We start from the raw sequence: 64,094 nt of genomic DNA on the forward strand, positions 1-64,094 counted from the left end.
ATATTGTTAGTTCAACTGTCTCTACAAAAATAAGACATCCATAAACATGAATATTGCATTTTAATATTTTTTTGATGCTCATTACTGTTGTTTTTCTATGACTGTTGGTATGAACAAAGTTTAGTTTTGATATTTAAGCAGTTTTTTATTCAATGTTATGCTAATTTAACAGTTGTTTCGTATTTCACATTGTTGAATGAATTTGATATTAATTAAGTTTGTGTCAACCAGATTTTCTGCAATTTTTTTTTATAAACCGTGATTCTTTTTTTTTTCAGTATGAAAGATGACAATATTCATTAAATCTTAATTTAATACAAAAGTTGATGAGATAAAATCTTGATTCAAAGAGACAAGCACACAGTGTATGGAATGAGTATATAAATTGGTATCACCTAAATTGAATATCACAATCCATAAATATCAGTTTATATATCTATTTCATACACATTTAATGCAAATGTGACATGTAAGAAATCACTTTATAAACTGATTCTATTCTATTTATAATCTTAAGTATATCTTCTTAATTGAATATCACAATCACATTATACTCATTCCATATAAATATAACATGTAAGAAACTATTGTATAAACTTTGAATGTAATATTGATATTATACAGATTTCATACATGAAATAATTCAAAAATACAAGTTTGTATATTTATTTCATACACTAAAAAAAATAATACCGTATAATATTTGGTGAAAAACAATTTTTATACCAACTTCTGCAATCATTAAACTCATTCCATATAAATATATCATGTAAGAAACTATGTTTATAAACCTTGAACGAATATTGACATTTCATACTGATTTCATACACGAAACAGTCTAATAAGTATATACAAGATAATTTTCACTATATTATTCTTATGAAAGATTCCGATCTACATTCAAATTCTTATTTATTTTGTTACCAACACAAATAATGAATTGTTCAATATTTTCTCTAATATTCATTGACATATCTTTTATTGTTATATACAATGAATATTTAACAAGGAAATTGATAATACTTCTTATATCAGTTATTTTAAAGAACAAAATGAAAATTTGAGGAAAGAAAATTTTTGATGAAGGAGAAGAAATCATTGGTTGAATAATAATTTTATTTAATGAAGTATGTGTAAAACCGTTTTCAGAGAATACATAGAAATGGGCCGAGGGGAGGCTCTGCTGGGTCATTTGAATGATTTACCTTTATTTGGAGTAATTTTTGGCCCATCAAAACTAAAAACCACTCATTTAAAGGCAAAATTAAAAAATTTTGTCAAAATAGTTAATTTAATTAATTAAAGTAAGCTACATTAGAATTTGACTCTATAATGGTAAACATTTTAACAATTTTGTCAAAATAGTTAACTTAATTAATTAAAGTAAGATACTAGAATTCGACTTTATAATGGTAACACAATCTTCTTAATTAATACCATCATAAATGTAGAAAAAGCAATATGCGAGTACTTCATTTTATAAGAATTAGTTCATTACGCCACATAAAAGATAGAAAAAGATGAAACTCATGAAAACATTAATAGTGATTTTGGTTGTCTATCTCTCTTTTGTAACAAATTCATATGGAGATTTAATAGATGACGTTTGTAAAAAATCTTTCGACTATAAATTACGTGTCAGTTTTCTTAGAGCGAATTCGAGAAGATCTTCTGCTGATAACAAAGATTTGACACGTTGTCTTTTGTCAAGGCTAACGACATTTATAATTAAACTCTAAGCAACCAATGAACCCAAACCTCAAGCAATGTATTCAGATTTGTCGAGATAATTATGAATTGGCTATGTCTAATATCACAAATTCAATTAAATATTTAGATGAAAATGACTTTTTTATGGCAGATATTCATATAAGTGGTGTCAATACTTATTCAGTCACTTGTGAAGAGTCTTTTACTGAAATGCCTCTAATTCAAAAGGATCCATTAAAAAGACACCATGATGATTTTATTCGTTTTACTGGATTAATATTGAGTTTGTTAGTCCTTTTGTAAACTCATTTATTTAACAATGAATTACAAAATTCAGACAAGTTTTCCTCCTTTTTGAGATGTTGTTATTATTGGTTATGATAATATGAAGACAATATTATTTGCTTAACCAGAATATTAAGGGGGTAAAATTAAATTCATTATTCCAGACAAATTATCTAAATATTATTTCTCTATTTTATTGCTTGATTTTTGCAAAATAATGATTTGCACAAAAGGGACATTTTAAACTTGATATGTGAAAATAATATTTTTTTAAATTTTAACATTTTAGATAATCAAGACGACATCAAGAATGTTCTTTCGATTTTATCCTTCTTTAAATAAAAAGAATTTTATACAATCAAGAAATTATTAAGGAGCTCTCATTTTATGTGGCATCGTTTAATTTAAAATGATGTTAAAGAAAAAAAACTTTTAAAATGTGTAGTCTAAAATATTTTTTATATACTTGTGTGACTATAGGTTATTTTATTAAGCGTGAAAGAGAAATTTAAAGTTAAACTTTTTTTTGGTTATATACAAATGCACCAAAAGTGAGAAGCATTATACAATAACAAAGGTTTTTTCTAGTCCGTTCTTTTTTTTCTACTTTATCAAAGGTTTCAAGTTGCACTATTCTCTTGAGCCATTAAAATACTCAAATGACAGTTATGTTCTTCAATCTTTTTTGTCACCCAATAGCTTAATGGTAAGAGCGAATTTGATACTTAAAAAAGTAATACCTGTATTGCTAGAAGCAAAAGAAAGTCTAAAATTGGTAACAAGTTCAAGATTTTCAGGTAAGGTTATCTCCATTATGAGAGGAAGTTGTAATGTTAAAATTATCTCTACTATGAGATACAATATTAAATAATAAGTATCTTACATCTCTAAAGCAAGAAATGTTTATCGGATGGTTCGATTCTATTTTTACACATATCATTTGATTTATCGATTATCAATCTCATTTTTAAATGTGCTAAACCATTGCCGAACCAATAGCAACATGCATTCGACTAACATAGTTGTGTGCAATGTTTAATGTGAAAAAGAAGTTAAATAAATTAAGAGAAATAATTTCACATTTAAATAATCTTAAATAATATAAATATCAAGAGGATGAAAAGGTTTAGAAATTATAAAAAGAAGAAAATGAATTTTAAAAGCAATAACAATTAATTTGCAATGTTGGTTGTTTCTTATATAGCTCATTTAGGTCTACAAATGTCATATGATCTGTAAGTTGTACTGATTTTTACTTTAAAAATATGGGTGTAAAAAAAAAATGGTAGCGAATTATAATTTAAAATGAAACTTCTCTTGATTAGAAGGAGATTAGTAATGTTGTTTATGTATTGGCCAAGTGTATATAGTGAATTATTATTTTTTTTGAAATTTCACAATTTTTATGTTCGAAGGCACACCTCTCTTGTGCCCTTTAAATGTGAATGCTTTGAAGATATTATTTATTTGAAAAAATCATTAAAGATAACAATCTATATTTGGTCTTTATTAGAGTAGACGCAAACACTAAATATCTATTTTAATTTGCAACATAACGAACACATTCATGTTATCTTGTTTAATTATTCAATCTTACTTCTATACACTTTACCTTAAATTTCTTGTTAAGTGTTAAAGTGGTTATTCGATCTTCACTGATTTGGTACTAAGTGATATATATTTATAACCAATCATAAGTTATTTGAAATTAAAATGTACTGATAATTTTTTCTAAAGTTATATATATTATGCTCGAATAAGCATTTCTAGTTGAGAAAAATAACAACTTTGCTTCAATCGTAGTGGTGGTGAAAAACAATTCAGCTTCTGTTTTTATTCATTTTTCTTTTCTTGCAATTAGTTTTTAAACTATGGATTTGTCATTTCCCATAATTATGCTTTCTTTATTGTATATCCTGTGTTGCGGGATATGCCACGGTATTAAAAATTCACCTAATGTTATAATGGCGGCTGTTTTGCGGCGCCGAATAATAGTGTTTCAAAATACTATATTCAAATAAAGGCGTCTACGAAGAATATATTTGTATTGAAGGATGGAAAATGATTATCGTTTTCATTGGAGAATTACAAAGTGAATAGAGATGAAATAAAGTGAATAGAAACAATGGTAAAAGAAGTTGCAAAGAAAATTGGTTTGCTGCATTACTCATTTTCTACTAACTTAGACATCAACAAAATATAACAAACTCACTAAATTTCAAGATGTAAATTGGTATATAATGCCATTAAACAATAATTGTAGTAACAGCCAATGGAACATGCATTCCTTTGCCTTTTAAGGCATCAACTCTAAGGAGAAAAATGTTAGTTGCGCGACCTCCCACCTATACATGATAATATTATAAAAAAATAATTTTAAAATACTTAAATTCATCAACAACTAATGTTTTTTTTTTTGGCATTTTCGGTGGTGGAAGTAGCTTTTCGAAACACGGCCGGACCCCAAAATTATCAGGCAGCGGCTTTAAGAGTATCTGCCGAATCATGCACCTTCTATAGGTGCCAGTTCGATGGCTTCCAGGACACATTGTACTCACACCAAGGGATACATTTCTATAGGGTTGCAGAATTTTGGGCACCATACATCGATTTTATTTGTGGCGACGCAACAGCGGTGTTCCAAAATTGCTTGACCGAACACGTAAGCCACTGGATAAACAATTCATCGTCATCACGATGCAACAGATAGAAAGGCCAAAGCAGAGTCAGCTCAACGAATTTGGTGGTCTAAAGTCAAATTTTAATTAGAGGTTTTAAATATATTCGATAAAATTAGCTTTAGTGCATCACATATATATCTCATGTGTCACATGTACATGCATATTGTGCGACTTACGCATCCTGTTGTCAGTTAGTAAAAATATTTAGAAACAATAAGGCCTCCAAAAAGTTGGAGCCTTAAGTCATTGCTTTAGTAGCTTTATGGTCGAGTCAAGATAGAAAAACAGGATTCGTGTTGCAGAATTATACGATGAAATATGAAACTCCGGATGCGGGAAATGTAACTATGTACTTGGGACGGCCGTGGGGAGATTTTTCCGGTATTATAGAGAGTTACATAGAGGTGCCGATACATTTAAAATGCTGGATCGGACGTCAAGTATTGCCATACTATACGAAATACAAAAACAAAGGAAGAATCGTGTGACGTGGGCAAAAGTTACTAATGATCCTACGATCGCTTCGAATTTCACTGTCAGAAATTTTATAACTGCCGACAAGTGGATACCATATACAGTCCCACGCAACTTAGATATCATGTAAATTAAACATAAATATTCATTTACTTCTTAATTGATCTTTTTTTTTTTTTTAACACTAGTACTTATCCAGTTATTCGTCCCTTTTCTTTTATCTATATTATTGTTTGGTGTAAGTTATGGACACTACAGCAGAAAAAGCCCAAGACGACAAGTAAGAGGGAATTGGTCCAGGGGATTTAAAGCGAAGCAGCCCAATAAGCAATTGAAAGACTTTCTTTCTTTCTTCAATTACTAAAAACACTACTTAAATTAAAAATTATTTATAACATTAAAATATAAATCAAGTTATCTTGAAATAAATTGTGTCAAGATTAATTATTTTAAGATTGATATTTCATTCTCAATGTGAAATAAAATTAACATTATAATTATGGGATACTTAATTTTGAAATAAGTTATCCGGCAATTTTATGTCAACCAAGCACAAAAAATTCATCTTAAAATTAATCTCAAAATTAATTATTTCTTATTTCTTATACCAAACAAACCCTTAGTCTAACAGAGTCACTCATTGATACATTTGCGAGTAATACTAGTAATTTTATGTTGTAATACTTCTTTTGGTCCATATTAAATAATTTTTTAACGTATAAATTTTTATTATTAAAAATAAGTGAATTGTCCGATGTTCAAGATAATTGTTACAATTTTTTCCCATTTCTATACATCCTTTTAATGAGCTTCTTAATAACTATTTTACATTTTGTAGGTGATAAATTACACTATTTACAAAGCTCTATTTGATTTTCAATTTAGATCAATTTTTAATCAATAATCTGTTTGATCAAACTTTTTTTTTTTTCGAAAGTGTATTTTTTTTCTTTTCAAAAAAGCTTGTTTTAAAAATTTGAGATGTTTGGTCAAATTTAGGAAAGAAAATAAGTACTTTGGGAGAGTGAAAAAAACAGCTTTTCATAAGCTAAAAAAAAGTAGATTTTTCGTTGTGACTTCGATAGAGGACAAGATGCAGGAAGTGAGGCTGATATTGTTTGAGCATGCGATGAGGAGGGACACGGATATCCAGTTCTACGTGTGAGAGACTAGCGTTGGATTATTTCAGGCGGGATAGAGGTAGGCCGAAGAAATTCTAGACGGAAGTGATTAGACGTAACATGGAGCAGTTACAACTTACCGAGGACATGATCCTAGATAGGAAGGTATGGAGGACACGAATTAGGTTAGAAGGCTAGTGCGTATGGGTGAGTCGTAGCCAGTAATTAAGAGAGCTTTGGTGTAGCAGGGCTGGTAGTCTTAGGGTTGTGTCCATAGGTTGGAACTGCTAGTTAGGAGAGTTTGGGTATGGTGGGTGCCTTTGGTTGTTTAGTATATGATATTACTTTGTGGGTGTCTTATTTCTGTTATTCCATCATGTTTTATGTTTTATTACGACTTTGTTTACTATGATCTTTGTCTTGATTCGGGGGTCTATCAGAAAACAATCTATCTACTTCGTCGGAGTTCTTCGGAGGTAGTGGTATGGACGGCATATATTTTACCCTTCCCAAACCCCACTATGTAGGAATACACTGGATTTATTGTTGTCGTTGTTGTTGTTCTTTGCAAAATAATGATTTTCACAAAAGGTGCGTTTTTTAATTGGTATTTAATTTTGTTCTCAATTTAGATGAAAAATTATTACATGAAAAAATTACATAATTAAAAAATTATTAACGAGTTCTCATTTTATGCAGCATCATTTAAATCAAGATGGTGTTTAAAAAAAAAAAGGAAAGACTTGTTAAAATGTATGATTTAAAATAATCCTTAGATATTTGTGTGAGTATTAATTATTTCATTAAAAATAAAAGAAATTTTTTAAAATTAAATTAATTTTTATTATAATTTATTACGGAATGCGATCAACTTAAAAACACAATAACTTTATGAATGGAGGGGAGTAATAAATTAAAGATGCTTAAATACAATAAGTTATATTTAACAATGAGTAATGGAGAAGATCGATGAGTAATTTTTATTGATGATATATATTCTAATTACTGACTTTTGATTTATTATTAATATTATTTTTTTTAGTTTTAATAGCACATATTTTAAAAATAGGAAAATGGTAAAAAAAAATTGAGAAAAGGTTGTGGTGATAACGTATACTCAAGATTTTCTGGGTTGTTAAAATTATTTATGATAATTAATAGCTAATATTCAAATTACTTATCTATGCCTAGTTTTATATTACATATAGCTATAGATTTGTATGTCGTGTGTATTATCTACTAGTTTCAGTAAATTCGTACTGAGCTTGAGCTTAAACTCAAAAAGTATAAACAATAATTTTAATTTACAATTATAATACACTTTTTATCACACAATTAATTTAATAAAGTGTCATGTTAATTTTTGTGAAGAAAATATAATCTTTTGCCTTCTTACAATTTAAATTGAAGAAAATGACTTTTTCCGATCTATTATTTACAAAAATGGCGGTCTCTTATTTACTTATTTGTGTTACTCTTATAGAAAAACAAATTCTGTAAATTTGAGAAAACAATTTTTTTTTTTATTAAGAATTGAAAACAAAATTTAATAACTTTTACAAATAAAATTCCACATTGATTATATCGTTCTTACTTGAAACAACTTTGGGTTTTTTAGACTTTTGGTAAAATCATTTATTGAACATAGAATCATACATGAAACAGTGTAATAAGCATATACAAGATAATTTTCACTATATTATTCTTTTAAAAGATTTCGATCTACATTCAAATCCTTATTTATTTTGTTACCAACACAAATAACGAATTGTTCAATATTTTTTCTAATATCCATTGACATATCTTTCATTGTTATATGTAATGAATATTTAACAAAGAAGTTGACAATACACCCTTATATCAGATTTTTTTAAAGAACAAAAGGAAAATTAGAGGAAAGAGAATTTCTGATGAAGTAGAAGAAATTGTTGGTTGAATAATGATTTTACTTAATGAAGTATGTGTAGAATCATTTTAGAGATATTTAAGGGGATGATTGATATACTGACAATAATTGATATCTTGACAATAATTGTCATCCCCTTTTTTTTGGTATAAAAATCTATTTTTCCATATATAAAATTTGTATTTTATTATTTATATTATTAGAAAAACATTTTTTATTTTTCTTTTTTATAGCCTGATTTGCTACAACTTATAAAAATGAAAGTTATGTTGTAAGTTGCAATTAACCATCTTAGATTATTTGGATATTTTTCCCATTAATCATCACGTTTTGTGAATAGTTACTATCACTCGTCATTCAACATATGATTTAAAGTGTTGATACATCAAAGACCACGCATTATTCTAATATCTACTTTAGACTAATTAATGGATCAAAATAGCTTATAATGACATAATATTGGCCTAATAATCTATTTCTCGGCCTTTGTTTCTTTGTTAGGTTTTTACATCAATTTCTATATGCATCTGATTATAGCTTGTATTTAGCTCAACACTTAACAGTACTAAAGGAGCTTTACCAGTTCCACTTGAAAAATACAGATAAGACGTTGCTATATCTGTGATTTAATTGTAAGCATTAAAAGACTGAAGAATTATAATGGATATTGTTAGTGTATTTTAATATTTTAAGTATATTAAAGTGTATTATATCAAATGATAAAGTTTGTTATTGATGGTTGCACTTCTTCAGTGCATATTAGTGGAATATTATTAAGAGTAAAAGTGTGTATTTACTTTGTGTAACTCTTATAACCACTAACACTTTATTTCACTCATTAATTTATGATAGAATGTGACATTTAGTTCTTGTAACATCTGCCATTAGTCTATCTCATTACTCTTGTAATATTTGTAACCTATAGACCATTTATGTACCCACTTTACTACACCATATATTCTTACTATTCAATACAAGGATGAATACCTTACTTATAAATAGAGGTGGTCTTGCATGCATAAGGAAATATGATAAGTGTAAAAAGATTATAGTGTGTAGTAGTGAAAGAGAGAGTTGAGACAAAGAAAATATTTTAAGTCTACAACTATATTCACTATATAAAAGAGAGTAATTATACTAGTGAAAGAAAGATTTGAGACAAAGAAAATATTCTAAGTCTTTAACTGTATTCACTATACAAAGAGTAATTATATTAGTGAAAGAAAGAGTTGAGACAAAGAAAATATTCTAAGTCTTTAATTATATTCAATATATCAAGAGAGTAAATATATGTTGAAGAAAGATGTTCTTATGGTGGAGCTTTGGACTCTTCAACTAATCTGGTGTTGCTTGAGTTGTACATCGTTGATAGGCTGTTGTATTCTGGAGGGGACAAGTCACGAGATATACTGTTGGATCGGTGTAGATTATGCCACAGTGGGCTTAAATCTCCTTAAATAGAGCGAGATATTCGCACCTCAACCAAGAAGAAAATTATCTTATTTTCTTCAATTTTTGTTCATTTTATTATTTTAATTGTAACTATTGTAATTTATGATATATTACACCAACAAATATATTAACAAATATTTTCTTAGGTGCTATATAAGGACTAAAATGCAAAATTTATTTTTAAAAATTAAGACGCTGGCCTTAGCATAGGGCTATGCAATTGGTTTATTAGAATTGAAACATTTAGCTTAGTGATTGCAAGAGCAACTTAAATTTAACAACTTATCACATGCAATTTATTGCAGGAATTTGAGGATGCATTTTTCTCGTTTTAAATGTGAATTGTGACCTCGAATTCTTGGTATGGTACAAGCATTATAGTGGCATTCATGATTAACAATTGACATGCACTATAATTTAGAACCTTTCTATTTCGCTGGTCTCACTTTGAAAATATTGGCACCAAATGTCAATTGCACATTAATAGATGCAAGACCAATAGCCAAAGCAAGCAAGTCATCATTTTTATCAAACTTTATGTGCAGAATTTCAGAAAAAAAGAGAAGGAAGATGAACAAAAAGAGAGATACTTTACGACAAATTGTTCCAAAAGAAGGAATATAGATATAGTGGCCTGGGTTTTCAAATATCAAATGATTAAGAAGGAAGATACAATTATTTTTTGCTATGCCAATATTTGGTTTGACCGTTGGGAGGCAACAAACGAATTAGTGTTTGGAGCTTTTGTATATATAGTCAAACATCAAAATGCGTGTGTGTTGAACATCATATTTTTTATGATTTAATCATCGGTAAAATAATATATATTCTCACTTTAACTTATACTGCTTAAGATCGAGTTGTGTTGTTTAATGTAAATAATGAAATATATATATATGCCAATACCATCAAAGGATGTGGTGCAGCGGATGAGATTGTTCCACCTTTAACCAGAGGTCTCGATCGGGTTCGAGTCTTGGGTATGAAAAAATCCTTGGTAGGGAGCACTTTCCCCCATTCGGGGCCCTACGCGGCGCGAATCCGGATTAGTCACACTCCAATGTGGATACCGAACACCAAATAGAAAACAAAAATATATATATATATATATATATGCCAACAACTATTTTCCTATTGCTACTAATTACGCAGTAAAATACTTCAATCAATGCGAAATCATCAATATCCGCTATTCAAAATTAACTAGCCATATATCTTTACTTGGAGTCTAATACGTGCATTTATTTGAATGCTAAAAGTCTAACTTCACATTAGTTTTTAAACGTTGCGACCCAAGTTCATGGCACATATGTTTGCTTTATCCTAATAGCCCTCCCGAATTGGCCTCTCGAACGACTTGCACAAAAGTTTGTATTTCATGGAAACTTGTATTATGCCGTATAAAATTCTTCACTTTCCTCCGATATTTCAATGTAGTATTCACTCAAAATAATATCATGTGCACCCCTTTTTTCCAAAATTTGCCGGAGCATGTCATCAGTCTTTGTCTTTGACTTATAAAAGAGAAAAAAAGCTGAATCACAATCTTAGAAGATCTTGGCAAAAACCCTTTTATACTTAAATTCCTTTCTTTCATTCTTTGGCGTGCAGCATATATAAAATATACTATCGTTTACTTAACCAAGATGAGGAATTAAGCAGCAGTTTGTGAGAAGGCATGTGTGCTTTAGCAGCCGAAAGTGCTTATTGGATCAGAGCTTTTGACTGGTCGAAGATTTGCCTTTTTAACAGTTCAAACTTCAAACATTCTTTTCACTTTTGTGGTTTTATAAGGTCCATCCCATTTAATTTCTCTAAAGTATATAATATGAAAACGTGACTTTTGCATAGCCTTCCGCGTTTGGTCAACTTTGGTAAATAGGTTGTTGCACAATATGCTTTTCTGCAAAGCTCTATTTCTTAATTAAGTACGTTAATTATTAGCTAGCAATTCAGTTAGCTTATTGTATTTGAATATTCAAAGCTTTAACCTCCAATCCATCAAGTTGTACTGCGGTGATGATCATCTCATGATCATTAAATTAATGATTTACGTCTTAATTAAGTTAATTAACTAACACATTGCTTAACCCGCGTTATGCAGCCTTTATGGTTGTTGAAAGAAGACCAGAAGAGCGGATTGGATTAAATTAATAAGGGAACGTGACTGACTTGCATATATATATATATATATATTCATCACCAAAAAAAAACATGGGCATGCAAATTCTATCAAACAATAAAGATTCGTCGGTAAGCATAACTATTTAACAGTTAGAGATGAATTATCAAAAAATCTTGACAAATTAGCAACGAATTTTATCGCAAATTCTTCTTTTCTTTAGGGATATTTTTTATGATCGTAATGTCCGGATCAGTTTTTGCAAATTCTTTAGCGACATTATATTCATCACCACCTTTACAAATTGGATAATCCAAAAGCAACTCCATGCACGTAACCTTGTTTGTATGATAGTGAATGTCGTCTCTTAAATTAGCCAAGTTGAGAACTAATATAAATGCTGAAAATGTTACGAAATAATGCATACTACTTATTCAACTTCATTTGGAATTACTAGTTGCTTTCGGTATATATTATATATAAATTCTTATGCTGATATTATCTTTGGTTGATTATATATATTGTATATCTTAAAAGGCGAACTCCTTAATTTAGATGGTTATACACCAGTTGATGATCGTTTTCACTTTGAAAAATAAGCATCATATCTTACGGGCCATGATTATGAAGAGCCAGCTGATAAGGAAATTGGCCTAGTATATCACAATAAATATGTAAGAACCATTCATTCATCATTAAGTATGTGAAAGTTAAATGTCAACTTGTACTGTCTATCAATTCTTCAACTTAAACGGCGAGTCTGCAACGTAACCTACTTAACCTTTTCTGAGCCACAACAAGTTCTTAAAATTAGTTTGATGAATTAAATTGCCAGGTCCCCATATTATTTCACTATCCTCCAGATTTCCCCACAAGAGTCAAGACTACGTACAACTAACGGCACCACATATATTGAATAATTATGACAAGAATTCCCAGCTACTACCAGAAAAAAAAAAAAAGTAATCATCACTTACGTTGATAATGATCAAGAAAACCGTCAAAAGAGCATTCTTGGTTGTTCTAGAATGTGAAGTAATATATGCTCTCTTGTTATGGAAAATATTTGCTAACCCCACAGGCTAAGACAAGAAAAATATGTAGTGCTACTAGAAGCTTTAATAACTCCCCCTCTATAGGTACGTTGCTTCACTGAAATGTAAATCCGTCTGAGATCACGTTTGGATTGTTCTTTAGTCTTCCTACAAATTAAATTCTAGCGTAGGCGGTAGGCCACAAAAGCCTCCATAAATTAGTTCACAATTTGAATAACAATAAAAAATTCCAATGTCAATCTCCGAGCTAATAATGGTGTTCATTTGGAATTTCCTACTCAATTCGACAATAAAAATATACAATTTGCTTTCTACAGATCCCAAAAGCTTTGATAACCCCATTTTGCTGAATATAAACTTTCAGCACGACAATGCCATTTTTATTTATCAGAAATGATAAAAGAGTGCTACTTGCAATGGGAAGGAATATTTAAAGTGTAGTTATCTATTGATGGTATAATCAGTCATGTTACTAAGTTATTAATATACTAGTATTCACTTTCTTAAATTACATTGTCAATTAAGTCAAAATTCAACAAACAAATTGAAACGGATAGCATTAAAATTAGTTGATACTAGTGTAAAAGAATGCCTAAGAAGGCATTTTCTACCGGTAAAATTTCTCTTTATAAATTTTTTGTCATTCTCTGGTCATTTGTTTATTTCTGAAAAACACTTGGAATTTACATTCAAGTCCACTTAAGATAAAATTTCGTCATTCCCCTGATATCCATATGTATCAAAAGTCGCCATCCCACTCAACCAGGTTTACACTTCAACTTTGTGATTGTCATTCTCTTCATTTCACTATAAATTGAAGCCACCACACAACGCATAGTGCATATAGCTAAAGACAACATATATACATATTCCCCTACATCTTCCTCACAAGTCTAATTAAGCATCTATAATAGCTTAACAACCAAGCATGTCTAAAGCATCTGCTAGCCTTTTCTTCGTCATCCTTCTCCTGTGTTTTACCATTTCCTACGCTGCTCGCCCTGAGCCACTTTTTCACCAGGTCACTACTCTCAACAATATTCAACACCAGGTACGTACAAACTATTTGCAAAGACCATTATGTCTCTATTGAAATTTCTCACTGAAAAATGTAGAATGGTTATTCCCACATATATTTGAAAAGATAATCGTATTCCATGTAGAAAAATTAGGAAGCTTTCCAGTATTTCAATGAGAATGTATTTTCCATGCATATTTTTTTTTCTTGTACTGAACTGTTTCGGTGAAAATAAATTATATTTTATAACATAAACTTTATCATTGATTTGCTGTGGAAATACTTTTGTATCTAGTAGTGAGGTATTTATTTAGTTTTGAATTTATTTCAGGATGTTGTTGAAGCAAAGCAAGTTGATAAGGAAGAGAGCTGTAAAGGCGTAAAGGAAGAAGAATGTTTAGAAAGGAGGACTTTGGCTGCTCATCTTGACTATATCTATACTCAAAATCAGAACCCCTGAAAGAAAGTGCTATTACCAAGGACGAAAATCAGTTTGTTTTATAAATATTATATTTGACCAACTTTTCGGCTTCAAATATTTCCCCATATGTTTAATTAACGAAAGTAGTGATAGGACGACTTGATTATCACAAATATTATATTGCTTTCGGTGTGTTTCTTGTTGATTTTCCCTGTACCTTAAAAGTGTTATCCCATGTAAACTTCCTGGTGAATCCAAGCTGATTTGCTACTAAATTAATGTACTGTTTGACCTAAGGTTGCGTAATTACTTAATCATCATATTAGTCGGTACACTAAAGTTTGCATTAGTTATGCGTATTGTAATTAATATTCTTTTGAGTGAAAGGTGAAAAGCACAAATAAAACATTTCAATTTTTTGAGTTTCATCATATCTTAACTATCAAGAGTTTCCTACTTGAACTATTACCAACTTGTCGGTAAAACACACTTAAACTACTAATTATATGAGCTTTATACCTGAATTTTCCTAGGAATCATTTATAGTTTAGGTGTGTTTTGCTAATTAATTAGCTAGTTGGTGATAGTTAATGCAAGAAACAGACACTTGATACTTTAGATATAAAACTCAAACAATCAGGATACTTTAGGTGTGTTTTGAACCATTAACTCTTTACTTTTTAAATTTAACTTATTTAACTAAGTATAGAATTCGCGTGATTAGGATTTGCTAGGTAAAAGTAAGACCTCTTGTATTTACGTTGATAAGAGCTCTTAACAGTACTCTATTTAGAGGTATAAATTCACATCAAGAAAACACACCTAATGTCGGTTATTGCTCTGCTTTTTGGCTAACTCCTAAGCAAGCTTCTTTATAATGAGTTAGCCCGTAAATATTTTGTGTGATGGGGGTTATATATTTTCAATTTTCATGTTCAAGCTAAGTGCCAATTTATCCGTGCACCACTAGGGCTGGGAAAGTCAAATTGTCCAACCAAAATTGGATTTCTTTAAGTCAGTAATCTGATAAGATATTCGAAAGTAAAATTTCAAAAATATGATATTCGAATTCAGTATGAGATTAATATTGTTCTGTAATCCATATTAACCGAATTGTTTATCAAAAGTCATCATCCATCGGTCTTTTTTTTTTTTGCTGTTTGATACTTGTTCCGGTTCATGCTTTGATGTTTCATACATGCTCAAAGGTCTATCGATCTTTCATTTACTTTTTTATATCTTTGTGGCAAATAAGATGAGTATAACCTGTTAAGGTTATGTTTCAACAAATTTTGAAATAAATATATCGGTTAAAGATTTTTAAGAGCGCTATGAAACAAATGCATCACTTGAAGTTTTGAGTTACAAAGAAGATGAATGTGAATTTACAATTGAAACAAAATGCATTTTGAGTTACAAATGCATTTACAATTCATTCATTTACGTTTTAGGTTCTTGAAAGAAAGACAATTTTTTGTTCATGAACCTATTAACTATTATTTAATTAATACTCCTTTTACATGAAATTTTTATCCTATAAATAGCAAGTTCTTTTGTTTGAAAAGACAAACACTTAAAAAAAAAATTACTTTCCCCTTGAAAAATATTTGAGAGACATTGAGCAAAAGGTGAAATCACCAATTCAAGAATAGAAGAACAACATTCTTGAATGCTACTTATTTTGTGACTTAATTGAATCCCGAAGATAGAATTGTTACTAATTCTTCCGTTTGCTTGTGGGAGAGACTTCAACTATCTTCAAGAAGCGTATTATCATGTCTCTAAGCCAAGCAAGTTTATTTTGAATTTCTTGTACAATTATCATTATTGTTCTAACAATTTGAAGATAGTTGTCTCAATGGCTTCTACATCAATATGAAATAGTATTTCATCTTTGCCTAATCCTAATTTTAAAATATTTGATGGCAAAGACTTTCCTAGATGGCGTGGAAAGATGAAATTCTTTTTAAGACGATTAAAGTTGGCATACGTTCTTGAGGAACCTTGTCCTAATGCTCCTGGTTCTGAGGTAGCATCTGACGAGGCTAGTTTGATTAAAGAACAAATTGTCAAGTGGCAATATGATGATTATTTGTACAAGAATTATATTCTTGGGGGAATGTCCAATAAATATTATGATCAATATTATGTTAAATGCAAATATGCTAAAGAGATATGGAACACTCTTCAAGCTATTTATTTAGCAGAAGAGGCGAGTTCTAAGAAGTATCTCATTTCAAATTATATGGAGTTTAAAATGGTTGATGACAAGTCAATCACTGAACAAGTACAAGAATTCCAACTTATAGCTAATAAAATTGCTATATCTGAAATTATATTGTTCTTGATGAAAACTTTCATGTTGGTGCAATTATATCAAAAATTTCTCCATCTTGGAAAGAGTATCGAAGCAAACTCTTACACAAATAAGTAGATTTGACTCTTGAACAGTTGCTGCAACACTTGCAAATTGAATAAGAGACACGATGGCGCGATAATAATAGTTTGAAGGAACCTGTCATGAAAGCTCATATGGTTGAAGAAAAATCAAACAAGAAGGAACCTGAAAATAAAAAATTTTCAAAAGCAAAGAAGACTACAAATTTCAAGTGTAATGGTGTCAATTTTAAATCTGGTGAATGCTATTATTGTCACAAAGTTGGTCACTATGCGCGTGATTGTAGAATTCTCAAAGCCGAAAAAAAAAAAAGCAAATAAAAATAAAAAAGATGATCTTGTGACAATGGTCATAGAAGCATTTATAGCGGAAGATCACATGAAATGATGGATAGATACCAGCGCAACTCGTCACATATTAGGTAAAATTGTATATATGGGAAACTTCTCCTCTACTAAAGTTGTGAAAAAAGGAACTATTGAACTGAAATTTACTCTCGAAAAGATAGTTACATTGATGGACGTATTGCATGTTCCTGATATTCGAAAGAACTTGGTGTCAGGTATGCTTCTTTCGAACCATGATTTGAAAATGATTTTTGAGGTAGATAAGTTAATTTTATCTAAAAATGGCATGTTTGTTGGAGAAGGTTATGTTGCAAATAGAATGTTTAAACTCAATATTGAAAATGAAAATATTTCTGCTTATCTTGTGGAGTCTCTAGACTTATAGCATGAACGTCTTGGACATGTGAATTTTAGATCCATTCAACTTACGGTGAATAATGTATTAATTAAAGATTGTGGAAAGAATCATACTACTAAGTGTCTTACTTTTAGTAAATGCAAGATTACAAAAAAGCCCTTCAAGACAGTTGAAAGGACTTCCACACTTTTGCAATTAATCCACACTGATATTTGTGAGATGAATTGATTGTCATGTCATGAAAAGAGGTATTTTATCACTTTTATTGAGGACTACTCAAGATATACTTATGTCTTTCCATTGAAAATAAAAGATGAAATATTTGACACTTTCAAAACATATAAAGCAGAAGTTGAAAATAAATTGAGTAGAAAAATTAAATCAATTAGGTCTGATAAAGGTGGAGAGTACTTAAAGTCAGATTTTATTGATTTTTGTGAGAAAGAAGGTATTGAAAAATAATTAACCATGTCCTATACATCACAACAAAATGGTGTAGCAAAAAGAAAAAAATAGGACTTTCATAGAAATAGTTAATTCTGTGCTTTATGGATCTGGTATGTCTGAAAATTAGTGGACTGAAGCCTTACTTTCAGCATGTGATATTTTAAATAGAATTACTTCCAGGAATCATGATGCATCTCTATATGAACTTTGGAATAATCGAAAACCAAATATAAATTATTTTAAAGTATGGGTTGCTTAGCTCATATTCGATTACCAGATCAACATTTAACCAAGATTGGCTATAGAGGAGTAGATTGTGTGTTTATTGGTTATTCACAAACCAGTAAGGCTTATAGATTTTTAAATCTTGAGACCCCAAGTCCTCACACAATTATTGAATCTTTACATGCTAATTTTTTTAGCATATATTTTCCAAGAAAAAAGATTCTTTTGAACAAGGTTCAAGTTCTTCTATTTCTCCTCTTAAAAGAAAAATAGTTTAGTCATTGGAAGAAAGTCAACCAAGACGTAGTTCAAGATTAACCAAATCAAAAGACTTTGGACCTAATTTTCAAGCTTAGTTGGTTGAAAAGAATCCTGAAAATTATGATGAAGCATGTCTTCACATGATGCTCCATTTTGGCGTGAAGCCATTGATGATGAAATGCATTCTATACTGTCTAATAATACATGGATATTATCAGATATCCCTCCTGGATGTAAACCAATTGGTTGCCGATGGATTTTTAGGAAGAAAATGAAATCTGATGGTACTTTAGATAAGTACAAAGCCCGTTTGGTAGCTAAAGGTTTTACTCAATTGAAAGATATTGATTATTTTGATACTTTTGCACCTGTGGCTCGGATGACCTCTATTCGTCTCCTGATTGCTTTAGCAGCAATTTATGGTCTTGTGATTCATCAGATGGATGTAAAAATTGCATTCCTGAACGGAGATTTAGACGAAGAAGTCTACATAAAATGACCAGAAGGATTTATCAATCCTGGTCAAGAATGTAAAGTTTGTAAGCTTCTTAAATCTCTTTATGAATTAAAATAAGCTCCAAAATAATGGCACGATAAATTTAGAAAAGTTATGATTTCTAATGGCTACTTAATCAATGGTGAAGATATCTGCATATTTAGTAAATTTCAAGAAAATTCTGGTGTTATAATATGTCTTTAGGTAGATGACATGTTGATCTTTGGAACTGATATCGAAAGAGTCAAAGAAACAAAATATTTTCTTGCTTCTCAGTTTGAAATGAAAGATCTTGGAGAAGTTGATGTAATTTTAGGCATCAAAATTGTGAGATCAACAAATGGTTTGACTCTTACTCAATCAAGTTATATTGAGAAGGTTCTAAAGAGGTTTGGTCATTTTGACGACAAGCCAGCTCCTACACCATTTAATCCTAGCATCAAACTAGTGCAAAACTCTGGTGGTATTCTTGATCAATTGACATATTCTCAAATTGTTGGGAGTCTTATGTATGTCATGCATTGTACCAGGCCAAATATTGGTTATGCAGTAGGAACTTTGAGCAAGTTTACTGGTAGCCCTGGAGTTGAGCATTGGAATGCCTTAATTCGTATTTTAAGCTATCTGAAGGGTACAATTAATGTTGTCCCGCATTATTCTACCTTTTCAACAGTTTTTGAAGGCTACAGTGATGCTACCTGAAATTCTGATCCGAATGGCTCTAAATCTATTACTGCTTGAATTTTTACTTTGGCCGGAGCAGCAATATCTTGGAGATCAAAGAAGCAAACATCTATTACTCACTCAACTATGGAGTCAGAATTTATCGCTATGTCTTCTGTTGGAGAAGAAGCTGATTGGTTGCGGAGTATAATAATAGATATTTCGTTATGGGGTAAGCCAATACCACCTTTGACTATATATTGTGATAATAAAGCTGCTATATTTCGGGCTTCAAGTGATTGTTACAATGGCAAGTCAAGACAAGTTCGTCTCAAACACAGTCATGTGAGAAGATTATTGAAGGATGATATAATATCGCTTCAATATGTGAAGTGCAAACTCAATTTAGCAGATCCTTTGTCTAAAGGGTTTTATGCAAGGAATTAGTGGTACAAACTTGTAATGGGATGGGAATAAAGCCTGTTGAAAATTGATTGTACTTTATGGAAACCCTGCCTAATGATGTAATCTTGGGTTCAAAGGGAAAAACAAGTAAAGTTACAATTGTGAAGCACATCTATAAAAAAAAATTTCCTATAGAGTGAGTAGATGTGCATAAGTTGAGATTTTTTCTCTTGATAAATCTATAAGACCGATCTCAGTGGAAGTAAATAATAATACTCTTGATAGATTTGACAGTATTCCTACAAAAGAGAAGAATGAGATTATATTCTCTTAATAAGTCTATACACTGATTTCTGTTGGAGTGTGTAGGAATGCTCTTGATAGATTTACTAATACTTTGCTATAAAGGAGGATGAGATTAATTTCTCTTAATGAAATTCATAGACTATTTAATCAGAGTATGCAAAGTAACTCTTGATGAATTCACTACACTAAGTTCGAAGTGGAGGCCGCTTCAATAAGATTTTAACAGGAAAATCTTAAAGCACTTAGCTAAAAGGATTCAGGACACATGGCTGTAAGGTGTCAAAGGATTTTGATTTTCACCGAAACATAGCAATATGCATGGAGTATTTTTCTACTTCATTCAATGAACTACTTAGTTCAAGATTTGTTCACTAAGTAGTCAATGATTTAGAAAGTCTTCACTAGCTAATGGTTTAAGTCCAAAAAACACCATTATTGATGCATGTTGTTAGATTGACGTCTCAAATGAATTTTGTTTTTTATAAAATTTCTCGAAACAAGTGGGGTTTGTGAAGTTTATGTTTTAATAAATTTTGAAACAAATACATCGGTTAAAGATTTTTAAGAGCTATGAAACAAATGCATCACTTGAAGTTTTGAGTTGCAAAGAAGATGAATGTAAATTTACAATTGAAACAAATGCATTTTGAGTTACAAATGCATTTACAATTCATTCATTTACGTTTTAGGTTCTTGAAAGAAAGATAATTTTTTGTTCATGAACCTATTAACTATTATTTAATTAATACTCCTTTTACATAAAACTTTTATCCTATAAAGTTCTTTTGTTTGAAAAGACAAGCACTCAAAAAAAAATTACTTTCCCCTTGAAAAACATTTGAGAGACATTGATCAAAAGGTGAAATCTCCACTTCAAGAATAGAAGAGCAACATTCTTGAATGCTACTTGTTTTGTGGCTTAGTTGAATCCCGAAGATAGAGTTGTTACTAATTCTTCCGTTTGCTCGTGGGAGAGAATTCAACTATCTTCAAGAAGCGTATTATCATGTCTCTAAGCCAAGCAATTTTATTTTGAATTTCTTGTACAATTATCATTATTGTTCTAACATAACCAATACAGTTATTGCTCTCAGCTGGATCCGAGGCTTTGTCGATTGAAATTAAAATCTAAAAATTTAATATTTAATGCATGTGTGTTGTCACTTCAATAAAATCTTGTTGGTATTTATCAAGATCATAAAATTGTGGTTCTGAAGTTTTGACTATGAGATTTTTGTGCCACCAACTTATTTTCTTGTAACAATATGTAGTGCATGGCAGTTTAAGCAGAGAAAATTTAACTGAATCACTCATAGGTGGTATGATAGAGCCTAGCAGTTAAACTCGGATGGAATTAATTATTAATAGTTTCTCTCTTAAATATTTTTTCGGGATTTACCAAATTCAAATTTGATTTATTGATTGAATCAATCATCAAAATTTTAACGTTTGATATCTACTTTTAAGTTCAATGTCATATTCAAATTTTAAAAATACAGAATGAAATACTAAATATTCACCCCTCTACAACTATATCCCTTCTCTTGACTAATATTTCAATTGGTTCCTCTTCCTACGTGTATTCACGATGTCGTGATTAATAAGTGGCACATTAGAAAGTTGGACCTTGGACGACATCACCATAAATATGTACGAATTTTTCGTTTATCGCTAAGAATAGAAAATTAAAAATATCAACCTATAATAAATATTCTTCAACCAAAACGACTTATTCTTTTTACCTATTTATAATTTTCCAAAGATCTCTGATTCATATGTACCCCTACGAGTTCTAGCAAATTAGAGATGCATGCATGTCCCCATATTTCACTTTCCTCCAGAATATCCACTAGACCACGAGTACAATACCAAAATAATCAAACTATTAAAATTAACAAGAAGACCAGGATTGAATTTTAATTTCTATTTTATTCTAGAATGTGGGCCATTACGTGTTTCACTCATGTAGAAAAATGCTCAGGACAGGTAGAAAAACAGAACGCCCCTGGGATCATAAAATTGTTTGATCCATGTGTAGAATGTAGATCTATATTACTCAAACTTGCATCTCATTCTCATAATGTTGATTACTCAATAGTTTATTTGAGGTTAATGCTCCTCAACTGTTCTAATGTTCTTTCCTATTAATTCCTTCAAGCTCTAGAGATCGGGTGAAGGTGGAGCAATTCTTGTCCTAGGGGAGTCAATTGACAATCTCATGTCTATCGGTCACCTATATAGAAATATATCCCTATATATTACTCCCTTGACAGCTTCACGTGGTCACTTTTTTATATTTTGAATCCTGGTGAAAATTTTAATTCAATCCCGCTGATGATGATAATCAAACTTTGCAGATTAGACCAAAAAAAAAAAAAAAAAAGAAAGGCTGATTACAGGAAGCCCTGATATCTAACGCAATCTTGGATTGGAGGATATATAAACTTTTGAGTTTCTAGTTCTAGGACATGGCTTTATTTTCCCTTTAATTACGGCCATCACACAAAGAAGTCTGAAACACAATTTTTATAAATATTTACTAGTCAGCAGAGCATAAATGCGTTTTTAATTGGAAAACTGTGAATACTATACTTGCAATAGGAACGTAAATTTAACAACCAATATATCAGTAGCGTTATGCACACGTGTAAAGTTTTCTTTCATTAAATTCCTCTAGTTGCTGTTAATGAATACCCCTTTGAAGATTCCTTGTTCTTTTATCCTAGTTCACATTGAGGTAATCAATTAATTTCCCGATTCTCCATTACCCAAAAAATGTTAAAAGTCACCCACCAACTCATCCTAGTTCTCACTCAATGTTTGATACTGGTCCTCCATTTGGCAGTATAAATACCCCCAAGCAAATACGATCACACATGCTTCATATATATATATATATATATATATATATAGCAATATTCACCCGCAACACCTCTTCATCCAGAAAAACAAGCAGTATAATTGACCATGTCTAAGGCCACTAGTAGCTTATTCTTCATCGTTCTCCTCCTCTGTTTTATCCTGTCCTGCACTTCTCGGCCCGAGCCAGCTTTTCATGAGGCCACCCCCAACAAGATTGATCAACACAAGGTAACCAAATCTCAAGCTGCCTTGAAATTGTCTTTACATTTGAGCAATAAGTGAGTCAACATCAGACGTGAGTTTAATGTTATATTTGAACAATTTCTAAAATATTGACAAAATTTCAATAGTAACCTAAAGAAAGGACAGTAGTGTAAATCAGCCCAAACTGTCAAATTACAGATGTCTCGAGTTAGTCTATATTATGATTATGGAACGGCTTCTTTCTTCCTTTTGCCTCATGTTTGTTAATTTAGTGAACTTGGTTAACGCTTTGTTGTTTTTACGTTTCAGGATGTTGTGAATTCAAAACAAGTTGCAAAGGAAGAGAGCTGCAATGGAGGCCAGGATGAAGAATGTTTAGAAAGAAGGAATTTGGCTGCTCACCTTGATTATATCTATACCCAAAATCTCAACCCATAAAGTGTTCCATTTTAATTAAGGGACCTACTTTGCCATTGGTACCTTGAATGTTAGACGAGACAGTTAATATATATCACAGATTAAGTTGCCTTCCCTAGAGAGACAGTTATACATATACTACATTACCTACATTGTGGCTGGTTGATTTTTCCTGTACGTACGTTAATATGTAATCTCATACAAGTTAATCTTCCCCTTCCATCCTAGATCATACTGTATTTTGCATTATATATGGGATGTTTTGGCTAGTCACAAATTTATAATTAGTGTTAAATATATTTGTGACATTTCTCAGAATACGTTATTAAGAATAATATTAAGAAGTTTAAAATTTAAAAAGAAATAATCAAAATAGAAATATCGTCCTTTTGAAATAATGTCCTATCAAATGAACCTGGGGGACAAATTGATACCTTAAATTAAAATGTTTTACTCCATGGAACAATGGGACTGTTAACCTGCACATGTCGCAATCGCCATTGATTTCTCTTATCAAGCTTTCTGAACATGAGACGAAGAAAGATAAAAGATGAAAAAGTGTTTCTCGAATGTTCATTACATACAGCTGTCATACATTTTTATTAACTGCTATTGAAAAAATATCTGAGATGTGAACTTGGGTCCGAGTATATCAACGTGGGCCATTCTCTAAGCTGGGCCTGTGTCTTTATTGGGCCTAACCCCCCCCCCCCCCCTAAAGCTTGAGGGTGAGCAAACATCAAGCTTAGAAAGGAATTGTTGATGAAGACATCCAGTAAGGGGCTTTGTCATAATGTCAGCAAGCTGCTGTGAGCTGGGAATGTAATGTAGGGAGATCAGTCCAGCAACCAAGCAATCGCGAACATAATGGCAATCAACATCGATGTGTTTAGTGCGTTCATGGAAGACGGGGTTCTTAGCAATGTGAAGAGCAGCTTGGCTGTCACAATGAAGAGGAACAGGGTTAGAAACATGTAATCCAAGATCACCAAGTAGGCGGACCAGCCAAGCAATCTCAGCCACCACTTTACGTAGGGCACGATATTCCGCCTCAGCTGAGGACAAGGAAATAGTGGGCTGTTTTTTGCTCTTCCAAGAAAAGGGACAGCCACCAAGAGTAATAAAAAAACCTGAAATTGACTTCCTAGAAGATGCACATCCGGCCCAATCGGAGTCAGAATAAGCACATAATGAAAAATCAGGCTCCTTAGAGAGCAAGATACCCTGACCAGGGTCATTAAGGAGATATCTTAGCACATGAATACCAGCAAGCATATGAGGAATGCGAGTAAGTTGGAGGAACTGGCTCAAGTTTTGTACTGCAAAAGCTTAATCTGGGCGAGTATGCTGTGAGAAATTGAGCTTACCAATAAGTCTTCGATAACAACTAGGATCAGGAAAAGCCTCACCCATGTCAAGGGTTAGCTTAACAGAAGAATCCAAGGGAGTAACCATTGGAGAAAAATGATCAACATGGAATTCAGTCAAGAGATCAGTAGCAAACTTGTGTTGGTTCACAATGTAACCTTGAGTGTGAGTAGATATTACAAGACCTAAGAAATAATGAATGGAACCCAAGTCTTTGATCTTGAACTGACAGTCTAAATAAGATTTAAGGGCCTGCAGTTCAGCAATATTATCATCAACCAACAATATGTCATCCACATAGACGACAAGAATAATAAGGGAACCAGCTACAAACGTGGTGAACAGGGAGTAGTCATTTCTACTAGAAATGTAGCCTTTAGAGAGCAAGGTTTCAGACAGCTTAGAAAATCATTGCCTGGAAGCCTGTCTAAGGCCATAAAGGAACTTTCTCAACCGGCAAACCAAAGAAGCTAATGAAGTACTGGCAGAACTGTTAACATCAAGTCCAAGGGGTATTTTCATATAAACCTCTTCATTTAAGTCACCATGTAGAAAAGCATTGTTTATATCTAATTGAAACACGGTCCAGCCCTTTTTTACCGCAAGGGTTAATAGATATTTCACAGTTTTGAGCTTGACAGCTGGAGAGAAGGTTTCAGTAAAGTCAATACCCTTATTTTTAGTGTCACCTCTAATAACCAACGCCGAGCTTTATACCTCTCCACAGTGCCATCAGCTTTGTACTTGATCTTATAGACCCATTTATAAGGTATGACTTTCTTGTGTGTGGGGGGGGGGGGGACTATATCACAAGTGTGATTGGCAGCAAGAGCAGTAAATTCCTTTTGCATGGCCTCCTGCCAAGCAGGATGAGAGACTGCCTGTTGGTAATGTAGAGGCTCATGCAACTGATGCATAATAGGAGGTAACTTAGAAGAGGAAATAAAAGAGCACACATAATCAGACAGGTAAGATGGTGTATGTGTAGTTCTAGAAGACTTTCTAAAAGCCACTGGGGAAGCAGAAGAAGGAACAGTAGGTTCTAGAGGAATGGTGGGAGGAGGTAAATCTATAAAAGAGGAAGTAGGGGAAAAAAAGAAACTGGGAGCAGGGGAAGAATTTGGAAAGACATATTCATGAAAGGTAATATCTCTAGAAAAGAAAATGGAGAAGTTACAGAGGAAAAGAAGCTTGTAACCTTTCTTACCACAAGAGTATCCAAGGAAAACACAAGAAATTGATCTAGACTGAAATTTATCCCTACCTAACTTAATGAAAGTAGCAAAACAAAGACACCCAAAAGATTTGAGGTGATTATATGAAGGTGCAATGCCATGCAACTTCTCATAAGGAGAAAAATTGGACAATACAGTAGAGGGCATTCGATTGATGAGATATGTTACAGTAAGAATGCAATCACCCCAATATTTGAGAGAAAGATGTAATTGGAATAGAAGAGCTCTAACAACCTCTAGAAGGTGTTTGTGTTTTCTTTCCACTACTCAATTTTGTTGAGGAGTGTGTGGAATAGTTGTTTGGTGAAGAATCCCATGTTCTGTAAAAAATGAAGAGGCTGCAATACTATTGCCTAGTTCAAAAACATTGTCACACCTAAAAGTCTGAATAGAAGTGTGAAACTGTGTCTTGACCATAACAGTGAAAGCCTTGAGAATGGGTAGGGCATTGCTTTTGCAAAAAAAAAAAAGTGTCCAGGTTACTCTTGTGTAATCATCCACAAGGGTTATAAAATACCTTAACCCATTATAAGTTTGAGTATTATACGGGCCCCAAATATCAATGTAGACTAATTGGAAAGTTACAGTAGAATGAATAACAGATTTAGGGAATGAGGATTTTTGTTACCTATCCATAGGACAAATGGAGCATATAAAGATTGTTTATTGGAAATCTTATTAGACAACAAAGGAATTGAATGAAACCTATGAAAAGGCATGTGGCCCAACCTTTGGTGCCAAAACAAATCCATCTTATTAACAATATCAAATTTAAAACATGTGGGAATGGAGGAACAACTAGTATTTGAAGAAACAAAAGAGCTATATTCAGGAAGTGAAAATAAGTTGTTGTTGGATCCAATTGGGGTCTTGGAGAAGAGATCAGCATCTGGATGAAGGTAGAATAGTCTGCCAACAACTTTACCAATTTCCAGAGGCCTCTTCAGTGAAGGGCCTGTAGGAAACAGTGAGTTTTGGTAAATAATGCATGACAATCCAGTTGAGAAATTAATTGATGAATAGAGATAAGATTAAAATGAAATAATGGCACTAAAAGAACATGAGTAAGAATAATATGAGGTCTCAAAGTGATGGAACCAATGGAAAACACTTTCACTTTGTATCCATTTGGTAAGGTTACAAGGAAAGGTTTAGGTAAAGGAGAGATATGGTGCAATAGGTGTTTGTGTGGAGTCATATGATGAGTGGCTCTTGAATCCAATATCCAAGGTTGAATACCTACATGTATATGATTAGAATTATGATCACTCAATGAATTTGCAGCATAGGTGGTAAACAGACCTGAAAAGTGGGCAAATCCAGCAGAATCTGAAGTGTAATCATCAGAACTGGGACTATGACCAGAGTAAGCAGGTGATAGTAACAATTGTTGAGTAAATAGTGACTGTAAATATTGACATTATTCCTTACTGAAGCCATGAGTATACACATCAATAGAATGAGCAGGGGATGAAGGAACAGATGCAGTGTTTTCAGAGGGCAATGTGTCAGCTTAGACACAAGTAGCAGTGTTTTTGTTTTTGGTGAACTTGAAATCCGGAGGGAACCCATGCAACCTATGAAACTTTTTCACAGAATGTCCAGGTCTTCTGCAATAGGTGCAAATGAGAGAAGGTTGGGGTTTCTTTGGAATAGGATCAAAATTAACTTTATGGGAATAACCCCTGCCATTTTGGGAATAACCACCACCTCTATTTGTTGGAGAGAAACCCCTATGAATATTAGAGTTGTATGGAGCCGAACTCCTGTGATTACTAGATGAAGTTGAGAAAGCAGCTGAATCAACAGAAAAGTAGGGGTAGATGAGTGATTTTCCCTTTGGCTCTTATCTTGTAATAAAAGGGAATAGACTTTATTGACTGATGGAACAGGGGACATCATCAATATAGTACCTTTGATTGTGGAAAATGAGTCATTCAATCCATTAAGGAATTGAAAAAGTTGCTAGTCCTCTATAAATTTGGGTAAAGCACCTCATGTACATGTGGGACCAACATAAGCACAATGTAATTCATCCCAAAGACTTCTAAATTTTGTATAATAGGTGGCAATACTGGAGGAACCTTGAATAGTAGAGTTGATTTTCTTTTGAATCTGAATGTATTTAGATTCGTTGGACTGACCAAATAGAGTATTTAGATCTTCCCATATTTCTTTCGCAGTTTTAAGGCACATGACACTAATAGCAATGGCACGAGAGACAGAGTTGAGAATCCATGCCTTAACCATATCGTTAGACCATTCCCAATAAGGAAAATAGGGTGAACCAATGGCGGGAGTTGGGATTCTACCATCTAAGATGCTTAATTTGTTCTTAGCTGAGAGGGAAGTGAGTGTTTTGCGGAGAAATTTTAACTTTTGAAAGAGGAGTCGCCACTTAATTTTGAAAAGGAATTAAGAAACCTTTGTAGAGTTGCTTAAAATGATTCAAAACAGGAAAATCATTTTAAGTTAGAGATTCTAGATAAGCGGTTCCTATTAACATTTTAGGAAGGTGTTAGGCACCTAAAACGTCCGCTAACTTGCAGTTATCCGGACTATTTGAAAATCTTCTTTTGATTAACTTGTAAAAGATTTATTTTGAGTTTATAATTTTGAGTTTACAACTTTCACGGATGATGAAAAAGGAAAAAGAAAAATTGTACAAATATGTTGGGTATTGACCAATCATGAGTTGGTAACTTCTAAACATCGTGATTAACCTTATGGATTAGATCAATTTACATTAGGCATAGCAAAAATAATTTCATATCATCAAAATTTATACTCCGCATCCTATTTTACTTGTCTCAAATTAAGATGGCACAACAATTAAGAAAAAATAATAAATAATATGGGTAGTTTATTAAAGTATCCCTATTAAATGATGTTTACATTTTAATTTAAAGAAAAGATAATTAATGCAAAGGATAAAACATGAAAAGAAAAGTTTGTCGTATCTTGATAAATAAAATGAAACAAGTAAAATGGAACATCAAATTAATCAATTTAGGACGGGTAAAATGGGACGGAGGAGGTATGTTCAATACTCCTAGAAAGGAAAGTTAATGAAACTTAGGATGTTTGGATTGACTTTTAAAAAGTAACTTATAGGGTAAAAGTCATAAGTCGATATTATTTTATTTTTGACTTTTACCTTATTTTAATACTTCCTCTGTTTCATTTTACCCGTCCCAAATTGAGATGACACATTAATTAAAAAAAATAATTAATAATATGGCTAGTTTACCATAATACTCCTATTAAATGTTGTTTACATTTTAATTTGACTAAAAAGTAATTAATGCAGAGGGTAGACATAGAAAAAAAAATTGTCTCGTCTTGATAAGTAAAAAAGAACAAATGAAATGGGACATCAAATTAGAAAATTTGAGACGGATAAAATGGGTCGAAAGGAGTATTTTTTAACTTAAAAATAAGTGTTTAAAAATATTTTTCTACTTTCTCAAACACCATCAAAATAAAAAAAATGCTTAGTAGCCAAAAGCAACTTAAAATAAGTCAATCCAAACACCACTTATAATATGAGTACTAAAACTAAATTGGATGGTAGCTGATTGTAATTTCAAAAAGTAGAAGGGTGTTTCTGGAATTTTATAAAGTAATAGAGAGGTGAATGTAAATGATCAAAACATTAGCTCCACAGCCAATTACTGAATACTGATAGCTCCGATCTCTTGTACTGAGAGAAGAGATGTTCAGGAGGAGATTTTTGTCGTTTCCGCTCGTAATAGGCGCTGTTATGTAAGTTCTTTATTGCCCTTCCTCCATACTAGTTTTGCTTACGACCTAGATGTTTTTTTTAAAATTATTCATGAATTGGAGCAAAGATGTTTGATGAAATGCCTAGCTGAACTGCCCTCTTCCTTCTCCCTAGTCCTAACAACAAAGGGGCGAACCAAAATAAAGACATATGCTGGTATCTTCAGTTTTTCATGGTCATCAATGGAAGAGGAATTGATGGAAGAAATGTTGTAATAATGTTTTCATTTAGTGGGAGTAGAAGAAGTTTGTGTTAACCTAATGATTAAGAGGAAGAAATTTGTATGCTTGGCGCTTCAATTGTTTGTGTTCTGTTATTTACTAATAGAAGTGGAGCACTGCAGTGGAGTAACTAGTCCATATTACCAAGAGGTCACGGGTTCAAGCTGTGGAAAAAGCCTCTTGCAGAAATGCAGGGTAAGGTTGTGTATAATAGACCCTTGTGGTCCGACCCTTCTTCGGACCCCATGCATAGCAGGAGCTATAGTGTAGCGAGTTGCCCTTTATCCCCTTTGTTATTTGCTGAGTTTTAAGTATGGCATAGGTTCAGGTCTAAAATTAGTGTCTTGTACAGACCATGTTTGACTTGTCCTAAATCTAATTTGTTGTTTTTTCTCTTCATTTCTCTGATTACTAGTATTGTTCTTCAACAATGAAGTCTATGTTTTGCTCGTTTCACCTGCCTAGACAAAATTTTGAACTTCCCTAAAACTGAAGATACTACAACTTGATTGGTGCTCCGTTCACAAACTATCCTTTATAGCAACTAAATTGAGCCTAAAGCGTTTTTGGGGATCGACATTGATCCAACTGCCAAAATTGTCCTTAGGACAGTAAGGAGTATGAGACAATCCATTAGATCTAGCTCCTCCTTCCCTACATGCAGATGACCCTAACCAGTGGATCGATAAATTTCCTTTAACCATTGGCTAAAAGTGAGTTGAGAAAAAATAAAAGAGAAACCTAATTTACTTCCCTCAGTGACCCCTTTGTCTTCCATGCTTCAAGTATGTGTACCTTTGACATGTTTCTGCTGCTATGGTTATCAGACAATGCGACGATGCATTTCTGCATCCGTGGTGTGTTTTCTTCTGTGCCTTTTGACATCGTGTTTCATTTTCCTCTTTATGTTTGCTAACAGTTTGATTTTAAGAGGCCTTGCTAAAGAGATGGATGTCTTCTGTTTCTTACGAGCTATCTCTGCTTCTTTAGCCCTTCAAGATACCTTAACAGTGCATTTGTTAATACTCTCTTGTAGCACTAGCAGATAACTACTGCATATACCATTTCTATTTCTCTTCTTCTTGTTAAAGTAATTGCCGTAGTTGTACTACTGATCGTTCTAGTCTCTTGAAAATACTGCTATCCTGCCTTTTCTTGAATCATTACCTTTTGAAGAACTCAGCACATTTTTTCAGTTTGGTGTCTCTGAGGCATGATTAACCACTTTCAATAAAAATTTACATGCATATGACAGAATGTGTATGCACTGACTTTGTTGGAACCTAAGTAAACAGCAACCATCTTCATGCCTTTCTTGACCAAAGAAGTTGCTGACACGGCTTTGACATCTGCATGTTTGTTATCCACAGTTCAGAAGTTACAGCCTACATCCTCTAGACCTCACTCAATAATTTAGCAACTTTTCCTTGCATTATGTGTTTACTTCCATTTGTTTGATCATTTACTTGGTTAACATGTAGAATTGGAGTTGTATCTGGGAAAGCTATATTTGCACAACCACTTGATGAATATTGGAAGAAGAAACTTCAGGAGAAACCAGCCGCAAAAGAAAATGATGTAAGCACCTCATAGCGTTTGGTGATCTGAGCTTAATATCGTAGTATTTTTCTGTTGGCCGTTACTCTATAAAAATGCCTTGTGTATCCACAACCTCATCCAAATAACTAATTACATGATGCTCTAGAAATTTCATCCTTCAGTTGTTTGTATGAGACTGCCCATCAAAACTATCCACGTTTTTAATCTTGTCGCGAAATATTACATATCAATTGGGATAAAATTGTGCCCATGTTACTTTACGTTTCTTTGAAGTATTTGGATGAAGTATTCATGTGGTCAGAACCAAAATTGATCATTTAGAAAGGATGCTGATTACTGAATGTAATGTCATCAAGCATAATTTGTTCCTTTAATTTGGAATTATCTGTACTCGGCACTAGTGTGTGTCCCTTTCCTTGGTTCTGTTGTGCACTGGCTTGGCGCTAATTTAGAACATCTGCATTAAACGCCTGGACTAAATGCTGATATTTAATGCTGAAATGTGTGTAATAATCACAATTGACGCTGGGTAATATAGATTTTCATCAGATTATAATCTTACAGATGATCTCCATGAGGTAGGGTCAGTGGGTTAAGGGTTCTCTTTTATAGTGTAAAAGTTAATTTATTCGTTTAGTTGGTTGCAGAGCATTACATAGCTTTTAATATTCTCTTTACTTAACAGAACTATGATCACTTCAACTGAGTGAAGAAAAGGAAAAGAACCACTGACAGGAGACAGAGAAATTACGGGCATAATTACATTCACTCGACAAACATGAATTGAAATACAATCAATCAACAAGGACAAACCAATGATATACAGCTGTACTATCCAAGATTCCCTTGGCAAAAGAATGTAATACTCTAGGAAGTTTAACAAATAAAAAGTTGTCTTCCCAAGATTCTAATCGAAACTTCTAATTTGGAACCAAGATCCAAGGACCATTAAGTATGTGTAAACATAGAGAGAGGCATATACTAACAGTAGTAGAAGATTTCCCACCCACATACCTGCAGGCTTCAACACTCCTATCAACCACCTCCTCTTGTATAACATCTACACTTCTTCTCAAAGTCCCAACTTCCTCCTGGACAACATTTATGCTTCTTCTCAAACACTCACACAACTTTTCTAGCAGAAACTCCAAGAAAGATCTAACACTTTCAAAGGTTACTTTCCCAGTCAAATCAAGAATAAGCCTCCTATTTCTTGCCACTGCCAAAGTAGAAGATACTTTATTTGTCCAGCCGGTGTACATGTTCTGATCTTCCTCCAAAAATTTCTTGGCTTTGAAACTAAGTGGCAAAGAAGAATATTTTTTCGAAATTGTATCCATGTCCAAATCACTATTTGTCAAAACTTGATGAGAAGTTTTCACAAGAGTTCTAATGGCACTACTACATATGGCTACTAGCATATCTCTCATTTTGGCTTCATGCTTGGGGTTGGTCAACCCCGAAAAGATTTCATTATAGGTGTTGACATTCATTGTTCTATCAAGATAAACAGCAACTGCCGTGCTCACAATCAATTGTACACAACTCCCTATCAGTTCTCTGCACTTGTCCTGGCATAGAACATCAATCCATCCTGGAACAGAGTATTCGATATCAGAATGAACAATAGCATTGCCTTTTCTTTCCGAATAAAAAGCAAGAACCAAATTCCTCGCAAAGCTCCCAACAATTACAGAAGCAAAACCAGACCCTGCATCAGTAAACAGTTTATCTAAAACTTGGTCCAAAAGACCAGAATTTGCAGCCCCTGGAACACCATTTTTTGCAGTTTCTTGATGGTAGCCTCGCACAACTCCCACGGTCATCGCACTTGTGACCTTAACAACAGCTTGTGAAAACTCATCTGATTTAGCAATCTTAGAAATCTGTTTCAAACTTCTGGGAATTTCATCAGAGTCGGAAGCAATGAATTCCTTCAAATCTTTCGAAACAATCCCAATTACGTCAGCAGAATCAGACACCATCTCAGCTAAAGAAACAAAAGCACCTATGAGCTTCAAGAATCTCTCCCTCTTTCTAACCATAGAAGGTGAGCAATAAGCTCTATAAGCACCATAACCAGTAACACCAAGAGCTCCTAAAGCAACAACCCAATTCCTATTTCTCCGAGTATAATCCAAACCCTTCCTTAATAGCTTTAAATCCCCATAATTCAAAGCCATAAAGCACAACCTCCTAAAATCTTGGATTGTAGACTTCAATTCTAAAAAGGGGTTGGAAACAATGTTTAAAAGATCCAAATTTTCAGCAATTTGTAGTGTTAAAGGTTGAAGAGATTTGTACACCAACCTGAATATGGGAAGAGAGAAGGCTGACGTAGAACAGTTTCTGACTATCTAGATTCTGGTGCAGGACATCAGCAACAACGGAGGAAAAGGGGAAAAAAATGGGGAAACAAAAAAAAAAAGAAGCTGATCCACTACAGAAATACAATAAACTATGTAAGTATATTGATAAGAACGACTTAAAATACGACAGCTACTAAGCCTACTAAGGTCGTTGTCTACATTTATTTTTTATATACTATAATATGATTGAACAATAATTGTATGGGGCTGAATGAATATGGATATAGGAGTAGTTTTTGGAATAGTTTATAGTTAGGTATTCTGTTAAATGTGAAAAAAAAAAAATGGTTTTGGGAGGATATAGATGATGGACTTTTATGGTCCCACTGTTTATCTTTAAGTTCCACAGTCAAAAAAGCGGTGCACATAATTAGCTAGAAACTTGGTGACCTGGCTTTGTCTTCGTTTGCCAAGTGTTTGCAATGAACTGGCTCCTCGTGGCTCTACTTTCATATTACGTCTTCGCTTTTTCTCTTTTTCCTTTTTGTCTTCAAATATTGTTCATGGTATCTACAGATATTTCATATTTGCATTGGCTTGGTGTTGGTCATTTGGTTCACGTAATTTTTATGTGTGCAATGTGTTATAAGAAAAATAAGGCATAAGTCATCAACTTGCCGTCAAAGTTATATCGACATATAATTCATTAGAAGTCTTAGTTTAGATTTGTTCCTATCGACCACCGGGAGTATTCAGAATTTGTACCAATGACAACATGGACTGTTTAAAAGATACTTTTGTTATTAAAAACTCCATGTAGTGTTATTATTAACTAGGGGTGTTCAAAGCTCGTATCGTCTTATTCCATTTTGTGATAGCATGCATGCTTCATACTGAATTTGATATCCTATATTGATGTTTATGCGGATCGGAGTATTATGCTTATGGAAAAATAAAATGAATACACACTTTAACTTACCATATTGATATAAATCTTCATCCTTACAAAGTTATTACAAAAATTTCAACTAATTATGTATCTTCGTTGGATGTATCAGGAGCTAATTATGTATCGCGACAGACTCAAAATCAAAAAATTATCGGGAGCTATTATATATCTTTATATAAAAAAAAAACTTATCTTTATTGGATGTATCGGGAGTTAATTATATATCAATTTCAGTAATTCTACAAAATGTTGAAATTTTCTGTAATTAAGCTCCAAACTGTTGGAACGATTAACAGAGCGAGCTGTGAAATTGTCCGCTTGGCCGATGCAGGCCTGGGCTACCCAACCACAAAAATATAGATGATTAGGCCCAAAGAAGAATCAAGCATATGAGTGAGTAAAACGTTCCTATGAACCCAATTTCACAACGGGCCATTTGCTCGAGCCTCCCCTTATTATTAAAATAAATAAAGTAGCATACTTAAGTATTAAATTATAAAAAATAATAACACTTTAGCAAATTACATTTTGTTGCATATGTATTTTGTATGTATTTGTATTTTTGTAGCAACAGTTTGCAAAAATACAAAATACATATCGATCATAAGGGCAGTAAAAATCATATATATTTGTATTTTTGTAGCAGCAGTTGCAAAAATACAAAATACAATTTTCTATATTATGTAATTATAAAACTGTTGCTATAAAACTCATAATTAAGGGGATAAGTATGCTATTTCTGAATTTTGCCCTTAAGGTTTCTTTAATATTTGCCAGTTAAATTTGCGGTTCTCAAGGTTGAGTTATCTCTCATCAGGCAAAAGAAAAAAATTGCAAGGCATAACTTAGTTACGTTGAATAAAACTTATGCTGGTAGATGCATAAGCTCAGGTTCAGAATCTACAAGAGGCATAACTTATTTCTATCAAACTTTTGCCTAACAAAATAAAAATTCTCTAAACTTATGTCTTGCGCAAAAACTTGACAAACAACTTAAAGGAATTTGATTAGGTTTACAATTGCCGACAAAGTTTGGTCCAAAAATAATTATGTGGTAGATGCAGTCATATAATAGCACTCCTTCATAATGCATGGAATATATGGATGTCATATAAATCAATAAATACATTATTTTAATACAAAGAAGGATATCAATCAAGTATCAGCCATCACAATATGCACAAGACGTATCACGTTTTGATAGAAGAGATTTAAGGGCAAAAAAGGACAAAGTCTCCAACCGAACTTTTCTTATTTATTACACGTTAGCTTCCATCTATTTCAGATTGATTGGATGTCATCGAATACCATCTAGCAAGGAAGAAAGATGTTAGAAATGTTAGCTCTGAGTCACAACAACAACATACCCCGTATATTTCCACATAGTGGGGTTTGGAAAGGGTAAAATGTACGCAGTCTATACCACTACCTCCATCGGGGATAGAGAGACTGTTTCCAATAGATCTCCGGCTTAGGACCTAGGACTGTAGACCAATGTTAGCTCTGAGTCGGTTTGTAATTAATACATTCACATACACATCAATGGCAACATTTTAATATCTCTTCTTTGAAACATTTTAGATTCATCTGTGCCAAATGTAAACTGAATCTACCGACTAAAACTATATTACATGTCAAGCAAGGCTATCAAAACTATTTTTGTAAAATTTGGTTGGAGCCTTATTATAATTGATAAAATTATTATCAAGCGATCAACAAGAAGAGGTAATGATTCTAAATTATGAAAAATAGTTTCTTACAGTAATACAAAATTAAACAAGAATGCATATACAAACTCTTGTAATCCATCTTTCTATGAATATGATTCATAGCAGAAGCTTAGTGCAACCCTTGTTTTGGTTGTTGTAATAAAACAAAACCCTGAATAATACCAATTCCTTCATTTCAAAAATAATAACCTACTTTTTCTTTTAATCCGTTTAAAAAAGAATTACCCCTTGCCTTTTTTTTGCAACTTTTTTATTTTAACTTTTCACGTGGCATGTTTAAGACCAAAAGATTGAAGCACATTTTGGTACATTTGACATATCTTTAATTTAACACCACAAAATTTAAATTTTTTTATTTATTTTCTTAAATTTCATGGCAAGTCAAACTAGGTTATTCTAATGAAGTAATACTTTTCATTTTGTTGAGCAATCATTGATTACTCTAATGATCATATCAAGAACACTTATTATTTTTCACTTTTGGCATTTATAGCAAGGTTTTATCTACTGATTTGATATTTAGATTATTAGACTAATGTGACTGACGGCTATAAGAATAATGATTAAAGTGCTTGTTTAATCAACTTAATTATTGTGTAGTAATAATACTAAAAAGTTTGACAACTTCATTAATACGTGACGTGATGCAACAAAATTGTTGTGTTCCGTTCAAAATAACCCATTGCTATTAGTAAGAGCCGAGATAAAAGGGTCACATGGGAGTCCCGGCCGCCCATTACTATAAAGGGCAAACAACACGTGCATTTGTGAAACTTGGTTCACCGCCTCATTGCATTTTATTAGATGATTTTTTTCTTCGAATAACTTAATTTTAAATTTTTCTCTAAACAATTAAATTTAGGGTAAATTACAGAAATCCCCAAATATCTTTATTTTATTTAATTATTCTCTCATTACTTGTAATTAATTATATATTATTTCATGACAATTCCAAATAGACAAATACACATTAGAATTTTCAAATATATGCAGATTCATATTGTAATTCTTTAGATACATACAAATATATTTAACTAATCTTGAATATATAAATATATTTGAGATTGAACCATGTGTGCAGACACCTTAATCAGATATCTGAATATCTTAACATGTATCATATAAATTACTTATTACTATATATAATAAGTGGCAATAATCAGGGATGTCTTCGACATATCTGCTTGTGCTGCTTGCTTCAACTGTTTCAATCGTAATTTTATTATACTACCCCTAATTAATTACTATAAGTTATTTAAGTATTAAAAATTTTATAATATTAAATAAAAATATAAAATAATCGACATGTCTACTTGTATTGTCTGCTTTAGCTGCTTCAATCGTAATTTTACTATACTACCACAACTTAATTACTATAGGTTATCTAAGTATTAAATAAATTATAAATATAAAAATATAAAATTGACAAAAAAGAATAAATTGACTTTTGTTTTTTAAAATTAACTTGATGCTTATATGATACCTATTTATGCTTTTTTCACAAGTATTTTTTATAGTAATTTTATTATATCACTTCTAATAAGTTATTATATGTCATTTAAGACATGAGTTCTTCGCTACTTCAATCGTCATTTTATTATATCATTCCTAATTAATCATTATGATCGCATTAGAAAATTAATAATATTTCATAAAATAGACACAAAATGATATGTCAACATAAAACGTTTGATTGACTATCGAAGTTATATTACTGCCACATAAGTTAACTTTTGAAATTATATCAGTGTCACTTAAATTGAAATAGAAAAAATAGTTAAATCACATATTAAAAATTAAAATTATTTTAATTATCTAAATTGTATTTGAGTCATATATATTAAGATTAAAAAAATAATGTATATTACACGGATCCTTCAATGTCTAGTATATAATATATTCATGACAATTATGTATCCCGATTGTATAATATATTTATGTTTTTTTTTTTTTTTGAATGGTACATTATAAAATGACAAAAATTGTTGGAGATGGAGATGGAGAAGAGAGAGCAATTAGCTCCTAGTGATGGAATTTATAATGTCTAATTTATACCTAACGAGACAATACATAAGTTGTCTTAGAATGTTAAAGATAATGAAAAAATGACATAAATATACACTTTTAACTTATTATATTTATATAAATTATCATCTTTATAAAGTAATTATAAAAATTTTAACTAATTATCTATCTTCATTTGATGTATCGGGAGCTAATTATATATTTCGATTTATTCAAAAATAAAAATAATGTATCCAAAGTTAATTATGTATATTTACAAGGAAAAATATATTTTCATCGGATGCATTATGTATTTTGATAGGTTCAAAATCGAAAATAATATATTGAAAGCTAATTATAAAAAAATATATTTGTTAAATGTATCATAAGCTAATTATGTATCTTAACATATTCAAATTTTAAATTGAACGTAATTATACAAAATGTCAGAATTTTCTGCAATTAAACTTTGGATTGTTGGAATTTATGTTACTTTACCCAAAGATAATTCGTCAGATATTATAATGTAAAATATAAATTTTATATTCACATAAAAAATATTTATTTTAAAAGGTAAAAATTAAAAATGAATAACAAAATAGAAAGAGAAGTGCCCACAATTTATGCTTTGGCAACTGCGAATTGACACCTAATGAATCGAGCCGCCGCGGTGGATGTATGCGTCCGCCACGCCATATTTGGACTTACTCGTGGCACACCCCTAATAAGTCTCCCCAGCTTTTACCTTTTTCATTTTATTTTTGTACTTTTATAATACTTCTTTCGTTCTAATTTCCAAAAAAAAAGAAAAACATTTGTTATTAATTTATGTGAACTTATTTAATAGGTATGAAAACTTAAAAAGCTTTTCTACGTTATAATTTTTATTATAATATGATATTTTATAGCTATAAATTAAAATTTTTAAATTTATAATAATAAATATATCGTAATATTATTTATGATAATGTAAAAAGCTACTTATTAAAGATAAAATAAAATTTAAATTATTTATTTTATTCATAAATCATTAATTGTAAAGTGGTTATTAGTAGTGTTGTATGCTGATGATGATTATCATATGGAGAATGGTGATCATGATAATTAATAGTGTTGATGATTGTGTAATGACGGGGTTAGGATGATGTATATAATTAGTGATAATAGTTGGATGTGGCGTATGATTGTGATGATAAAGGTATTAGTAGTACTCCCTCCATTGGTCCTATAGACTTGACACGGTTATTTTACGAAACTATTCTTATTAATTATATTTTAAAAATATAAATTTAAATATATATAACTTGTTTAGTCATTTAATGATAATGTATTATTAGAAGAACATATTAAAATTTTCTTAATTTTATCAATGAGATAACTAAATTAAAATAAATATTTATAAAAAGAGAATCAATTAAAATAAAACGGAGGAAGTAGTAGTGTTTGTGATAGATTGATTGTTGCTAGCGTTTGTTGTGATAGTGATAACAGCTGCAAATATTTATGGGTAATAGTAGTTGGTAATGTAGTAATTAACGATATGTATGATGATGGAAATGATTGTCCAAAGAGTTAATATACAAAAATGACCCTAAACTTGATATCAAATTATAACTTTGATCTTAAATTTTGATAATGCACAAATGTGATCTTTAACTATTCAAAACTGTACAAATATGACCCCCAATCCTACATGGCAAAACGCGTGTTTAACACGTAAAACTAGGCGCGTTCAGCTTAAAATCTAAGGGCATAATACATAAATATGACCTTAAACTTTAACAGTGTACAAATATGACCTTTAACTATTCAAAACTGCACAAATATGACGTTTAAATGACTCTTTACTATTATTTTTTCATTATTTTCGGCTCAAAGATGAAAATGACATCAAATTTCTTTTGTCATTGCGGAAAAAGAGCAATATTGAAGATTTATTAATTAGGCGGGTCAGCCTCATACGAAAAAATCGAGCGGGTATGTATATATATTATAAAGTAGAGGACGAATTTATGTTATATAATATATCTAAATATTATTTCTTTAAATATTAAATTAAAGATGAAACTATACTAATGATAAAAAAATTATTGTTTTAATAAAACGTTATTAAATTAATGTTATTAAGGATGATAGTATTAGTAGGATATTAAATTAACGTTGTAAAATTAACGTAATTAAAATGTTATTAAATTAACATTATTAAATTAACGAGGGGCGGGCCTACGTGGTTGCCATGGGGTTTACCTGAACTCCCTTGGTAAAAAAATTACGCTATATATATATAAGATAGAAAACGTATATTTATATACGTATATTAATGTTGAACCACATGAAACAAGACACTTAGATAGCCCAGTGATTTTATTTGCTCTTGTTGGGCGCTTCCTTCGGCCTACTGTGCGGGTTCGATCCCTGCTAGTGGTTTTTTAAAAAAAAAATTAAAAAAAGCTAGGTGATGTTGCTATAGAAATAAATAAAATAATAATAATAATTTTTTAAAATTAAAAATAAGTTAGGTGTTGCTACTATTATAATAATAATAATAATAATAATAATAATAATAATAATAATAATAATAATAAAAACGACGTCGTTTTAATACAAAAAGCAAAACTTTGACAGTATACAAATATAACCTTTAACTATTCAAAACTGCACAAATATGACCTTTCTCCAAGTTAACTCTTTTAATTACCTTTCCACGTAGACGCGAGTGAGACTCACTCATGGGATTATAAAATCGGAGGTCATATTTATTTAGGTTTTGAATAGTTAAAGATCCTATTTGTATACTATCAAAGTTTAAGGTCAAAATTAAAATTGAATGTCATATTTAGGGTCATTTTTATGTATTAATTCTTGTCATAGAGATGACTATAATGGTAATAGTGACGTGGAAAGTGATCGGTGATTGTTATCGTTGATTAGAATATAAACAAAAGTGGATGGAAATTGTGGACAGATTAATAGTGTGGAATGTGGATTATTTTGTTACAACTTTTTGAATAATTAAATTCTAATAATTATATTACTATATATAATAAGTGGCAATAAGCAGGTACATGTTTGACATGCCTACTTGTATAGCTTGCTTTAGCTTTTTCAATCATAATTTTATTATATTATCCCTAATTATATAATAAGTGGCAATTAGCAGGCACGTATTCGACATGCCTTCTTGTGCTGCTTGCTTCAGCTTCTTCAATCGTAATTTACTATATTACCCCTAATTAATTATTATAAATTATATAAGTATTAAAAAAATTATAATAATCAACGTGCCTACTTGTGTTGTCTGTTTTAGCTGCTTCAATCATAATTTTATTATATTATCCCAAATTAATTACTATATGTTATTTAAGTATTTGAAAAATTATAATATTTAATAAAAAACATAAAATTGACAAAAAACAATACATTAACTTTTGATTTTTTAAATTAACTTGACGCCTTGTATGATGCCTATTTACGCTTTTTTTCACAAATATTTAAGGCATGAGTTCTCCGCTACTTCAATTGTCATTTTATTATATCACCCCTAATTAATTATTATGATCGCATTAGAAAATTAATAATATTTCATAAAATAGACACAAAATGATATGTCACATGAAACATTTGATTGACTATCGAAATTATATTACTGCCACATAAGTTAATTTTTGAAATTATATCAGTATCACTTAATTGAAATAGAAGAAATAGTATTATAAATCATAATAATTAAAAATTTAAATTATTTTAATAATTAATTATTTAAATTATATTTATATCATATAAATTTAAATTAAAAAATAACATACAGTACGGGCCCGTGCTCTAGTAACTTCTGAAATGGGATTACAATTCAAACTTATGCTATCATTAAAATCATAAAATAAAATTTAAACTTCCATCGAGTGCAAAATGGTAGGACAGCTCTTTAAGTTTTGACTTCTTATTCTTCTTTTTAAATTTTCATTTTCATTTGATTTGTGATATCGTATCGTGGCTTGGTTAATTTATATTTGTGCCTTGTAGAATCTATTTAGGGGAATTGCTCTAAGAATATTTATATATTCAAAACTTCACTTCTAAATTAATGAGAAGCTTCGCATCTGCGTTGCGTCATAAAATCTATTTAGAAGAATTACTCTAATAATATTTTTATATTTCGAACTTGACTCGAGAGTTTTAGTTACCTGATTTTGGTGGTGGAGCCACCTTTGCTTCAAGGGGTTCATCCGAATCTTCTTCGATAAAAAATTATATTATTTTTTATACTATTTTACATGGTTAAAAGTATTTTTTATGCATAATATTTTAACCGCATGTGGCTCGCACGTATAATCTTTGATTATCTAAAATTAGACGATTTTGTCTATTGTGAAGATTTTCAATGAAATGCAAAAAGTTCAAATCAATTCTTAAAAATCCTTTACACTTTAAAATAATAATGTAAACATAACATATACCACCAGAAATTTTAAGTGGTTAATGGAATTCGTTAGTTTTGCGTTTGTCATAGAGTACCTCTTTTCCTTGTTGCTAGAGTGTAAGAGAGACACATCGATTTGAACTGTAGTATGATCATTATTTTTTTTTATATTTCAAATCTTTCTTTATTTTTAAAGTTAAATCTTTAAAAAATGTTTAATTACTTAAATAAAACTCTTAAATATTTAATACTTACTATTTTTACGTGGTAAAAAATATTTTTTATACATATATAGCAAATATTGAACTCCTTCAACTAATTCATATATATACTTGTGAACTTCTCAATAAAAATTTTGATTCCACCACTGTCTAATTCACTGGTGAGCAACTCCAACCGCATGAGTCGTGACTTGCTAGCACACTCCCTCTAGTTGTCTACAAGTACTTGGCAAAACGAAATAAATTTATAGTATATTAAAAAATGTGAAGACTTTTAGAAAAGTGATTTGAATTAAGGATACACTGTAATAGATAAAATCATCATTTACTCTATAATATAAATTTTCTATCCAAATAATACAAGCATACAGTTGAATTAGAAAAGGAAATAAAAAACGTGGTGAAAAGGGAAAAAAAAACAACCTTAAAAAAGAAGGCTAGACTAATTTATTAAGTTAATTAAAAGGAAAGAATAGAAAGTTAAAAGTGAAAAATGACACAAAAAAAACTTATCAAATTTGAAGTTAAAAAGGAGACCAACCATATTATTCTAATATTAATATATAATTTATAGAAGAAAAGTAAAATTTTACCATATTTAGATAATTTTTTTTTTAGAAAAAGGTTTCACTTTTCATACTTTAATTCTTTCTTTATACAATATTACATCCACAATATATTCCTCAAACAAGATTTTACTTTGTTATTGTCATTCAAGGTTTTTTTTATTAGCTTTCACACGACGTCATGTTGCATGACCCAACAATGTGCTTATAATTTGAGTTTAAACGTGTTCTAAGTGTACAATAAGAGGTTGGACTTATTAAATGATGTCGTTCGCGTGAATATCGCTATGGTTCTTTATGAAATTCAGGACAACAGACCATTGTATAGCTCTATTCAAATTCACTATACAATCAAATTCATAATGTGGTCCTCATACAAGTTTTTTCTTTGTTATCGTCGCTCAAGATTTCTGTATAAGCTTTCGCACGATGCTACGTTGTATAGGTCACATCAATATGCTCATAATTTGAGTTTAATCCTTGTAAGGAAATATCAGAGGTTTAACTTATTAAAAGACATTCGCGTGAACATCGCTATGATTCTTTCTGGAATTCAAAACAAGAAACCATTGTATAGCTCTAACAAAATTCACTTTACATTATTAAGTTATTGTCCGATGTATAGAGGGTCGCATGTAAAATAAAAATAGAAATTCTCTTATCATTTACGCTAATATTGTTCCTCTTTTTTTGTTGTTAAATGTATAATTTTATAGATAGTATTATTTGTAATCACATATTGATTATTGTGTAATTTTCTTAAATATTTTTTAAAGTACGCATTCATAAATATTATTTATCGCTATTATAGCCTTTCACATATTTTTTAGATTTGTTTGCACATGATTTAATTTATTTAGTAATCACTTATTTAAAATATAATTAAAATTAATTTTGAAAAGAATTTGTAAAGACATAAAACAGGCAAGTTACCAAAATTTTCAAATTGATTCATTAGATTGAAAACCATTGTTGTTGCAGGGATAATGAAGCAACAACGGATTAACTTATGTAGTCATAAAAAAATCTCATTATGAGTTAAATTTATAAAGATAAAAAAAGCTCATAAAGCAACACGTGTCATCATAAATCTTACAAACTCAAAAAACGATAGAACTTTTCGTAGTATGATTTGAGATACCATATTTATTTGTTAATAATAATATATATATATATATATATGTAAGACACACGTGCAAAGCATACTATATTTATAATCTTTTTTTCTCTCTCTATATGTATTCTATAACTTATATCTATATCTATAATTTATAATATATTAAACGTGTGAAGGGTCTTAGAAATGTCACTTTAACCTTTTGTCCTTTTTTAAAAGCTTTGTTTTAAACAAAATCGGCTTTAAGAATTCTAAATCAACTAAATTTGATTTTAAAAAGATTTAAAAGGTTTATAAATCTACATTTACATCTACAATATATTAAATCAATTAACTACTTGAAATTTCTGATGGTAAATATATATGTACTTATAATAAAATATATGTTTGAATTTTTTACACTTTATTAAAAACCTTCGTAATAAATAAAATTATTTAATTTTAAATAATCAAAAATTACAGGTGCGAGGAACGGCTAAACTAGTATAATTATAAGAGAAAAGAAGAGTAAAAGGGGGGAAATAAAAGGAGAAAAACATGAGGTGAAAGGGGAGGTTTCTTGTGGATGGGAAAAGGAAAAGGAAACAGTAAGTACGGATCTTCCCTCAGTTAGGAGAGCCACATAGTAATAATAAGAAGAAGAAGAATCACACAACACATAACATCTCTCCTCTCTCTCCTTATACTGTTTGATCCCCATTTTGACTCTGTCTCTTACTCCCCTTCCCTTCACATATATTACTATTTCTCTCTCTCTCTCTCTCTCTCTCTTAACACAAAATCTGAATTCTACATTGAAATTACAAGCTTATTCCACCGCTAAAAGGTAAAAGATGTTTAAGCCCAAATATTTTTTAATATCAAATTGTATGTATGTATCAATTCTTGGTCAAAATCTTTATTTGCATTCAACCTAGCTGGCTTTTGCTACGTTTATCAAAGTTCCAATTTTTTCTTCTTCTTGTGTTTTCTTATTCTTCTGCATCAAGAAATTAATAATGGGGGGAAAAGGGTTGGAAAATTCCTCCTTTTAAGTTGTGATCTCTTCGTATATTAATCTCTACTTCTTGTTATCATCATCAATTTCAATTTGGAGGTGTTATTCTTGGATAGATTATCACCATTTACCATTCAAATCTTTCTGTTAACGTGACAAAAACAAATTTGGCAGCTAGTTACCATTGTTCTTTTCTATCTTTTTTTTCAGCCCCACGCGTTACCGTTGTTTTTTTGTTATTCTGTTTTCTACTTTTTTATTCAAATACAGGCGGCTGCAAGTTGTATTGTATTGTTTATATATAAAAATGTGGATTTTCTCACGTTTGTCTGTTTTCATATCACAGAATAAAAGCAGCTTCGATCAAGAGAAAGCATGGAGATTGCTGCTTACAAACCCTATGGTGATCATGAGTTCGAATCACTCATTGAAAGAATTCACCCTCCCAGGTTTAGCTTTAACTCCCTACTCTTTCAATAATACTGCCATCTATTCCTTTGTTTCAATCTATGTCTGTCTGGTTTAATTTTGATTTGGCACGGGTATATAAAGTAAAAACATTTTTGAACGTCGTGGTTTTAAACTACAGATACGTGAATGTACTAAAATGATCTTTAATCTTGTAGCTTTGAACATGTTACATGCGTTAGAATTAGAGAGCGGCCAAGAAAGAAAAGAGACAATTGTTTTTGAACTACTTACAAGAAAGTAACACAAACATATTAAACGGACGGATCATCTGATTTGATTGTTACAGCAGTCTTTGACAAAGCTTTCATGTGTATGGAAGAGACGCTTATTTTCTTTAGTAATTTTCTTGGATTTAAGTTATAGCTTCTGTAAAGATTTCTGGCATTTTCATTAAGATTTGTGTAAATAACTTTTATACTGCTTAGAGATGTAAGCCCCCTTTTTTTTATTGCTTTGGCTTTTCAGGGTGTGTATTGATAATGATTCTTGCAGAGACAGCACTATTGTGAAGGTAAATAAAAATCATTATCAGTTAACTATTATTCTATCTGTCCCATTTTAATTGGAAATACTGATGGATATGTTAGATAATAACTTGGTTTAATTTGCTTTTTGTTGGTATAAGTTCGAGTATCCAACTAGTTAATGGATTCCATCTTAGATTCCAAAATAACTAAAGAAGGTATATACCGCCTAACATACAGGAGTATTAATTAATGGTAACTAGCCTATAAACCTGCATTACCATCGTTTAGTTAGGCGGTAATCAATTAAGTTAGGCGATAATTTTTTTTTTTTATATATATATATATTTCTCGTGTTGGTGCTTTAAGATTAATCCATGTGCGGATATAGATGAACAATTTTTAAATAGATGATAGTACTATAATTATACTAAATTAATTGCACTGGCCTCTCCTCAATTTCTCATCAGCAATTAATCCCATAGGAGGAATTTCGGAGAACCACAGGAAAAGCTAATGATTGCCTACTGCAGCTGTTTATGGTATTGCTAATTACAATGCTAATTATTTAATCATACAAGAAGACTTTCTTATAGGGTCCACTATCGTTATGGTATTGTGAATATTTTTTGTTGTGAAAGAACTAGGAAATGCTACATTAGTTGATAAAAGACGACTTTTAAGTAGGAGATTCTCATCCAGTTCTTGTGTTGTGTAACTAAAAAGCTAAAAGAGAACTGGAATTTGGTTTCTGCTAAGTTTAACTGTGCAGCGCTGCAATTTCTGCTGTGTAATAGTGGACTAAGACGAGTATAAATTGAGCGATATGGACATTCATACAGCGCAAAGTTTGCATGAAAATGGAATATGAGACATAGTTATTGTTACTTTTGGACCACAGGTTGATAGTGCGAACAAACACGGTATATTGCTGGAGATGGTCCAAGTGCTGACGGATCTGGACCTACTGATTCTAAGATCATACATATGCTCTGATGGTGGCTGGTTAATGGATGGTTAGTTCTCCTTTTCCTCTATACCTTTTCTCATCTCACCACTCACTTCAACTTCTTTCCCAAAACAAATCAAGAAAACGTACAGCTGGTTTGAATATTATAATCCAATATAAAATGCAAGTAACAACTTTCTGATCTATATCTGAGTCATTCACAACTATATGTGTTTTTTTTTAAAATTTTTTTGGTTATATCTTTACCAGTTTTCCACGTGACTGACCAACTTGGAAACAAAATCACTGACGAAAGCCTCATCCACTACATCGAACAGGTTAGTCTATGCTTTATTCACTTGATTAAAGTACTTCCAAGAAAACCATTTAGTGGATATTAAGATGAGGCCTATAGTTTCCCCAGTTCTATTTTGAAAAAGAAAAAAGAAATGTGTGCTGGCTGCTGTAGTCCAAAAATATACTAGTATATATGTTTCTGTTTTTCATTTTTCAAATTAACATTTAACTCACAAGCTTAGTTTCTGACAGGCTATTTGCGCTAGTAGAAGAGGGCCCAGGGAAGTCCAAGCATCTGTTGGTAGATATGTAAGGCCCAGGCATGTCTCAATGGAGCACACAGCTATGGAGATGACGGCGACAGATAGACCAGGACTATTTTCTGAGATATCTGCTGTGCTGGCTGAGTTGGGATGCCACGTCTCTGGTGCCGTGGCATGGACACATAACAATCGAGCAGCATGCATCGTTTACATGGAAGATGAACTGAAGCATGGGACAATGCTGGATCCCTATCGAGTGGCCCAAATACAGGCCCAACTGGAGAATGTTGTTGAGGCCCACCATTATGAAGGAGAGCGACAAAGTGTGAGGTTGGCTGCCCCTGCACCTAGCCAGACCCATACAGAAAGGCGGCTCCATCAGTTGATGGCTGCTGACAGAGACTATGAACAATGTTGTTCTTGTGGTTATGACTCAAGTGAAGATGTAGCACAGAGGCAGAAGGAGGGATGTAATAGCACAGAAGTGAAGATAGAAAACTGCAAGGAGAAGGGCTACTCCATTGTTACTGTGAGGAGTATAGACAGACCCAAATTGCTATTTGACACCATCTGCACCTTGACAGACTTGCAATATGTTGTATTCCATGCCTCCATCAGCTCTTTTGAATCCATTGCCTTTCAGGTAATCTGTTACTTTTGCCCTTTCTGTAACTGATCCCGCAAAGTCCTAGTGTGGTTCAGGTCCAGGCACTACCAAAGTCAAAAAATACACTCTTTGTTTTGACTCTCCTCGTATGCATGAAAAATCACAGGAATACTATGTGAGACACCAGAATGGATGGACTTTGGATTCAGAAAGTGAAAGAAGTCGAATGACCCAAAATCTGAAGGCTGCCACTGAGAGGAGAGTATCCCATGTACGTTTTTGATATGAATTAACTAGCATAGCGTTTACTGTACTATCTTTCATAGTATATACTTCCCTCTCCCCTATAACGAAGTGCACCAACAATATCAAGTTATTATACAATCTGTACAGGGATTGAGGCTGGATGTTACTACTCAAAACAGGGTAGGATTGTTAGCAGATGTCACGAGAGTGTTTCGGGAGAATGGATTATCCATAAGCAGGGCTGAGATTGGGGTACAGGGAGAGCAAGCAGTTGGCACATTCTATGTAAAAGATACTTCAGGGCAAGCTGTTAATCCAGAAACCTTGGAGATAGTAAGACGAGAAATTGGAGGCACTGTCCTGGTGGCAAATGAATTCTCAGGGAGGCCATCTTCTCAACCATCTACTTCGTCAAATACAAGCCCTAGCATAAGCATAAGCAGTAGCAGCGGCAAGCAAGACGACAAACCTGGCTTCTCATTAGGAAGCATGTTTTGGTCTCAACTTGAGTGGCTTTCCAGCAATTTCAGACCTATAAAATCCTAAGATTCCAAGTAGTAATCTGAAGACCCTAGTGTGTTTATGCCATATTGCAAGTAAATAGCAACATCCATCTGTAAATAATTAGTAACTCTTGTAGATAACAATAGACAAACGGTACAATGTACGTATCTTAGCAGCACAAAACCATTGGAAGTTCGTCAACCAGTGGTGCATCTATCAACTACTCCCCCCTCTTCTAACATGTATCTGCAAACTGGGAACTGATGAAAGGGAAAGTGACATCCTATGAACTCCATTTAACGTCTGTCTTAATCAGTGGACTGGATCTAGCTTAGGCGAAGCTAAAAGGTCAAGTCTCGCTAAGCTGGAGGCGACACCTAAACTTAACGAGTGAAGAAGATCTGACTCATGAAACTATTTTTTAACGATTTCACAGGTCAATTTATATTAAACTCGACAATTGTATTAGGAATTGATCTTCTTTTGAGTCATGCTCATATAGTGACATAAGTAGGAAGACACCATCAGATCATCAAGGAGGCGTTACTGAAGCTGCATTAGCATAATAACAGGAGCAACCCAATCGTTATTCGGTATGCATTCTATGTACAAACAGTTTGGGAGACAGCGCAGAGCACAGGCTGGAGGATAGGGAATAGCTATTCACAACAATAAATGAGAGGAACGACAACTATATTTAAATCTTACATAAGTTCATGCCACCTCAAGGTCATCAATATCCAGCCAATCATTTGATTCTTTGATATCAGAGTTCTGCACATTTTCCTTAACAGAACCAATCTGATTGACAGAGCTGGTATCTCTAGACAAGTCAGGGGAGCTTTTCTTCAACTGGACCCAATCTTGCGAGTCCTTATCAGAACTGTAAACTACTTTCTTTGATTTTGTAGGCTTATCAGAATCATCCTCTTCAAGATCACTGAAAGACACATCCTCATCATCCTCAAAGGACATACTGGTTTTACTTGTACCTGTAATTTCCGTGTTTTCTTCCTTTAACCAATCATCAGCATCCTCTTCATCACTATCCTCCAACTTAGACGCTGATGCAGATTGCAATTTTTCATCTTTGCTTCGGGTAATAGGTCCTCCAACCACAAGTTTATCAACTGTTTGATTTTCATCAATGTCAGGGTGCACGTCGATGACAGAGTCGGCAACTGTAGATGAAGTGGCAACATCCACACTAGACATGTCTTGAACCACATCCTTAGACAGAGCAGCGGACGGGGCAGCAAGCATCTCCTCACGTTGAAAACCAACCCCCTCAGTTGATTCAAAAGTTTTCTCCTTTGACAAATCTTTTTCTATTGGCTTGATTCGCTTATGTAACTCTTGCGCCAATGAGGCTCTGGCTTTGACTACCTGCTCACAGAATCAGCATTTTCAAAGGTTAACAACAACTATTCTCAAGTACGAGAAATAACAGGCACGCTTAGGTAATTGTTTGATTTTAACAAGGGCATGCTTTGTTCATATGCCAACTAACCAAGCACGAGCAATCGCTCTGCTTTACTATTGGATCCATACTCATTATATAGATGGACAGATTATAGTTTCCCTACCTACTCATCAACACGCACAACTATTGTATGATACACATTAATGGTACACAGTAGGGGGGTCAGGGGGTCAACAAGAAGCCCAAAATATCACAGGAAGCTCACCAGAAAAACTGTGAACATCAAGTAATGCAATCAGAAGTACAACCTTGAAGCTTTCAAATGCCAAAAGAGCGGAGATGATAGAGGAGCAGAAGAATTTCCAAGCAGCAAAATAAAAAAGAAGGAAAGATTTGTAGCGAAAAGACAGATAGGAAGATTTTTCGACTAACTTCCCCTGAATAGCCAAGTGGCAATATGGCATCAATATAATGAGCATGTAAAGTAACACGAGACCTACTTTACAACAAGGATACTTCTCACTGTGCTCCTTCAGACTTACTCAATTATCCATCATAAATAGTGACACGAGCTACTTTACAGTAAGAGTTGTGCACATCTTAGTTCCACATTTCTTGAGATTATCTTAGTGTGCACATCTTAGTCCCACGTTTCTTGAGACTATCTTAGTCCAATTCTACCATAAAAACTCCAGTACATATTTCATAACCAGCCCAGACAAAAGATGACCTTAATGGAGATTGTATGAGTGAACTGCCGACCTAATCAAAGAGGAAAAAAAAGGATGAAAAATTTGACTAACTCGAAAAAAGAACATTTAACTACTGACCTTCCATTCATTAAATCCTAATCAGCCTCTCTCTAGATCCAACAACACATCCATTAAACTACATTTTACTCATTAGGAACCAGGAGAAATTGTTGTCATAAACCAATGAGTCAAAAGTGGTAAGTTATGCATGGAACATCTTTTACTACCTTTGCAGATAAAGCATTTTTTTCCTTTGATAAAAGAACAAAAAAAGTGCATCATTTCAAGTGCTAAATAGATCGTAAATGAGAAATGGAACCATTACTAGCATTGCATGCACCACCTTACCTGGGGTGTGGATAAAAGTTCAGCATCTTGTTTATCCAGTCTAGGGTGTAGGAGAACAAAGTAAATCTCCCAAAAGCGAGCCTCACTCATGTAACCTGGGCAGAGTTCAATTCTCAAAGCGGCCAGTCTTGGAGCAAGACTCTCAACAGCTAATGCATGCTCTTGTTGTGCATCAGACAAGTCAAAATCCACTGTAACAGATAAAGCTACATGCTTAGATATTCCATCTTCAAATATATGTAATGCAGAGCATACATTACACAGTAACTGTGAAAAAGAGTTACAGTCATGCATGATGATAACCAATAGTCTATAATGTCTATATAAAGATTTTGATATTCGCAAGCAAAGCAGCACCACAGAAAACATGCAATGGGATATTTAAGAGGAAGAATGTGTATATGATACATGAAGGAAGGATCAACAATTTGAAAAATTGATCTAAAAGCGGCAGTCAATAGTGATTTGGTGTCATCAACTAATATATCAAAGATGTTAAGTCATCTGTTAGAGTGTCTTTCAGACTTTAACCATTCATGTAAGTAGGCAGAAAAAATACCTCTTCAATTCCTAAATAAGAAAATGAAAGTGAGAAAGGGAGTCGGCATATTTACATGTCACCAACATAATGGGAGTATTCATAAAACTTACAAGAAAAAGCATCCGTTTGACTGCTGGACATGCAAAAGAAATGTGCACAAAGTTAGCAACTTTATTTTTTTCTAGAAAGGTAAAGTTCACAAAGCAATTTTTAATCCTCTACTTTCAAGTATCCCAAACAAGCAGTGCACTCTTTACCTCTATTCATGTTTTTTTGGCAATTAAAACAACCCCTACTCAAGTTCTTTTAATATTTATTTTGAATTCCATTAAATACTTGAATCCACAAATTTCATTTCCTAGGACAATGTTTTACGACTAACCAAGAAGGAATTTCAATTTCTCTGATCCCCTAATTCAGATTTGAAATATAAAATTAACAGTACCACAATAATTAACAATCACTTATCCTATGCTTGATTTTGCAAAACCAACGGATTCAGATCAGTGCCGCAGTCTTAGAACCCCAGTTAGAGGAATCCTGCATTAATCAAATTGAAACCTAAATAAAGCTTCCACATTTCTATCTTTGAGCTGCTACCTAATACTTATAGTGTTAACTTAATGACCAGTGTGAATTGATGGGTAATCTTTCACAAGCTACAAATCTCCAAGAGTATATTTAACCTTTGAAATCTGCTTGTTATCCAACAATTTCATTTCATATCATCTTCAGTTAGGAAAGAAAAATATGCTCACGTTCAAGCCAATAAGCCATGCTGTATGACGCCTAAGCAGTCCAAACACTTAAAAAAAGGTTCATCATAGAGCATTCTAATAACCAAAATCAGTTTTGCACACAGTAATGAGTACTGATATAAACAAGAAAAATCGCAACGAAAGAAAACATTGCAGGCTTAAAATTTGATAAATATAGAAAAAGATACCTTCATCGTCTTCATCATCGAGCAAAGGGAAATCCAACCAAGTCTCAGGATGCATAGCAATGTCCCTTACAAAAGCCACTACTTCCTCAGTAACACCAACTGCACCTCTACCTGGATCTTCCTCCTCCTCCTCTCCCAGTTGCAGTAAGTTAGACGCCATTTTAGTGATCTCCGATACAGGAATATTCTTGGAAAACTTAGATATCCCACTCTTAAATCTACCCCCGATTTCAATAATATCGCTTCTTAAACCCGCGATCCCCGCAGGATCCGATTCCTCTTCATCTGGATCCAGTAGAGTCTTATCGGGTTCGGATTGTGGCGGTGGGGCCAGGAAAGAAGCCACTCCCCAAAATTGACGGGTTAGGGTTTTGGTCAGCTCAGATATGTCCTCCTTAACGCCGCGTGACGGCGATACTGGCGATGAATCATCAACATCAACATCAACATCAACTGTTTGTTGCTTCTGTGTGGTTGGTTGATCAGTAGAGTGATGGTGATTGGGACTTGAAACGACGTCGTCCTCGAGTCTGAGAGTGTTGGCAATGGATCTAGCAAACCATGACATTGTAAGATGAGGGTTTTACAGTTCGCCGGTGAAGACTAATTTGGTTAAGACAGTTGCCAACTTCGCAATCGATAAGCAAATATGAGCTAAACGAGAGACAAGTACAACCAAGACAGCTACTACGTCGTCGTTTTCAGACCGCCTAACTAATAATTGGTGTTTGTTCCTCCAAAACTTATATTTAAAATAAAAATATTTTTCTACCGAAATTGTGAAACTAGAATGGGACGTTCTTATTTGATTGAAAAATACTTTTTGCAAAATATTGATTTCCCTCTTTTGCAAAAACTTTTTTCTTCAAAATATTTAACAGTAGCTACATAGCATGTACAGTAAATAATTACACCGGTTACTTATTATTATATTATTACTAAGTGATTTAATAAAGTAAAGCATATGCTTCTATTAATTAATCATAAATAAGTGATAATAATGTATACTCAAACATATATCATGTAGTAATTATATTGAAATATAAATTATAACAACACATGCTCAATTGAATTTGGGAAATGTAGGGAATATGTAGACCTTAGGATGAAGTAGAGAGGTTGTTTCGAAAGATCTTAGCTTGAGTATAGCAAATTTCAATAGGTATGAAAATGTAAATGATAATGACAAAAACATAGTTAGTAATAATGAGACGGTAACAAAAATAAAATAATGTAATAGTCAAAACATAAGAAGCAATAGATGACAATAAAAAAAATAAATTAAGACCTACAAAAATAAAGTTAATACTATGATAAGTACCGTCAAAATTAAATCTATCAAAAAATAAGTCTACGCTCACTTTCAATTAATTTTTTATCCTAATGCACGATCTCGACGTACTCCATCTAATTAATTACTTTTTTGTTGTTCACTTTGCTAGGAGGCGTCCCATGTACCTATGGATTTGAAAATAAATTTCTAATCCAATGAATGAATCGTTATGATAAGTCGACAAAACTGATGGCTCATTTTCCTGTCGAGCCAACAACTAATTATATGCTGATTTAGTTTTTTAAGCATATGATGTTTTGTCTGCTATAATTCAATTGATCTCACTAATTTATCCCCACAACTCAAATGAAAATACTGAGGAGCTTATTAGGCTAACAAGATAGAGGAATTTTCACGGATAGTGATCCATGTTTTGAAAACTATCTATAAATATCATTTTTATTTTTATTTTTATTTTTAGGATAAAAGTATCACTCAACTATTTTTATTTTCCTCAAAATATATTTGACACTTCAAAAATATTTCTTCTCTCCTAGTTGGCATGCCATGTCATTAAAATTTCTTTTATATATATATATATATATACTAATAAATAGATTTATTTAACTAAATTTTGTCCTACTTTTTAAAAAAATAAATACACATGATATATTTATCATTGTGAAACAATTTAATTATGTACTTTAAATTTTGTACTTATTTTCTCTTTCTCGAAAAATAGAATATAAATTATATTAATATTTATTCGATACGAGAAAAATTATTATATCACATGATAAAATTATTAGATAATCACACAACTTAAGGAAAATAATTCCTCTGGTAATGTTATGCACATTACTTATCAATGAAGTAGTTTGTGTCTAAGTGTACTCATAAAGCTAAAATTTCCATTATTTTATTTGATACTTTTCAAAGTTTTTGTAATTTATTTATTTCACCACTTAATAATATTTTTAAAGCTCAAGGTATTTATATGAATTAGTACTAATTTAATATCTTTTGATTATTTATTTCATCTACTAAAGATTCTTACAAGGTAAAGAAATAAAAAGATGGCTTTCAGATTTTCATATAAGTATTAAATGTACTATTTTTGAAGGAAAGAAACGTTATTTATTCATGAAACAAATTAAATTTTTTAAAAATATTAACAAAATGAACTAATATTACAAATAAATCTTTAAAATAGTACTCAACCAATTATCGCTTGTTTTTTGTGTGTTTAGGATGAGGAAAGGATATAAATTGACATTTAATTATATAATAAGATAAATATAGTGTATTAGAAATAAAAAATAATATGAAAAAATTAAATTAAAAAAAATATATTTCTGTTTTCTAAAGTTTTTTGCCTATATTAATTTTGCAGATTTATTTGATTTGTTTATGAAATTTACGTGGGGAAAATCCGCAAGACTTCATTTTTTTTACTATCTTTTTATCAAAAAGATCTTGTTTAAAATTTTGTAGGAGACTACATGCAAATTAAAATTTTCAGATGATAATTACCTTTAAGATTTCTTTAACAAATTTTGTTTGAGAAAAAAAATAGATTTTCTCCTTCAAATTGTGTTTGATAGAAAAAATTATAGGTTTTTCATCGAATTAGTTTGATTGAAAAACTTGTAGAGAATTAGGATACTGATAATTTTTTTTGCAAATTCTAATTTTTATTTTACGGAATTTAGATTTTTCTTGTAGTTTATAAGATGTGGGTTTAAGTAAATGAATTTGAAGAGTTAAATAAGTTTATTATTAAGAAAATAAGATTTTAACAATATGGCATGCCAAGTAGGCGAGAAGAAGGTTTTTAAAGTGTTAGTATTTTTTTATGAAAAATAGAGATAGTTGGGTGATATTCTTGTTCTATAAAACTAAAAGTGATATTTATGGGTAATTGCTAAAACATGAATGACTATCTATGAAAATTACTCTACCAAGATATTATAAAACTTTATTGACATATCTTTTAGAGAGCAAACTTAAGGGATTTATTTATCGAAATAACATTTCGCCTACATGAGGACAAAGTCAGAAAAAACACAGCAAAGAATTTTATTTCTGTAGATTAGTTAGACTACTAAGTTTCTGATGATTTTTACGGTCAATTTCCAACTTGTTTGGGCTTCAAGTATGTTCAGTTAACAAAATAATCAATTAACGAGGAGTACAAAATCATTTTTGAACTCCCTTTATGCCCATATTAGATTATAGCCTTGTGATCCCTGTGGCAGTGTATGGATGGGTATTGACCGAGTAAATTCCTGATATTATCACTCAACTTAGGGAAATATCTCAATAAAGTTATTTATCTTTTTTTTGGTTTCAATAATATCATCGAACTTTATGTATTTTTCTTAAAAATCAATAATTGCTAAAATTGACTCAAAAAATGAGAGAAAAATAATCAAAAAGTCCGTTAAAGTTTGCACTTTGAATTTAAATGATCCTTGTTAGTTAACAATTCGAAATATTAATAACTTTCCAACTATAAAACTTAGTGAGTATAATCTTCTGCAACTTCTAACTAGAGAAAATTGAAGAATAGGTGTATTTTAAGTCTTGAATGAAGGATTGGTGACATTGATCAACAGATAGGGTCAAACATTATTAGAAAACTTGATCAAGTTAATTGTGAAGTTGATTAATATTTTCAAAACTTTCTAATCTTTTCAAAAATACAAATCAACCCAACCCACTCCCTCTCCAATCCAAATCAACCACTCTCTCCTCTCTCTCGATAGCTTCTCTCAACTCTCTTCCAACCAACAGTTCTGCAAAATTTCTCCCTTCAACTCCCGACGATAAATAGTTGGGCTTCGAGTTCCCCTCTTCAATTCAATCAACCTGTCTCTTATCCCTCTCTCGACAACTTCTCTCAACTCTCTCCCAACCAACTGTTCTGCAAATTTGTCATTTCAATCCTCGGCTACTTCAACATCCGACTACAAATAGCGACTTCAATCGACGTGACAACCTTACTTTCCGGCCACAACAGCTTCGAATTCTTCATCGGTCCTTTTCTTCTTTCACAAGTAAAAATTTATGAAGTTTTTAGTCTTGAAGAAAACGAGGAACTCGAGCCAACTTCTCTTGTAGTATTGGTTAACAATTTCAATATTTGTTGCACTAATTTGAAATGCGGTCTGAATAAAACCCTAATTTTTTGTATTTCTTCTCTTCTCTTTTCGAAGTGAATTATGACATTTTGTTGTTTGTTGCATTTTTTTGAAGTTTGATTTTTATTGTTTGTGTTTATAAAAACAAAAGGACAATTTGATTTGATTTGTTCTGTTCTTGTTCTTGGTAAAAATAGTGAAATTGCTATTTTTTGTTTGACAAAATCGTGCTACTGTTTTCTTCGACAAATTACCCATTTGGTGCAACAAATTAACCATCTGATGCAACCGATTTATCATATGATGCAACAGATCAACCATCTGATGCACCAGAGGAACCATCAGATTAGAATTCTTATGCAACAGATTAATAATCTGATGCAACAGCTTTACCATATGTTGCAACAGATTAAGCTTCGGATAAAAAATCTGATGCAACTAATTAACCATATAGTGTAATGGAAGAACCATCAAATTAATGATTTGATGCAACAGATGAACCTCCTGTTGGATAAAATCCTACCAACTCTTCCTACAGGAAAAGTCCAAGACTTGATTTTTCCAACTGATCATTCATCTGCCGCGATAGACGACCCTATGTTAGAATAAATCTAAACAATATTGATCGTTGATAACTGTTCCAACAGATCATTCATGTGTTGCAACAGATGTCTGACCTGTTGCACAGACCATTCATTTTTCTCAGCAGATGAGTGATATGTTTTGGATTGTCACAACAGATTACTCAGCCGTTGCTATAGATTATTTAACTGTTCCAACAGATCACTCATATGTTGACACAGATGATGTCACAACAGTTGTGTGATTTGTTGAACAGACCATTCATCTGTCTTAAAAGATGAGTGGTATGTTTTGTATTGTTGCAACAGATTACTCATCCGCTGCAACAGTTTGGTTATATGCGGCAAAAGATGTACTACCTAGTGCAACAGAACGGTGATCTGTTGCAACTGTTATTTTACTATTTTGCTTGTTTGATTTACTGTTATTTTTTTAACAATGCATTAATCAACAATAATATATTATTTTATGTTCCTGTTAATTTTAGATAATATGGTTCCCAAAAGAATAGAAACCGAATCAAGTCCAAGTAAAGGAACAAGTGAAGCGGCTAGGCTACATCCACCACTCTATGAGATTGCATTACAAGCGTTATCTCAATCGAAAGCAGAATATGATGAACATGGGGAGGAAGAATGTTTCAAAAGAGATGATGCAGATGCTAATAACCCTTCCATCGAACAGCTGATCAAAGCCTTCTGCATTGATCGTTATCATGTGAGAATACAGTGCGATGGTGTCGCAGATTTAACGGGTGATTTCGTGGTAAAGTCAACCATGGGAAAATATTTCGACGCCTTCAGAAAAATACTTCGAGAACAAAAATTGGATGCTTATTTTAGGGACAGCTGCTTTGGGAAATATCTTCATTTGCCAGAGGACAACAATGCTCGTTTCCAAATGAAAATGGTATATGAACTTCTCAAACGTAGGTTTATGTATGAAAACAAAGATAAGATGGAGAGGTGTGGATAAATTACTATGTCATGCCTATTTGTTTTGGTTGGAAGGAGTTTGCCATAGTTACTGGACTAAAATGTTTTTCCTTCTCAAGTTATACCTATTCTAGCCCAAAAAAAGCACCCCGCACATCAAAAAAAGGCAAAGGCAAGTCGTGTGATCGTGATGACCTAGTGTTCATTGTTGGTCCAGGTTTCAAAAATAAAAATTTGATAGAAGCGTTGAAAGTTAAAGGACTTTCAAAGAAGCACAAGAAGTCATTGTGCTTGGTTTGGTTTGTACATAATATTCTTTGGGCGAGAGACGTTAACAACAATATAAGCCTCGGTTTAATAAAGCTCTCTGAGGATCTTGAGGTGATTAACAGCTATCCATGGGGGTATGAAAGCTTCAAAATTACTGTCAAATATTTGTTGACTCCGTCAGCGCCAAAGACAGTCAACTTATATGGCTTCCCATGGGCTTTAATGGTAAATGTTTCTTTCTTCTATTATGATATCATTTATTTTTATCGGTCAATAATGGTTTTGATTTATTGGCGTTATTTTATAGGCTTGGACGTTTGAAGTCATTCCTTATTTGAGACAACAAGTGAACTACTAGGAAAGAGTTTCCTGTCCAAGAATCTTGAGATGGTTGTCTGCCAAAACTCTTAAAAATGCAAAGTTTCTTGATCTCTTCAACCCCCGAAGGATGCAGTAAATATAATTATAATTAATTTTTTTCTTTTAATTAATATTTTTTTTGAATGATCTAATCATCATTCTAATATATGGAGAATTGAAGATGCCATTTTTTCTTACTTTACGGTCTGTGCAAACTTTATCGGACCCTAAAGCCATCGACAGAATAAAAATAGAATTATTTAGAGAAACAACCATTATAAGAAAAATAATTTTGGAGGGTGGGCTTTTGTTGTTGATGGAGCTGTTGGTGGTGGTAGTGGTGTTGCTGTTGGTGCTAATGATGCTCCTCTTACAGTATTTAAAGCAAAACATTATGAGTATGATCATACTGGTTATACAAATTTTTTCTCTCCCAGTGAATGTTCTGCATGCAAATGTCAAGACTGCAGGGCGAAACATGATGTAGTGATTAATGCTATTAATGCATTAACTGCTTATGTAAAGGAATTGACATCTAAGAGGGGTCTCATTCTATCAAGGGGGATTTTATTTTCATCCGCTCCATTAGATATTAGGGCTAAGAGAAGAAGGAGAGTGATTTTCAGGGCATTATCAGGCATCTAAAAAAGCAAAATTGCAACTCCTCTGTCTGTGTGTTGCACTGAGCAACGTACGATGTTCAAAGGAGAGAAGCACGAGCTGAAGAAGGTGAATATATTATATGTCTTCCAACTAAAAAAACAAACAGACACATATATGTTTCAACAGATGACACATCTGCTGAAAATTATCAAACAGATTTATACATCTGTTGCAATAGTTAACTAACCTGTTGCACCAGATACTTTATCTGGTGCAACATATGTCTCGTCTATTTTAGCAAATCAAATAGCTCTTCGTACAGTTTTTATTTGTACCAACAGACGACCTATCTCCTATAACAGTTGATTCATATGTTGTAACGGATGGTTCATCCGTTGGGAATTATCACACAGGGTCTTCCTCATGTAGAAATTTTTCCCAACAGTTGACTCATTGTTGCAAAATAAATATAATATGTTTGGGATAATTTAAAACAGGAGGAAGACCTGTTTGATTTGCTAGAAGAGATGAGTTATCCTTTTCCGTTTTGTTGTATCTTCGTGATTAGCATTGACCAATTCTGACTTTCCAGGGGGATGTAGAAGAAGCTACTGCTGAACAGCATTGACAATATGCTACTCTTTTTATGGAAATACGGAGAGCAGAAAGCGCAGAAATCGTACGCAAGTGACAATAAAGATCCACGACGAGCAAAACCAAATTCCATAGCACCGGATGAAGAACAACTTGTCCATACTGAGTAGATCTTTATAGCTTGAGCCTTAAAACAATCTTTGACAGTATACTTAAATTGTTGTTGATGTATTTGTTGAGATCTGTACCCATAACAATTTTTTTACATTTCATTTATTGGTTGACATATTTCAGCTAATTTATGAAGGCTTCGATTTATTTTATTTTGTCTACGAATTTTATTCATTCCTTAGATTTGAACTTATTAATTGAAAAGGAATACTAGATTCAAATATTACAACAGATAATGTATCTGTTGCAACATACGACGCATCTATTAGAAAATTCGAACAGATTTAGACATATGTTGCAACAGGTAAGTGATTTATTTGAATTTATCAAACAGGTCTTCCCACTGTGCAACAGATGGACTTTAGATAAAAACATTAAGATAATACAACAGATGACACATCTATTAGGAAAAAAAGAACAAATTAAGACATATGTTGCAACAGATGGACTTTATTTATTGCAATAGACGATACATCTATTGGAAAATTCAAACAGATTTATACATATGTTGCAACAGGTAGGTTATCTGTTGGAATTTATCAAACAAGTCTTTCCACTGTTGCAACAGATGGACTTTAGATTAAAACATCGAGATAATGCAACAGATGACCAACCTATTACAACAGATAAACTATGTCAGAATAGGTAGGATAACTGTTACAACAGATGGAGAATCTGTTGCATTATAAAAATTTAGGATAACTGTTACAACAGATGGAGAATCTGTTGCATTATAAAAATTTAACTTTTGTTGGACATAAAAAATTGCCACTACGTGTAAAAAGGTTAAAGTGAATTGAAATAAAAAAGGCGCAACCCATCAACGGTGTTCAGTTCAAACACCTAAAATAAAATAGGCATCAAGTAGACATGTTCATTTTAAACACGTAAATTAAAATAAACATCAAATGTGTTAGTGTCAGTCCTGGTATATATTTTTTACCATTGTCTTATATATTCATCTTTCTCCTAAAATTTAACCCTAAATTCTCAAATATTCTTCTTCATCGTCATCATCTTTTATCTATCCAATGTTTTCAAATTATTACTTTCATTTTTTCTAACTGACTTTGACAATGTCAAGCGCATCTTCCACTATTTTTTGTGATAAAGATTTTCGATATTGTAAGTGTGGTCATGAATTTCTATTAAAGACTTCTTGGACTCAACAAAATCTAGGTCGTAGGTTTTTTACTTGTAAGATTTCAAAGGTAATATTTATTTATTTAATTAATTGATTAATTATTGACTTGTAATTGTTTTGTAATTGTGTTCTTTTTTTTTTTTTTTTATAGAAATTGGGTGTATGCGATTACTTTGATTGGTATGAAGAATGACACCCTTCACAAGCAAATTGTGTAATTTGGGGTTTGTTGAACAAAGTCAAGAGCTCTGAAGAGAAACAAAATTGAGCAAGAAGATACTACATTGTTGCCGTTATTGCTACTGGTTTGGTGTTGTTGGGCACATGGATATTGAATCCTAATTGCTGAAATTTTAATGGTGGTGTGTGTATTTGCTACTGGTTTGTTGTCGACGAGCACATGGATATTCAAGCGTAACTGTTGGAAAATATCAACAAAATTTAGAAAGATGTTGTAAAATTTAGGTCATCTGTGAAAATTATCAAACAGGTCTTCCCACTGTTACAGCATATTTGACTTAGATTATTAGATTATTCATAGAAATTATCAAAAAAGTCTTCCCACTGTTGCAACAGATTAGACTTAGATTATTAGATTATTCAAACAGGTCTTCCCACTGTTGCAACAGATTGATAATCTAATCTATTGCATTATAAAAAATTGAACTTTCATCAGAAAAAAATTATTGCCACTACATGTACATGTAATAAAGTGAAGGGTGACTTGAAATTAAAATTTTTTATTTTACAGGCTCTTCTATATACACAGGCTTCAAGCATCCAGTTATCACCTCATAAGCCCAGACCTCTTGCAGGTTTGCCACAGCGTTGTCGTATAGAAAAGTTGTTGGCTTGGCCATTTCTGTACCGGTCAGCAAACATTCGATGTGTGTAAGAGCGTGCGAGCCACTCGCTTTAGTGGCATCATCTTTTGGAAGGATCATTCCCCTGTTTCGACCTTCAAAATCCCATGATTTCTTCATCAACACTTTTTTTGGCAAATGATTCATCAGTTTACTCTCCCTCAACAAGATGGGCAAAAACACCCTCAGTGGCTCCACGAGGAGAAAAAGATCAAAATCGTCAATGAGAG

At 32.1% G+C, this 64,094-nt stretch overlaps 6 protein-coding genes across 8 annotated transcripts; 4 read left to right on the forward strand and 2 right to left on the reverse strand.

Moving 5' to 3' along the window:
- Positions 1–13,469: 13,469 nt before the first annotated feature.
- LOC107861370 (phytosulfokines 3) lies at positions 13,470–14,541 on the forward strand. Its single transcript, XM_016706709.2, has 2 exons — positions 13,470–13,857; positions 14,156–14,541. The coding sequence occupies exons 1-2, from the start codon at positions 13,735–13,737 to the stop codon at positions 14,282–14,284; spliced, it is 252 nt and encodes an 83-aa protein (XP_016562195.2). The 5' UTR covers positions 13,470–13,734; the 3' UTR covers positions 14,285–14,541.
- Positions 14,542–23,071: 8,530 nt separating this feature from the next.
- On the forward strand, positions 23,072–23,849 carry LOC107861371 (phytosulfokines 3-like). Its single transcript, XM_016706710.2, has 2 exons — positions 23,072–23,241; positions 23,527–23,849. The coding sequence occupies exons 1-2, from the start codon at positions 23,119–23,121 to the stop codon at positions 23,653–23,655; spliced, it is 252 nt and encodes an 83-aa protein (XP_016562196.1). The 5' UTR covers positions 23,072–23,118; the 3' UTR covers positions 23,656–23,849.
- A 5,995-nt stretch (positions 23,850–29,844) lies between these two features.
- Positions 29,845–35,418, forward strand: LOC107858332. Of its 2 annotated transcripts, none has more exons than XR_007052491.1 (3): positions 29,845–30,002; positions 31,724–31,820; positions 34,176–35,118. XR_007052491.1 is itself a non-coding variant. In XM_047407336.1 (3 exons), exons 1-3 carry the CDS (start codon positions 29,953–29,955, stop codon positions 35,275–35,277), a joined length of 255 nt encoding a protein of 84 aa, XP_047263292.1. In that variant the 5' UTR covers positions 29,845–29,952; the 3' UTR covers positions 35,278–35,418. The 2 variants fall into 2 exon arrangements, 1 of the variants encoding a protein (XP_047263292.1); XM_047407336.1 differs by lacking the exon at positions 34,176–35,118 and adding an exon at positions 35,170–35,418.
- Positions 32,544–34,177, reverse strand: LOC107860171 (protein PHLOEM PROTEIN 2-LIKE A10-like). Its single transcript, XM_016705441.2, has one exon. It carries the CDS (start codon positions 33,983–33,985, stop codon positions 32,723–32,725), a length of 1,263 nt encoding a protein of 420 aa, XP_016560927.2. The 5' UTR covers positions 33,986–34,177; the 3' UTR covers positions 32,544–32,722.
- Positions 35,419–45,622: 10,204 nt separating the features above from the next.
- Positions 45,623–50,215, forward strand: LOC107860172 (ACT domain-containing protein ACR1). 2 transcript variants are annotated; one of them, XM_016705442.2, is made up of 8 exons: positions 45,623–45,944; positions 46,462–46,564; positions 47,052–47,097; positions 47,952–48,066; positions 48,270–48,337; positions 48,549–49,202; positions 49,333–49,437; positions 49,560–50,215. In XM_016705442.2, exons 2-8 carry the CDS (start codon positions 46,491–46,493, stop codon positions 49,956–49,958), a joined length of 1,461 nt encoding a protein of 486 aa, XP_016560928.1. In that variant the 5' UTR covers positions 45,623–45,944; positions 46,462–46,490; the 3' UTR covers positions 49,959–50,215. The 2 variants fall into 2 exon arrangements, with proteins under 2 accessions (XP_016560928.1, XP_016560929.1); XM_016705443.2 differs by having other exon boundaries at positions 45,634–45,705.
- A 230-nt stretch (positions 50,216–50,445) lies between these two features.
- Positions 50,446–54,940, reverse strand: LOC107860173. Its single transcript, XM_016705444.2, has 3 exons — positions 53,927–54,940; positions 52,440–52,630; positions 50,446–51,302 (listed from the first exon to the last, which is right to left on the reverse strand). The coding sequence occupies exons 1-3, from the start codon at positions 54,492–54,494 to the stop codon at positions 50,631–50,633; spliced, it is 1,431 nt and encodes a 476-aa protein (XP_016560930.2). The 5' UTR covers positions 54,495–54,940; the 3' UTR covers positions 50,446–50,630.
- Between the last annotated feature and the right edge of the window lie 9,154 nt (positions 54,941–64,094).

The sequence above is a fragment of the Capsicum annuum genome, chromosome 2, assembly GCF_002878395.1.
Source record: "Capsicum annuum cultivar UCD-10X-F1 chromosome 2, UCD10Xv1.1, whole genome shotgun sequence".
Taxonomy (NCBI): Eukaryota; Viridiplantae; Streptophyta; class Magnoliopsida; order Solanales; family Solanaceae; genus Capsicum; species Capsicum annuum.

What these genes read in the sequence shown, in the direction of transcription:
- LOC107858332 (XM_047407336.1), top strand. Translation starts at nt 29,953, where the DNA reads ATGTTCAGGAGGAGATTTTTGTCGTTTCCGCTCGTAATAGGCGCTGTT. An exon ending in CTCGTAATAGGCGCTGTTAT is followed by an intron (nt 30,003 to 31,723) that starts GTAAGTTCTTTA and finishes GTTAACATGTAG; the next exon opens with AATTGGAGTTGTATCTGGGA. An exon ending in CAGCCGCAAAAGAAAATGAT is followed by an intron (nt 31,821 to 35,169) that starts GTAAGCACCTCA and finishes TGGATGTATCAG; the next exon opens with GAGCTAATTATGTATCGCGA.
- LOC107860171 (XM_016705441.2), bottom strand. Translation starts at nt 33,985, where the DNA reads ATGGCTTTGAATTATGGGGATTTAAAGCTATTAAGGAAGGGTTTGGAT.
- LOC107861371 (XM_016706710.2), top strand. Translation starts at nt 23,119, where the DNA reads ATGTCTAAGGCCACTAGTAGCTTATTCTTCATCGTTCTCCTCCTCTGT. An exon ending in ACAAGATTGATCAACACAAG is followed by an intron (nt 23,242 to 23,526) that starts GTAACCAAATCT and finishes TTTACGTTTCAG; the next exon opens with GATGTTGTGAATTCAAAACA.
- LOC107860172 (XM_016705442.2), top strand. Translation starts at nt 46,491, where the DNA reads ATGGAGATTGCTGCTTACAAACCCTATGGTGATCATGAGTTCGAATCA. An exon ending in GAGACAGCACTATTGTGAAG is followed by an intron (nt 47,098 to 47,951) that starts GTAAATAAAAAT and finishes TTTGGACCACAG; the next exon opens with GTTGATAGTGCGAACAAACA. An exon ending in TTGAATCCATTGCCTTTCAG is followed by an intron (nt 49,203 to 49,332) that starts GTAATCTGTTAC and finishes GAAAAATCACAG; the next exon opens with GAATACTATGTGAGACACCA.
- LOC107861370 (XM_016706709.2), top strand. Translation starts at nt 13,735, where the DNA reads ATGTCTAAAGCATCTGCTAGCCTTTTCTTCGTCATCCTTCTCCTGTGT. An exon ending in TCAACAATATTCAACACCAG is followed by an intron (nt 13,858 to 14,155) that starts GTACGTACAAAC and finishes AATTTATTTCAG; the next exon opens with GATGTTGTTGAAGCAAAGCA.
- LOC107860173 (XM_016705444.2), bottom strand. Translation starts at nt 54,494, where the DNA reads ATGTCATGGTTTGCTAGATCCATTGCCAACACTCTCAGACTCGAGGAC. An exon ending in CGATGATGAAGACGATGAAG is followed by an intron (nt 52,631 to 53,926) that starts GTATCTTTTTCT and finishes TATCTGTTACAG; the next exon opens with TGGATTTTGACTTGTCTGAT. An exon ending in AACTTTTATCCACACCCCAG is followed by an intron (nt 51,303 to 52,439) that starts GTAAGGTGGTGC and finishes TTCTGTGAGCAG; the next exon opens with GTAGTCAAAGCCAGAGCCTC.